At 48.0% G+C, this 71573-nt stretch overlaps 1 protein-coding gene across 3 annotated transcripts; it reads right to left on the reverse strand.

Moving 5' to 3' along the window:
• Positions 1 to 19625: 19625 nt before the first annotated feature.
• Positions 19626 to 24829, reverse strand: KLF10 (KLF transcription factor 10). Of its 3 annotated transcripts, none has more exons than XM_090040464.1 (4): positions 24590 to 24829; positions 23060 to 23299; positions 22044 to 22950; positions 19626 to 21180 (listed from the first exon to the last, which is right to left on the reverse strand). In XM_090040464.1, exons 1-4 carry the CDS (start codon positions 24623 to 24625, stop codon positions 20924 to 20926), a joined length of 1440 nt encoding a protein of 479 aa, XP_089896590.1. In that variant the 5' UTR covers positions 24626 to 24829; the 3' UTR covers positions 19626 to 20923. The 3 variants fall into 3 exon arrangements, with proteins under 3 accessions (XP_089896590.1, XP_089896592.1, XP_089896591.1); XM_090040466.1 differs by lacking the exon at positions 24590 to 24829 and adding an exon at positions 23678 to 24114; XM_090040465.1 differs by lacking the exon at positions 24590 to 24829 and adding an exon at positions 23593 to 24114.
• Positions 24830 to 71573: the final 46744 nt, after the last annotated feature.

The following is a 71573-nucleotide window of genomic DNA, read 5'->3' on the forward strand; positions in this document are numbered from 1 at the left end:
GGACCCAGGAGCGGCCGTGATCTCTCCTGGTGCCCCCTACCATGCCAAGTTGTCCATCAAGCACCCTTGTTCTCGCCCACCATGATTTTGATGGTCTAAGTATTCTAAAGGAGGCTGCCTTTATCTGTCCCCTTGGACATGGTGCTCTTACTTTTCCTGGTCCTTGCTCTATTTGAATAGATTTTGGTGCACCCAGCCCTAGGGGCTCTGTGTGACTCCTACCACCCCTAATACCACGCCCCAAGCCTCTTGGGTGTACCGGACGTTGTTGAGTCCAATCACTATGGCCCACGCCCTTACAGACTTCCTCTGGGCCCGCCTCAGCTCACTTGCCCTCTCCGGGGCTTCTATTCATGCGCTCACGATTCCCACAGCCCGCACTGGGGGCCTTGCTCGTGACTCCCGCAATCTGGGCTCAGGCGGCGTCAGCCTTACCTGGCCCCAGACCCCCTTCTCCAGGTCTGGCGCCTCACTGGGGCTTCCCACAATTGGGCTCAGGCGGCCTTGGCCTTACCTGGCCCCAGACCCCTTTTCTGGGTCTTGCACCCCACTGGGGCTTCCTACGATTGAGGCTCAGGTGGCCGTAGCCGTGCCTCACCTCCAGACCCCTTTCTCGGGTCCTACGCCCCACTGGGGCTTCTTGCCTGTGCCCACACTGGGGTCCTCCTGATATTACCCACACTGGGGCCGGGGTTGGGACACCCCAAAACGCAGCGCCCTCTCCAGCGCCAGGAACCCCCTCCCCCACTACTGGGGAGCTCCCATGAGGCCTCCTCCAACCCCTACAGCCTCACCCGGTCCTCCAGTGTAATAACAACAAAACAATATCATAAGCCACTGGCTAACCAAACTCTAAACCATCAGATAGTTTCTCTTCCCAAAATCCCTACCAGGGCTTCCTCCACCTGGTCTCCTCCCAACAGAAGCTGCTCAGGCCATCAGGCTTCTCTTCTCTCCTCTGCCCACTTCCACAGAGCTCCTACTTCCTCAGCAGCCAGAGGGGACCCGACCCTGGTCTCAGCCTGGCCTGTTTATATATGCCAGGCCCTGCCCCCTCCTGGTCATCTGACCCCTGTGGTTGCCCCGGCAACCAACACCTGTCCTTCTATAGGCCCTGGGACACCGCCTTTTCATCCGTTTATACGTTGTCCAGCTTCAGTACCATTCCATCCCCTGGTGCTTCACCTCTTTCCTGGGTTTGGTACTTGCCGTTAGTCAGCCATGTCTGGATTCTGGTATTGCTGAGTCCTGCCAGACTCCAGTCTTCACTGAAGGCTTCCTCTGTCCACACCAACACTGTAAGTAAATCCTCGGGCCCTCTCTGGTCCTGTGTTATTCTGGAGACCCCTTCCTGGAGTAACCACCAGGTCCCCTCACTGGGACTGTTTGTTGGCTCTGGCCTCTCTGAGCTGGTTGGAAACTTCACTTCTGGTCCCCTCCCCCCAGCCCCCACTTGTCTTCCTACAGGTCTTTTATCCCGGACTCAGGGGTCTGGCCGAACAATCAGTCCTGGCACACTATTGTAAAGCATGCCCACACCAACGAGGGAGCCAGTCCTGGCTCCCTTAGGCTCAGCCCCTTTTTTTCTTTTTTGCTTTTACTCATGGCAGTTCTGCCCACCACAGTTTCATTTTTGCCACGTTCATCTTCCAATGCGGCATCCCGCTGCCTCCATTCCTCATCTGGTAAGTCTTTTCCACATCATGTAACACAACATTGATGTAGCTGCACTGAGCAAGACCTGGCAAGCAGGAGATGAGCAGCTCAAAGAACACCGAAGCAGCTATACCTTCTTCTGGAAGGATAAACAGGAAGGAAAATGCTAACTTCACAGAGTTGGTTTTACCATTAAGAATGTCCTCAAAAATCAACTCAATGAGCTCCCTATAGGAATTAATGAGCACTTCATGACTCTCCATCTTGAATTGGCAGGGAGCCAATATGCCACTGTCATCAGGTCATATACCCCAAAACTTGAAACTGCCCAGGAAACCAAGGAGGAATTCTATGCCAGCCTTGACCAAGTCCTTTCTGATGTTGTGGAAGAAGACAGACTTATTCTTCTCAGGTATTTCAGTGCTAGACTAGGAAAGGACTCTAACCTCTGTAACAGAACTATCAGCAAAGGAGGAGTAGAAAAGGTCAGCTCCAATGGCATTCTCCTCTTGATCAAATCCATGGAACATGGATTCATTAACACCCTATTCTGCCAGCAACAATAAGGCAAAAGACGTCAGGGCAACACCCATGATCTAAGCATTGGCACCTGATCAATTATGTCCTTGTCTGAGCCCGGGATCACAAAGATGTCCACATCACCCAAGCTATCCTAGGAGCTGATGGACTGTTCAACTGATCACTGACTCATTCTCTTGGTTTTCTCACTCAAACTGGCTGCCAAGTAAAGGCTGCAGCAGAAGCAATGCCACTGGGAGAACTTCAGTGCTAAAGGACTCAACGCTTCAACCCACCTCAATGCTTCAACCCACTTCAACGTTGAAGGACTCAAGGACTCAAGCAAGCAAAACTGATTCCACCAGTGCCTCAGTGAAGAACTGGTGAATTCCAATCAGCAATAATGGGAGGATGCCATCAGCATGTGAGGTGCCCTCAAGGCCACCGTCATCAGCAACTTGAAGAGATCTTGGATTCTCCACCAGGAAACATCAAGACTGGTTTGATGATCACTGCCCAGAAATCCAAGAATAGATCAATTGGAAGCACAAGGCATTTTGTGCTTGGCAAAAGGACACCAACTCTAAGAAAGAAAAACTGAATCTCCAGCAAGCCGAGCCAGAGGTCTAATGGAAGACCCATGATATGAAGAATAAGTGGTAGGAAGACAAGACTAAGGAGATTCAAGATATCACTAACATTCATGATATGCGTGATTTCTTCAGTGCCACCGAAGCCATCTATGGTCAGATCACTCAGGACTTAAGGATGGAGGAGGCTTGATCAAGGAAAAGGAAGGCCATCAATGCCCATTAGAAGGAGCATTTTGAATACATTCTGTGTCAAGACTCTGTTGTTGATGTGAGTGTTCTCAGCTCCATCCTGCAACACCCAGTCAGAGATGATCTCCAGATCCCTCCAACCCTTTACAAGGTGAGGAAAGCAATGAAGGAGATGAAGAACAACAAGGCACCTGGAGCAGATGGAGTCCCCATGGACATCTTCAAGCAGGGGGGAGAGGAGCTCACATCACAACTGTGTGCCCTCATCTTAAGGATCTGAAATGATGAGGAAATCCCAGATGACCTCCAGGATACCATGATTGTGACAATCTTCAAGAAAGGAGGCAAGTCTGACTGTGGAAACTACAGAGGGATTGCCTTGCTGTCCACCACAAGAAAGATCATTGTAAGAACCCTCCTGAACCATCGCCTTCCACTTGCTGAAGAGCTCCTCCCAGAATCTCAGTATGGGTTTAAGGCATCAAGAGGCACCAGGGGCAATGCATAGGGGGTGCACGGGGTGCTTCTTCCCCCCCCCGAGAGCACTGGGGCACCTCCTGTCAGGCTGCACTCCCTGTTTAGCTGGTGGGCAGGGGGCAGGGGGGAGTACCAGTGCTCCCTTGGGAGTACCAGTGCTCCCTTGCGAGCATTGGCCTGGGAGCGGGTCACCAGGAAAAGCGGCCGTGCCACTTCCAGAAGTGGCCGCAGGAGTTCTGGAAGTGGTGCAGCGGCTGTTATGGTGAGTGAGATCAGCCATGGTGGACCACCTCCCCCTCCCCTGCCCCGGTCACTGACTGGTGTCGGGGGTGGGTACATGCCCCCACTGACTCAAGAAGCACTAGACACTCATGAGAGGCACAACTGTCATGGTCTTCACAGCTCAACAGCTGCAGAAGTGCTGGGAGCAACATAAGCCTCTCTACATGGCTTTCTTTTATCTCACAAAAGCTTCCAACTGTCCCCCGAGAAGTGTTGTGGAAGATCCTTCTGAAGTACGGATGTCCACTGCCTGCTCCATGATGGCATAAGAGTGGTGGTTCTCAGTAGTGGGGCTATCATATCTCACGTTGAGGTTAAAACAAGATTTAAGCAAGACTGCATCATCGCTCCAACACTTTTCTCAGTATTCCTTGCTATGATGTTACATCTGACCACCCACAAACTTCCAGCCGGAGTGGAGCTAAATTAACAAATGGATGGTAAGCTGTTTAACCTCACCAGTTTGCCCAACAGATAGTTTCCCACCAGGGCAAACTAAGTACATATGGATATTTAGTTTGCAATGTTGCAAATTGCAATGATGCAGCTGTCAGCACAACCCCAGCCATGGGAGAGGCCAATAGGCTTTGTAGATAAAAAGGATTGGGCCCCTCACCATTTCTGCCTTCAGCAGGCGCCTGCTGAAGACAGAAGCAAAGAGGAACATGATCCTTCTTTCTTTCCTCTGCGCCCCCCCAAACAGGGCCTGACCACCTATCCCATGGCTGGGGGGTGAGTTGCTTGCGGGGCAAGTGGCCACTGAGCTGGGGCGGGGAATGGACCCTGGTTCTTCCCTCCAGGATGGTGGCACCTCCTGGGGCCACCCAGATGGGCTACTACTGGGCCAGATGCTGCCCCAACTCAGGGTTGGGGAAGAGTTGGATGGTGGCAGTGGCAGAGTTCTAGCAGGGCTCCAGGACAGCTTCCCACAGCTGGATGGGCTGTTAGGGAGTCAGCTGCTCTCCTTCTTTCCCTCTTCATAAAGAAGAGAGACAGCAAAGGACTGTTGGATGATGGGAGGAGCCAACAGACTGCCTATAGTGTTATATATAAAGCTATCCACACATTACATGTCACTCTACAAATCCTAGCACTACAGAGAAGATCCTCTTTGAAAGAGGAGCATAGTTTCAGAGTTTCTAGGGTCAGAAGGGACCTGAGCAGATCATTGAGTCTGACCCCCTGCCATGGCAGGAAAGAGTACTGGGGTCAAACAACCCCAGCAAAGTGTTCATCTAATCTCCTCTTAAAGACCCCCAGGGTAGGAGCCAGCACCACTTCTCTTGGAAGTTGGTTCCAGATCCTAGCTGCCTTAACTGTGAAGTAGCTCCTCCTGATATCTAGTCTGAATGTACCCTCTGCCAGCTTGTGACCGTTATTCCTGGTCACTCCTGGCGGTGCTCGGGGGAACAGGGACTTCCCCAGTGCCTGCTGATCCCCCCGACTAGTTTGTAACAGGCCACTAGGTCCCCCCTCAGCCTTCTCTTGTGGAGGCTGAACAGGTTCACGTCCCGTGACCTCTCCCCATAAGACCTGCCCTGCTGCCCCCTGATCATGCAAGTGGCCCTCCTTTGGACCCTCTCGATGCTGTCCACATCCCTCTTGAAGTGCGGCGCCCAGAACTGGATGCAGTACTCCAGCTGTGGCCTGACCAGTGCCGCATAGAGGGGGAGGATCACCTCTTTGGACCTGCTCGAGATGCATCTGTGGATGGATGACAAGGTGCAGTTGGCCTTCCTGACTGCATCCCCACACTGCCGGCCCATGTTCATCTTGGAGTCAATGATGACTCCAAGATCCTTTTCTGCCTCTGTACTGACAAGAAGGGAGTTCCCCAACCTGTAGGTATGGTGCCGGTTGTTCCTCCCCAGGTGCATCACTTTGCACTTGTCAGTGTTGAATCCCATCCTATTCTCATCCGCCCACCCTTGTAACCTGTCTAGGTCTGACTGTAGCCTATTCCTCCCTTCTAGCGTGCCCATATCCCCCCACATCTTAGTGTCATCAGCAAATTTGAACAGGATGCTTTTTACCCCCTCGTCCAAGTCACTGATGAAGATGTTGAACAGTGCGGGCCCAAGGACCGAGCCCTGGGGAACCGCACTGCCCGCATCCCTCCAGGTTGAAAATGACCCATCTACCACCACTCGCTGCGTGTGGCCCTCCAGCCAGTTGGCGACCCAATTGACTGTGTGGATGTCGACACCACAGTCCCCCAATTTCTTAATGAACATTTTTGTGGTACGCTTGGCATTTGTGGCAGTAGGTGTGACATGAATGTGTGGACACTCACTTTGCATAGTATCACACGGACATTTGTAGCTCTACAATTACAATGCATCCATGGCCTAAGAATGCAATCTGTGTTCAGCATTTCACTGTAGTACTGTTGTTGCCATGGTAGTTAGCAGTGTTTTGTGAAAACTCAATATAAAGTAGTATAAAGCATAACTCAGATTTCTTCTTGAGCTGGGCTTAAATTATATTTGGAATTACAGACCTAAAAAACAACCCACTCTCCCAAATTTTGGGGTTCAGTCCCAGATATCAAGGCCGTATCCCAGTGTGCTCAAGGACTTCCCCATATAGGACTTGTGAAAAACTGATCTAGGATCAAAGTCCTGTTGCATCATGCTGAATGGACGCAGCACTGTTGTCTGGCACTGTGGGAACACAGATATCCTGCTTCTGTTGCAAGATACACACAGGCTCCCATGTGAATTGGAGGCAGGATAGCTGCATTAGTACATCAATGCAGGCTAATTAGCTCTGCCTCTCGATATCATTTGAATGCAGCTATGATTAGCATGTGTGATGTGCTATGTGAACATGGCTGTTCTGCTTCCCACTCAGGAGGTAACTGCTGGCCCACAGGGCTGCATTAGGGCACCTCCACTGTACAGAACCAAGTGGTATGAACTGTTTCCTATTCTGGAAGTCTGTGGAACACTCAAGACTATGATCCAAGTCTTACCTCCTAAAAGTTGGCTGTTCTAGTGTATTAAAATGATAGTAGAAAGATTGTTTTTGAGATTCTTTTAATACAAGTAGGCAGATGTGGGGGGAGAAAGTAGGCAGATGTGGGGAGAGAGAAGAAAGAGACTGACAAAGTAATTCAGACTTAAACTGTGAAAAAGAAATAATAGGCATTGGTTACAAACTCACAGAGAAAGACTATGGACTTCATTCTTTTCCCAAAGTCAGTGATGATACTTCATTTGGTCCAGTGAATTAAGATGGAGTCTGCAGTTTCAAATTCAGTGCTTAGATTCTATTACAGTCAATGTTAAGATTGTAAAGAGGTCTTATATCAGCATTAATTCAATTAATCAGTGACTAGATTGTAACTTGGGCTACATACTCACACAAGTGTACATAGCTTGTGATAACCTACCAGGACTTGGAGCTGGGTGCTTAGAGGTAATAACATGGTGTATTCACGCTTTTTTGTTTCCTTGTTCTCTGCCTCACCTCAGTTTCTAGACCTATTGGCAATTCATCTGAATGACAGCAATGCAAAGTGGGTTCCTTCTTTGTTCACCAGCTGAGAAATATGGAGAAGAGGAGGAGTCAAAGGGAAGCAAAACCCAACCAGGTAATGTTGAATTTAAGCACTGATTTGCCTTGCAAATGTGACAGTAAATTATGGCGGGTATATTCTTCTTTTCATCGATAGCAATAATCATGAAAGATAAAAAAGGCTTCTACAGCAGAACAATGCAGCAAAGATCAGAATCCAAAAGAAGCAAATAAGCTGTACAAGAACAAGAATTGTTAAACACAAAGCATTGTGAATCAAGAATACAAAGCTGGATCGATCTCTATAGCGTTATGTACTGTCTGTGCTATATAGGCAGGCATGCAGATATATCACACACACAATATGTAAAGCAGTATAGGTCAATCCAGTTCTTCCCCCATGCCACAATTGCCAATGGGAGATGGAGGTGTGTGTGTGTAAAAAGATTATTATACATAATATAACAAAGCAAAGCAAACCATTGGCAATCATGGGGGAAAAGCTGGATCTCTTCCTCTCTATATAGATTGATTTAAGTACCCCAGAAGATATTCCCATGACTGGTAACAGAGTAAGACAGATTATGTAATTACTTATTGATTACCTCTGGAATTCCTGTTGAGAATGTTGTCCTTGGCACGATTTACTATGACTCTGAAATAAACTGTGTACCCTTCCTGGAGATCTGGTTTAATTAATGCATTTATTTTACCAAGCTACATTTTGGAAGAACAACATACAAATATATAAAATGTAATGAAATTAATGGGTTTTTTGTTTATATCTTATTTCAAACAGCCAGGCATATCACCAATGTCTAACAGACTCACTTCTGGTTGCTTTAATTTTGTTTCAGTTCATCCACCAGTTCAGGAAAGCAACCCCATGTAGGGCAGAAAGCTAAGCACATCCTTTGCTTTGAGCACATGCTTAAGGAGAATGATGTGCTTAAGTGCTATCCTGAATTTGAATGGAGCCAAGCAGCCCCTGAGATGTGGGGGATCCCAGTCCCTTCCTCTGTAGTGGCAGTACACCCAGGCCACCCAGGCAGCACCTGGTCCGATCCAACTCTTCCCCAGCCCTGAGTTGGGGCAGCATCTGGCCCAGTAGTAGCCCACCTGGGTGGCCCCAGGGGGTGCCACCAACCTGGAGGGAAGAACCAGGGTCCGTCCCCCTCCCCGCCCCAGCTCAGTGGCCACTTGGCCCGCAAGCAACTCACCCCCCAGCCATGGGATAGGTGGTCAGGCCCTGTTCAGGGAGGCGGGGGAAAGAAAGAAGGATCATGTTCCTCTTTGCTTCTGTCTTCAGCAGGCGCCTGCTGAAGGCAGAAATGGTGAGGGGCCCAATCCTTTTTATCTACAAAGCCTATTGGCCTCTCCTGTGGCTGGGGTTGTGCTGACAGCTGCATCATTGCAACATTGCAAACTAAACAACATCCATATGTAGTTAGTTTGCAACCATGCAAAGTTATTTAAAACCCCCAAAAGTCTTGCATGTGCACACTGTGATGCCATTAAGCCACACAAAGTGACATTTTTGTCATGGGTACATGTTAAAGGTGTCACATGTACAAGTGCCCTAATCCTGCTGAGTACTGTCAAGTTGCGTTGGCTCAGTACTTCGTAGGACTGAATTCTAAATAAATACTTGAACATACTACAATTTAGTGGTTGTACACAAGTCCCACATCCGATGCCAAGTGTCAATCTTAACAATGAAATGCAATGATAATTATCACCAAACGGTGTCATGAATGAGAGTCACAGGACGGTTTCAAGTCAACGACCAATCTGATATACAGTTTAAGAGATGGAGAAATGCAAAGGTTATCATCTTCTGGTCCTTTTACAGGGTGTTTCGTCTATCATTGTTTCAAATACTGTGAAACAGTTTTGTAACAGGATCTCTGTTTTTCCTTGGCTACAAAAATAGAGATCATGTGGTATAGGCCAGGAATCTAGTGCCAAGCTGTGGCAGACAGCTAAATGGCCAAGTCTCAGGAGCCCACTACAGTTGAACCAGCAGATACTGACTCACTTTAATTCTCACTGCATGGACATTAATGATGTTTTGCTGCTTAGCTTTACAACACCACAGGCCTACCATTGGCATCCTCAGCGATCACTTTTTCAAACACAGACTGAGACAGAGAGTTAAATTTACTGAGGGTTTTAAATGCCCCAATGCAGGAAGGTTTGGGGTAACTTTCTAGTGCTGTGTAGGGACAGCTGCTGTGTAGTGTTAGCAACACCCCAAACAAACAGTGAGAACAGTTACCGCTCACCCTGTGCCCCCCCTGCCAACCAGCTAGGTACCATGGCAGCATTGTAGCAAACCCCCAGTTCTTCTTTTTTTTATTTATTTTAAAATGCATTCACTCCCCTTCCCCAACCATGTCTGACTTTTTTTCTCCCTCTCTATTCCCTAGATAAGTATAAGTAAGCTAAAATATAAGATAAGCTTTAACATTTTATTTTAGGTAGTAAGTTTTATTTTTCTCTCCCTTCCTTGAAAATAAGTGCCCTGCTATTTTGATATAGATATCCACTGTTTTATAAGTGATAATTATTATGTTTTGTATTTATTTTTTTTTACTGCTTTTATATCGTGTGATTACTGTTTTAGGCCTATATATGTAAGTTAGCATAAGTCATGTCAAGTTTCCATCTTGTAATGTCAAGCCTCCATCCTGTCCCCAGGCTCAGTTGTGTTACCCATGACTCACACCTACCCCTCCTATGTAACTTGGTTCCTGAATGAATGGGGATGAATAAGGGTGCTTGAGAGATAAGGGCAGGTCTAAAAATAGCTCCCTCTGAATAACCAAACCATCAACACCAATACCTGGACCAAAGACTCAGCCCTTGGAACCACCCTCAGCATTCAAGAAACAAAAGATGAGGCAACCCACCATTGTGCCAGGCTGCACATGCTCAGTAAGAACACCTGGAGCCCTCTGGGACAGGAGTGACCTTGCCTGGACAGGCCCTCCCCATAGGAGAGCAGAGGTAGTCTGCCCGATAAAAGTGGTAGTAAAGACAGACTCCTTGGGATGCCCTCTCCATCTGGACCAGCACCATGCCACACCACCCATCCACCCAGAGGCCCTGCCGGCGACCCCGCTCTAGACAACACCTACTGGACAAGGACCCCTTGCCATCCTGGATGGATAGGTATCATGCCCCACCCCCTCTTCAACCCAGGACATGGACTCTGCTTCTCTTCCCTACCTGGACTCCAACCCCTCCACTGAGTCTCTTTCTCCTACTGCCAGTGTGTGTGTGTGTGTGTGTGTGTGAGAACCAATAACTTCATGGGGCTGTGTAGGGTGTTGTCTGTTTAATAGACCTGTTATTTTGAAACCCCTAGTTGGGTTTTTGTCTCTTTCCTGACTGTTTCCTCCTTGCCACCACTTATGTGTGCTCCCAGTCTAAGCTGTCAACCTGTTTCCAGCCTCAAGCTCCCAGGTTTCTGCCTTTCTCTGTCTTTCTTTCCTAGCTGTCTCCTCCTTGCTGCCACTTATCTGCCCCACTCCTCAATATCTCAGCTGTCTGCCTCAGTTTCCAGCCCCAATCTATCTTAAGTAACCCCAAGCCTCAGCTCCTCAGACAGCTTCTCTCTAGTCCACCAGTTCTATTCTCAGTTCTGGCAACTTTCACTCCCTACACATTAATTCTCTTTCTCTCTCACCTTAACCTTCCCCCAAGTATCCAAGGTACCCCAAGCACACACATATATACCATGCCATCCGAGTTAGGAACTTACCAATGTGTGGGTTGGGTGTGTGTATATGCCATTGTGTGTATGATATGTGAATTAGTGATCTGTATATGTGTACTGAGTGTGCAGGTATGGACAATTGATTTTTGTCTAACTTTTGGGGTGTATAGTGTATATGCTTGAATTGGTGATAGGTATGCATGTGCCTAGGCTGCTTTGGGGGAGGGTGGTGCGTGTGTGCGTGCACCTAATTGATTTGTGTGTTTGTATATGTGCAATTGTGTTACACCTTCCTGTCTAACAGCACAATATTGAGATCCTGAGAGCTGGCCTGACCCCACAGGGCAACACCATAGTCACTCCTCCTGATAGCCCGCTGGGTTTCCTCATGGCCCCAAAGGGAGAGGAAGCCCAGTACCTCCTTCCAACCCTAGTTATTAGCAAATTTGGATGATGCATTAGGAAAGGATATCATGAACATAGTGGGTCTTTACTGGCCTTGTGTAATGCACTAAGTCCAAACAGGGCCTCAAACCACTGCTGCTGTAGCGCTCAACAACATCAGGGAGTATGGTACAGGATGACCTTCATGCGGCGCTGCAAGTAGGTGAACGAGGCCACGTGTGACCCCCGTGACTCCTGGTCAGTAGAGTTACTCCTGAGCCACAGAGCAAATCAGGTTAGAAGAAAAAATAAGAATGGTGGGTGTGTGGAAGACTTTTCAGTTATGGCTGCTGTGCTTCCTGTGAAGTACTTGTCATGGCAGGTGTGACCAAAGCAAAGACATTGATTAATTCTGTTGTTCTGTTATGAATCCTCAAATCCCATCATCTAATTAATGCTGCTCACAGTTGATCACAAATTGTGTTTCCATAAGATCAGTCATATATTTTATTCAAAGGTGGGGACTCTTGTTCATGATGCCATGTCTTCTAACAGACTTTTTATTGGGCTATTCCTCCATTCCTATGCAAGTGGTGATGACACTAGTAGGTACATGACAGATGGTCCCAGAGGGATTTTTGTTTGCTTGTTTGTTTATTTTTTGCTAGCTTCTCCATCAGTTTGCTTAGAAAATAGAGGTTACACAGTGGATAATAGTTTCTGACAGCATTAGCATTAAACAATTTTCTTTCTAGTCAGATTACAGACAGCCTCAAATGACAGTGATCTCTTAAGTTTTGCTTTGGAAATATAACGCATTTCTTTAATATTTTTAATTTCCCAAATAGTCAATTAAACATATTTCCCAAGCAAGTTTTTTTTTAATATCTGAATTTCCTACTCATATTAAATGCCATTTGCCAGTTACTAAGCAATCAATTTGAAGATCACAGGAGTTGCAATTAAATAACAACAAGTGGATGGTTTTCAGCCCAGACTTCATTAATGAAATGACAGGTTTGTGAAGCTTTTCTTAAAAACAGACTTGATACATTTTGATCCTACTTGCTTGTTTTCTAGGTGCTTAGAAGTTAAGTCGGTTAAGGAGAAAGCCCAAAACTTTAAACTGAAAAATATTCAGAGAAGTTTGAGCTTGCCTGGGCCTGGGAAATATTTAGCAGACACTGGGTGTGCTCAGAGGCTTAAGACAGCTGTTAGTATAGTCTTCATTCCTCAACTAGTGCTAAATCAATTTATTTGCAAAGTCACTGCCATAATAATAACTTGATGCTTGCTGAAATCTTCAAAGCAGAAGAAAAAGGACAAACAGTAGAACGTTTGTTACAAGGACATTATCCTGACTCTTACAGGTAATCACTAGAAAGGCACACGAATGCATTGAAACTGCATTATCTTAACAAAGGTCTTGTTAGGGGAACTAACAGGCAGCCCTGCGCATTAGGACTAATTGCCTAGTAGCCCAAACCTGCCAGAGACTAACTGGCAGCCCTGTGCTAACTGATGAACCAGGTGGCCACTGTTAGGCTGTTGGGAGAGCAGCCTCCCGTTTTAGTCCACCTCTGGCAGCCTGCAGTTCAGTTAAGCTGTAGGGACTTGATGGTCTAGTGGGCAGACCATCAAGAGGAAGGCTAGAAACAGGGAGGCTAAAGAAACCCACAACCATATAGTGGAAGGGCAGGAGCTAGAGTTCAAGTTACCAAATGTGAGGGGAAATTCCAGAGGCGGTGTCTGAGTCACAGGCCGAGTCAGGGACCGCTACCCCGGAGGGGGAATTCCAGAGGCAGGCTGAGTCATGGGCCGAGCCAGGCTCCGGAGCCCGGGACAAGCTCCCCAAGGCAAACAGAGTTCCTAAGAGCCAGAGCTAGAAGCAGAGCTGAGCAGTGTCTGAAGCCAGAAAACCAAAGATCACAGGATCCAGAGGCTCGCTACAGCAGACTGGCCTCTCTGGATCTTGTACTTTTTGGTTTTCTAGCTTCCGATCCTGCCCTGCTCTGCTTTGCTTCTACGCTATGGCTTTTAGGAACACCCCAGCAGCCAATTTTAGGTGGCCCTAACAGTGGCCAACTGGCTCATTAGCTGGGTGAGGCTGCCATGTGGTCTGTCAGGCAGGTTTAGCCAACTAGGCAATTAGTCATGGCCGGGCTGCCTGTTAGGGCCCCTGACAGTTCTAAATTGCTTAATTTGTTTTACATATTTATGCCAGAGTTGTATCACTAAATCTGCTGTTTTCTAACATATCTAACCTATCGAAAATACAGGGCAGCAATCTCTCCAGAATCCTGAAGATACCGACAGAGGAGAAGACTGAAGATGGGACGCGTCTGACTTCCCTAGACAGTCGCCAATTAAATAAAGAATTCTAGATTGTGGTGTAGATATAGCCGGCTTTTAACACATTTTTTCTTTGATCATCTCTTCCTCCCCAAGCCAATTTTATATCTTGTCTGAGGACTTGCAAGTATCTCCTGGGTGGTCCAAGGCTGTTGGCAAAGCAGCCAGTCAGCAGTTTATTTACAGTAAAAATGGCAAGTTGTGAGGGGAAACCCTATGGTTCTGCACATTTTGTACAAGGCTAATGATATAATCCTCCTCCTGGCTCCAGATGCTCGTGCCACGTCTGCACTGTGTCACTCGGCCTGACAGCTAAGAGGAATGCCAGTCTGCCGAGACCATAGTGCGAGCTGGTTAAGGGAGGCTTGAAAAAACTCTGAAATTCAAATTCCACCAGTAACAAGCTGAAGAAAGTCAGGGTCTAGTGGTCTCTGAGCAAGACTGTGATACAGGAACTGCTGTGATCTAATCTTATCTCTGACTGTGGGTGGTTTGGACAAATTGCTTTAGCTGTCTGCTTCTTCCTCTGAAACACAGGGATATTACTTGCATAGCACCTAAGACTTTAACAGGGTTTGTGAAAACTAATTCGCTGGCAGCCAATCCAGAACAATGCTGAGTACTCAGCTCCTTGAATTCTGTGGGAATGGAGGAGCGGGGCTGCCTTATCTTTCAGGAACCACTGCACAAGCCTTATGCAGTTTTCAGGCTTATGCCTTTGACACTATCTACTTGCTGTAATGTTCACAGATCACGCTGAAGATGAGCAGTAAACAAGAAAATGAGAAGTTGTGGGCTCTTTAGAAATCTCCATCCCATAGCACCTGTCACAGCCTTCTGTTACTTCTTGGGCCTCACACTGATAACTGGTCACAATGAATTTTCAGGTGGAGAGAATTGCACAGCAGCTGTAACATTTGAATGTGTCTAGGATCCAGTAAAAAGTGTGAGGGACAATTCTGTCTACCGTCCACAGCTAGAGTGAAGAGGAGGAATAGATACAAGTTCATTGTAAAAATTCTCACCGGACCAGATAACTTATCATATTGGTAGATAAGTAGACATTTAACCTTGATTCCTCAGATTGGTTGTGACCACAAACTCTTATTTCGGGTGGGCTGCTGTTACTGGTCCACGAGAAATGTAGAGATGGTCACAGGGCAGCACCTACAAGTCAGTGATGTAAAAAACAAATCATTATTTTAACTGGCACTCTTCCGCTACTCTCTGCAGAGAAGCCAATGGATGTGGAGACTTCCCTGAACTTTTACAGCCAGAAAGGGTCTCTTGGCCATGGTGAAAAATTTGTGTGGGGATATTTTCATTCAAAACAAAAGTACATTTTATGGTGAGTATTTTTGTTTGTGTTTCTAGTTTACTTGGCTATGGCTAGGGACCAATCTTTGGGGAGACACAGCGTTTTTTGCAGTTCACTCACGGTGCACAGAGCCAGTTTCATGGGCATTTCATGGTGGCCCTGCTCCTTGGTGCTGATGGGGGAGAGGCCCCGAAGGGGAGGAGGGACGGAGGGGCAGCCACTGTTTTGTCTGCTGCCCTTTGTGCCGCCCCACCAGTCAGTGCCTTCCCCTCCTGCTAGTTTGGACCTCTGGTTTCCACTAAGAGTCACCATTTGATTATTGCTTTTTGTTGATTTCGTGGATTTTGTGGACAATCCCAGATTTCAGTGTTTCGGCAATATCTACAAAACTGTGAATTAAGTAGGTTCCTAGCTATGGCACAAGGAAAATGATAACTATAATGGTTCTCATCACGCAGATAAGTATGGAAAACTAAGTTCAGTCAGATTTTTATTTTGGCATAAAGAAAACGGTCTAGAGGAATTTCATGGAGAATATGTCTGCATAGCCTGTAGAATTCTGCTGTCGTACAGTATTGATTTACTGACTTCTATGGCTCATCACGAACTGAAGATTTGACTTCATGTATTCACCTGGAAAAAACTATATTTTCATGCTTTAGGAATAAGATAATATTCCAGTGGTCTAACTAGCATTTAGCTCTACTGCTCAGAGACATTAACAATATTACAAGGCTGAGGGTCACATGTTCTTGCTACCATCACATTAGCCCCAATATTGACACTAAAAAATAGCATAAGTAGGACTCCAAATGATTCCTGAACCACATCTTTTAATTGTGCTCACACAAGTTTACACAACAGAGTGTTAACGTGTTAAGAATCGTTTTGCACCTCATTCATGCTGGCAAACTCACTTTTCTTATGACTGGCTCAGCTCCAGCTATGGTAGTAATGAAACATCTCAGAATTTCTTAGTGTAGACCAGGCTCCTGCTCTTTGACCTGCTCACCGAGAAAGTGGTGATCTTGAGGAGGCAGATATTTTTATACAAAAGGAAAATAGGTGCTACTGAGACCAAATCCATAGGCAAGACTAAATCGGTGTAATAAATTCTAATCTTCCTGTGAAAGTTATATCAACTTGAGGCCAGATATAAAAAAAACACTTAGTCAGATGTTAGGAGCCTAAATCCAAAATTACAATCATGAAAATCTCTACAGTTCTGGAGGTGCATAGACTTCACAGGCATTTTCACAATTAACATGTCCAAGGTGCATAATGAGCAGCCATTCCTTCAGCACTTTGCCAGAAGTATCTCAGCCTTGGCAGGGCTGACCACCTCAGCACCTCTCTCATACTGAAACCTAACTGGGGTGTGGAAGTTAGGCATTCCTGTGAGGGGTCCAATACATTAGGTGTTCCCAGAGCATGCCAAACACATGCCTTCAAGATTGAGCTCTGTACAGAATACAGTGTCAGCCACTCCATTTTCTTAAAACAAAGCTGGAGGATGAAGTGGGTTCTTGATAACCCTCCCATTCAATTTCTCTCTCACCCTGAAGGCCTCAAACCTCTGTCCCACCTTCCCAGAGAGCCAACCTCCTTCTGAAGCCAAACCACTATTTGCGGGGGATCAAGATTTATTGGGTCATTCAAAACACAGATCCTCTGTAGCCTAAAAGTTTGGTTACTCACCTTGGAGTGTTCTGGGCCCTGATCTCAGAATTATTTGTACATTTTTTTCAAATACATTAATGTAAAACACAGACAATGGTGAAGAGACTGGCACCCCCCTCCCTGCTCTAAACACACACACATACACTGCGCCTTACCCACTAGGCTAGGACAAGGGTACGCTTTGGGAAGGTGGGAGATGTGGGCTTAAATTCCCCTGGGCAGAAAAGAGTGTTGAATCAGCCTGTGGAAAATCCTGTCTTGCTAAGCTACTGTATAAAAAGGGGTATACTATTACTTCTTTGTGATCCTGCTACTGCATTTTAAAGCAAGGTTAGCCACTGGCCAGCTATTTAAAAGAGAGGACATAGGCTCCTACCCTTACTAAACAAGGGCTCTGGGTTATGGGTCCTGAATGGACCGGGGCATGTAAGCTTGAGAGAGAGGCAGAATTAAAAAACACTCTCTGCCCTCAGCATTCCTTTTGGCTGGTTTTGGTCAACTCCTTATTGGTCAGCTCTCCTCAGACACTGTATATCGCACCTAAACACCCCACATGGGATCCTGGATTACACTCCAGGGGCCTTCTGTCTCCAGTACCCCTTTATATGTTTACTACCTTTAAACTTAGTACCAGTTAAGCAATTTTTCCTGAAGTATTCTTCTCTATGTATGGATATTAGAATGTGTTTCTGTGACTGCCAATAAAGAAATAAAACTTAATAACTTAGCTTAAGTAGGGCTTTTCAACCAGAGGCCCACAGTCCACATGTGGCCCACAAGGGGTTAAGTTGCAACCCCTGGGCTCCTGCCTGGCTACTACTTACAAGCCTCCAGGATCCTTCTCCTTCCTCCAGCTTATGCTTTTCTGTGTCTGCCTCAGGGCAATGTAGTGTAGCACTAGCTGCACTGCTTTGGGGAGGAGGGCAGAGCAGGGTGGAGGGGCACCTGTGCAGCATGTAGCCAGAAGGGACCTGTGGCTTACCTTAGCATGACCCACAGACGTGCAGCCCCCACTGCCACAGCCCACAGAGCCTTCAGTCCCCAGCTGCTTCGCAGTTAATCAGCCTTGGCTTCAAACAAAAAAACAATTAAAAAAAAACCTGTATGTGTTCTGCATGAATTAGATTGTTTTATGCACTCTCAGTCCTCAGCCACATAGGGAAAAGTTTTTGGCTTCAGTTATGCTTAATAACTGTTATACTCTGCTATGTATACTTATTCCAGAAAACGTACCCTGGAACAAGAGAGCTTAAAAAGGTGACTAAATATTGTGAATGCTTCTTAATTGCCCATCCCCTCCATTAGGGCTGTGCAAAACAGCTGTTTCATTTTGGTTTTGGATTCAGCGTTTTGGAGGGACAGTGATTCGTTTTGGTGTTTCAGATCACTGTCCTATTTCGATTCAGCCAAATCTGTTTCGGAGTTTCAGCACTGTTTTGGTGTTTCAGCCATAGGCTATAATGGCAAATCACTAAACTGCCTATAACTTTGTCATCTCTTGCCTTATTCGGATGATTTTGCAGGGATGGTAGCCCCTTCTGAAGGCACGAAGTCTGCCAGGTTTCAAGGAGATAGGTACAGAGGTTTTTGTAAAACTGCACCTCAAACTGTTCAAACCAAAACTAGTATCACTTGCCAGCAGCAGCAGCATGCTGTCATCCTATATGGAGATGTGGGGGTCCACTTCCCATGGGAGGAGTCTGGTACAGCCCCGCATCCCTCCCGGGGGGCATGGGCCACCAGATCTGGGTACAGGATGACAGCATGCTGCCACCACCGTAGAGGGCCAGCATCAGCACTGGGTTCTTCCTGGTGCTCAGCACGGGCTGTGCCAAACAGACTTGGGGGCTGGTGTCGGCCCCAGCCAGAAGCAGTAGCATGTCATTCATGTACTCTATAGCCGGTGAGTGCAGAGCTTTTTTTTCTAAAAAAAATAAAGTCCCATGCTCACTGGCTGCAGCAGTGACAATTGAGGCCTCTGGGCGCTCATGGAAAAGCCCCCCAATGCAGCATGGGGCAGCAGGGATTGCCCCCCCTCCCCAGCACCTGCACAGCTGTTTGCCCATCACGCAGGTGTGGCACAGCTCGGTAGGGCACTGCGCGCCATCCAGAAGCTGGGGTGGATCCACCTGTTAGCCTGCTGTCATCCTGCATCATCATCCTGCATCATCAGGGGCACGCGCCCCCCCAGGAAGAGCTGGGGGAAGCGATCAGAGAGATGGGAGAAAGATCGGAGAGCTGGGGAATTGAACCGGGGGAATGTTCAGGGACCTGAACATTCCCCCAGATCCTGATTGGATTCCCCAGTCCCTGCTTCGATTCCTCCAGCTCTCTGATCTGTTCACCGGCTCTTCCAGGGGGTGGAGGGGTGCAGGCCCCCGGATCTGTGTGTGGGGTTTCAGCAGGCTGCCACTGCAGGCTGGGATCAGTGACAGCACTCCAGTCTTCCTGGCGCTCAATGTGGGGTGTGCCGAGCAGCTGCTGCTGGCCCTAGTCTGCAGCAACAGCAGCCTGCTGAAACCCCACATGCAGATCTGGGGGCCTGCACCCCTCGGGAAGAGCTAGGGAAGTGATCAGAGAGCTGGGGAAACCGAACCACAAGCTAGATGTCAATATAGGAACAGTCCTTCTCCCCCTCTTTTCCCTCCCTCTTAGTTTTTGTTTCCCTGCAAGCCTGGCTCCGAAGCTCCAAAAATTCTCCAAAACGTTTTGGAGCCTTCCAATTTGTTTTGGAGCTGTTTTGGAGCCTCCCATTTCAATTCAGATTCACACAGCCCTACCAACCATGTCTGGCTTTTTAAAAACATTTAAAGAGTCGTGACCTAGACTTTCACTACAAGGCTAATATTGATTGTGATGTTGCACTGGCCTGTAGTGGGTTCCTCAGGCAAATAATGCAGTCAATATGTATCACATAAGGGAAAGACAATATAAATCTGTTATTAAAGAAAACTGTTCTTTATTGTAAACAAGGTATAAAGTACAACATAAGAAATTGTGCAAATCTTTAAAGTAGTCACAAAAGAGCGTATCTAATACACTATTTTCAAACTCTTCACTTTTCTATATTTATGTACTCAGAATAGTAGGATAAAATAGAAATACAATTCGTGAAAGTTGATGCACTGTCACAAATCTACAGTATTAATTCAGGGCTGGTGACTTTACTACCTTATTTTATGCTTCAAATGACTCCTAAACTTAATACAGCATAGAACAGAAGCTTTTTACATGGAGACCATTTCTCTCTAATAGAAACCATTGCTTAAAAGTAACAGCATCAAGTAACCTAATATTCCTGTTTTTCCTTTCTTAAACCCACAGTTATTTTAAAGGTTACATTGCTTTAAAACAAAGTGCACTGTATCTGTTTAAAAAAATGCAGTGGTGTAAAATGTTGAAAAGTATAAAGGAAACCCATAAGCAACTTAAAAGCAAAAGCATCATAAGATGCCTATATATAACCAATCATGATAATCACGAGATTTTAAAAAGAATCACAAAAACAACATTAATGGGGATTCAGATTCTTTTGGTTCTTTCTAGCCATATGGCAGCCCCCATACAAAAACCAGGTTTGACAATATTGTCAACCTAGCATACATGGCATACACTGTGTGTTAAAAAACTGTATGCCAGAGTTACCAGGCCTAAATCTCAAGAAAGCTGAGCCCCAACCCACCTCAAAGTTACCACCCCAATGTGATTACAAAACATCAAATACATATCCTATCAAAGAAAGGTGACAGAAGTAGGATATTTACTTTATATTATCTCGAACAGGTGCATTTTATATTTGTTTGTACCATGCACTGATCTCTCTCTCTCCCTCTAGTCTGCGTTCTACCAAAGACTCAAAATAGTTTTGAAAGTTGTCATCTGAGTTGGTCTCAAACATCAAACTCCCTGTGCAATTTACACCGGACCAACCTGTACTATATGCAAATAATTGCTAAAAATTCAAAACCCTGCACTCCCTGTGCTCCTCTGCTCTAGACCCTTCACTTTCTCTCCTCGCTCCACCCAGTGCAAACACAACCCGACATTCCATTATTAGTCACTGGGTCTCTCAGTAATGCTTCCTGTGCCAGAGCACAAGTGTCTTTGCCTCTCTGTTACAGTGCCTTCAATAGCTGGCACTAAAGAGCAACAGACTTGAAGTGGAAGCTTTTTTACATTGCTGCTGATACACACTAGTGACAACAGTTACTTCCAGTAACTTGAGGAGTTCTTTCACTGTGGAGTTGCAGATGCAGGTGGCACAATGTCATTTAGTTTGCTCACTTCCATTTGCCAGTTCGGTAGCTTCTTAGCTGACAAGTGGCGACGTGCATGCTTTGTTAAGTGGTCACTCCTCATGAACCGCCGGTCGCACATTGGGCAAGCAAACTTTTTTTCACCAGTGTGTGTTCTACGATGCCGAGACAGTTCATCAGAACGTGCAAACCTTCTGTCACAGCCTTTCCAACTACAGCTAAAGGGCTTTTCACCTGAAACAAAGCAGAGAAACATGAGCTTTGGACCAGAAGTATTTGTTAGACCAATTTCTATTCTTCCAGTAGAGAGAAAAGGTTTCTTCAAAGATCTGCAATGTTAGAATGATTTCTAACTGGGTTAATAAGGTTTGTCAACATCACCAGGGAGCCAGTTAGTACAAAGGGTTAACACACTCACCTTTCAAATCTGGAAAACAGAGGGCTCAAGTTGCATGTTTTGTGGATCTAACTGTTTTCAGACATTCTAACCTGTGCTTACATATGCTATAAATGTACAGCAGGCTTGGGGTGATAAATAGCCTGCCAAGAATGCGGCCTGTAGTAAGAAAAGGGATGGATGTTACCTGACCAGCTGGAAGTGCAGTGGCAAAGTTGCGTGTGAAAATAGGCATAGCCACTGTCTTCTCCCAGTGCACTTATAGTTGAAGCTTTTCTGCATAGGGAAGTTCTTTCAAAATAAGCTTCAAAAGTGAATTAAGCTAAACCAAAAGCTCTCTGTGTACAAATATTCTTATTTCACAGAGATTATTGCAAAAGGTATAGTTCCATACAAGACAAGTCCTCACTTCCAAACTTTATTAAGAGCTGGACTAGACACCTGAAGGATAACTCTAATGTGCTTCAATGACAAGACTATTACAACTGAGTCCTCTTTTTCAAGGTTGTAACAGATTTATCAATAGGCATCAAACAAATGTAAGTGCTAACAGGACTGCCCCATGATTTGCCCACAAAGCCAGAACATTAGTAACCAAGTAGGTAAGAAAAATAGGTAAAAATACCTAGAACACTAATAAACAATGTATACAAAACAGACCTTTCTCTGAATTTGTAATGGACACTGACTAATGACTTACCTGTGTGTGTTCTCACATGGGCTTTCAAATGTGAACTTTTGAAGTAAGTCTTTCCACATCCTGGATAGTTGCAAATGTGACTTCTAATCCTTGAAGAGTCAACTGGTGTCGTGACTTTTGTTGTAGGAGGTGTAAAACCTGGGGCAGGGGCTATAGGAGAGAGTCTAGTACCATTTGGACTAATAATTGGAGCCTTTGTATTCTGCACAACTGACTGGGGCACAACAAACATAACAGTTCCTTTAGGAACCTGAGTTCCCATGAACATCATAGGCTGGCAAACGGTAGACTGTTGGCTACAGGGAGTGTTGGGCACTACTGTTGTCACAACAGAGTTGTTTGTAGGAAGTGGAACCATCTGGCAAATGACTGGCACAGGTGGGACCCCACAGGCTGGCACAGCAGACGAGGGTACGATCGTTGAGGATTGTTGTGCTGACTGTGGAACAGACTGAGGTCTACTAATTGAAGTCTGTATTGGGGGTACTGGACTAAGAGGTGGCACTATACTTGGTCTTTCTTCTACAACAGGTGAGTTGTTATTGTCATTTATTGTTCTGTATGATGACACAGTTGCGCCAGATGAGTTTTCTTGTGCAGTTTCATTAGGTTTTTTGTTATTTTCCTTCAAAATACTATCCTGATACTTCAGCACACTGGCAGCTCTCAGTGGACAAGTTTTGTGATTACAGAGCTGTGCATCAGCTGTATGGCGAATGACACTTGTTGCTTGAGCTTTCAACACTCTTGATGCTGAAGGTTTTTCAGTCTCTTTATAAGGCGTTACAGAAACAGGCTTGGAAATATTGGTGGATGATTTGGATTGCACAGTAGATGGCGCTGGTGCTGCTGGATGAATTACTTGAGACATCTCAAAATCTGAAGGGCTGTAGGGTGGAGTCAAGCACTAAGGAAAAGAAATGCAACATAATCAGATAACTATACTGGGCAATTATTTCTGACCGTTCATGGTATCTAAACACTGAAAGAGTAATTCATTGATACAAAAAACTTACAAATGCTGGTATTGTGTGAAAGTCTGCTACACTGGAAAGCAGGCTGTCGTCATTTTCTTCTGACATATCAGATGCTGGTGTTATTGGTCTCAGGTCAGCGTATTTCTTGAAGTCTGATTTCCAGTTACAGCTCATAGACATAAGAGCTTCTACAGCTTCATAGTCACTCTTTTCAGTGGAAGTGTTCCATGAATATCTAATATCATTCTGCTTTTTGAAAATCACCTCCATTCCTACCTCCTGGGAGACAAAAAAAAAAAAAGGGGGGGGGGGGAGGTTTAGCTCACTTGGTGATTTCCTTGGTGAAACAGTTGATTAAAAGATGAATTACAAATAGAAAATGCAACATGGAAAACACATCCTGCTTTATGGAGCAAATGCAGTATTTTCAAAGCATGAACTTTATCACATCCTGTATGAAGATCACAAAAGGGGGGATCGGACTGATGAGGGCTGCAGGTGTGCATTTCCCTCGCACCAAGAGCAAACACATTTAAAAACCCAACGAAATCCAGAAATTATTTTATAATTACAATTTTGAATTCTGATGTCAGGCGAGTCTGTTCCTAAAGCAACTTCTTTTGCTTTCCCTCTTTCCCGTCTGGGTTCAGACCCCACCTTAAGTCATCTTGCCATCACAACGCGACTGGGCACAACATGCAGTTTGACTGGGGGATGACGCTCCCCCTGTACTCAGCCTTTGTTCACCAGGCCGGGTAGATGCACGCAGTGGCAGGGAACGAAAAGAAGAGCGAGGCGTCAGGCTGCGGGCTGCTGCCAGGGCATCAAGGACCAGAAGGGAAGGCGCTGGGCGAGGCACACAGCGGGTGCCGTGACCCGAGCCTGCGAGGACGCGCAGACTAGGGCCGTGCCTGCCCGGGGGCTCTCCTGGGACAAGCTGCCGGGAAAGCCCTGCCCGGCTGGCGCAGTCAGAGCCATGAGGCAAACCAGTGACGCCGCCTCTGAGCGACTCCGGGAACATCTCCTGGAGCAGAAGCAGCCGAGCCCGAGCAGGGCCCCCGCGCCAGGGCGAGGCCGCCCCGGGGGGAGGGGCGCGCGGGGGCTGCCGGGAGCGGGCGGGGCGGGGCGGGGCGGGGGAGGGAGATCCTAGCTGGCAGCGGAGGCGCCTGGCGCGGCGCCACGTTCACCTCGCGGCGCCCCGGTGACTCACTGCGAACATTCCGAGCAGCACGCCCGCCGCCCCCGCCCATTGGTCCCCGCGGCCGGGCGGCGCGGCGGCCCATTGGCTGGCGCCGCGCTGGGTGGGCGCATGTGAACAAAGCGTGATCGGCGGCTGCAGCGCAGCGGTCGGAAGCGTGAGGCGGGATCGCCGCGCCGCGACCTCTCACCTACTTCTGCCGGCTCGCGCCCCGCCCCGCCTCTCCTGCATGCAGGGAGGCAGCGCAGCCCCCGCCTGACAGCGCGGCGCGGCCCGGGGTCGCTCCCCGCCGAGCCCCGGTACCCAGCACCCCCGCACCCCGCTTCACCCCCACAGACACCCCCCGCCGCCTCGCAGCACCCCGCACGTACCGCCGGTGGGCGCAGGGGGACCCCGAAGTTGAGCATGGCCGGGGCGCGCAGCTGTCCCACTCGCTCCGTGCCGGGCGCGCTCAGCAGTCGCCGCCTGGATTTTCCGCGCCGGCCGCGCTCCCCATTGAGTGCCGGCCCCGCGGGGGCGGGGGCGGGAGAGGCGGCGGCCAATGGGCGGCGCGGGTGTGCGAGGCGGCGGCCAATGGGCGCGCGGCACCGCGCGTGATCAGCGGCTGCTGGCGGCGTGGCGCGGGGCCGGCGCGGCGTGGGCACTGCGGGGCAGGTCCCAGCGCCGCCTCCGGCTGAGTCAGCGCCGGCCCCGCCCGGGACCCCGGGGCGCGGCGCTTCCTGCTGCCTGGGAGCAGCCCCCACCCCTCCCCCAGCTGCCTGTGGCGGCGGCACCGAGCGGCCGTGACCGCCACCGCGTCCCAGGCCGCGCTGGCTTCCCCGCCTTCCCCGGAAGGGCTGCGGCCGCAAATGGGGTTGGCTTGCTTCTCCCCTAGAGCAGACCTGCCCGGCTTGGGGAAGGGCCTGGGGCTTTGTCCCACCTGCCCTCCGAGTGCTGCGCCTCTGGCCCCCCGACTGCCCCTAGGGTGGGCGCCGGGTGGGAGTGAGGGAGCAGGCACTGGTCCCCCACCAGGACCACGCCAGGCCGGGGAGAGTGGGGTGCAGGCTGAACGCCGCAGTCTCTCCAGGAAAGATTTTTACAGGTAGAAATTTCCCTCCATAGGCAGGAACATCTGTTCATGGCCTGTACATCCACACGACAACTTGCGTCGTCATGTCTGTGCCCTCAGGGTTGTCTGTCCACAGACTGCAGCATAATGTGGGCTGACCCCTAAATAAGCTGGATCAGGTAGTGGAAGCAGTTTGGGTGCAGCTGTGGCCTGCTAAGTTTAACCTGTGTGGAGCTAGGGCTTTCTGCCACAGGCTGTGGCATAGATATACTCTGCCTCACTAATGAAGAAGGAGCTAGGACGTGATGGTGGAAGACAATTTGCATTGTACGCGCCTATTCTGGCAGCAAAAGAAGGCACTTTGAAACCTGACTTCTTTGGGGAGGTTGAGACTGTTTTACTTACTGGGGTGGTCCTTGGTAGCTAGTTGTGTAGGTTCTTGTACTGCTTGCAACAGTGCTGTATTGGAGTACCTAATGCATATTTATTAATAAATACCACTCCTGCTAGGGAAATATCCTTTTACAGACATAGACGCTGACAGATTAAGTGACTCACTCAAGATCTCATAGTTGATCTGTGGCTAAACTGCAAACTAGGTCTCACTCTAGCTAGTGCCTTTGCTGCTCTGCCATGGTTTATGAAGGGTCAGCTTGCTGTATACCATGCTGGAGCCTGTTGTCCCTACAGACCAGATGTAGGTGAAAGAGTTGAAACCAGCAGGCTCTGTTTGATGTGTAGCTTTGGTTACTCTGGTTCTGGATGACTGTGTTGCTTTATGACTTGCTTTATGATAGCATCTAAGTGAGAAAAAAAGTGAAAGGAGCTCAGTCAAGTAACTTATATATATATATAAAAATAATTTTTAAACCCAATTTTCTATTGAACACTTTTGATGGGAGAGGAAATGTTCTAAGTTTTCTTTCTTATTTAATTTGTCAGACTTCTTTTTTTTCTCCCTTTGTATTTTGAAAGGAGCTGAAATTAACATGGCTTTAAAATGGTGGTTGTGCAGCATCCTAGTCCAAAACATCCTGGTGGTTATGCCGTAGAAACTCCCCTTGGGCCTGACCCACTTTCCATAAAATTTAATGGGCGTTGGACTGGGTGCAGTTTTGGAGGAATTTTGAGAGCACTTTTGAAACCAAATAATAATACAAGGAAGGCACTAAAAATATTTTCTGTATTTCCTAAAAGTGGTTATTTTCAGTCCTGAAACCAGTCAACCTTAGATCATCAGAAATCACCCCAAATGCTTTAACTATATATGCACAAGGACAGATGGGGGGGGCAGTGGCACAGATGTACCCCTCCTCCCCCCTGCCCCCCACTTAAGCCAGTGTTGCTACTGGAGCAGCAGCTCTGGACTTTTTTTAAGTCCCAGCTTTGGGTAAGAATCCTCCCTCCCTTGGCCATGGTTGGCAGTGTCCTGGCTGCCCCAGAAGTGTGGGAAGCTCCAGAGCCACTCCTGCCCGTTCCAGCCAGGCTCTGTGGGAAGCCTGGCTCAACTGGCGACAGCAGCAGCAATCAAACTCTATCTCAGTTCCCCAGGGAACCTACCTGCTGCCATTGTTGTCTCTGGCTGAGCTTGGCTGCATATGCAGCCTGACTGGAGTGGGGCATGAATGGCTTTGGAGCCTTCCTCTGCCCACTCCTAGGTCAGCTTGAGACAGTAGCAGAGCTGGGCAGAGGAGGGGGGAGTGGGAAGAGAAGGGAGGTGCCACTGAGCATGGAGGGGAAGGGAGGTGGGGAAGAAAGATTCTTACCTGATTGAGGGACTTAAAGACCCCTGATGCTGGTCCCCCAGTGTGGTCTGTTCATCCTGGTTTGTGCGGAGCAGGCTGGGAGTGAAGGGTGCAGCCATCCCTGTAGCACTGGTTGCTGCTCCTACAGCCCCCTGTATAAAATCCTGGATCCACCCATGTATACACATGGTGCCAATAAAGTGCAGGTATATCAGGTGGAAAGTAGCAGTTGACAGACATACTGCATAAAAACATCAAGCATGACATTTTCACTTTGGACATTAAGCAAGCCACTAGCGTATGAAGCCTGTCTTTGGATTTTCAGCCTATATGCAGAGCAGGTTTGCACCCATGTATGTATTCCATATTCAGGTGGTACAGCTGCTTGTTATCTGTATTACCATAGCTCCTATGAGTCCCACTCAGGGACCAGAAAAAAAGACAATCCCTGTCCAAAAGAATGAACAGCATAAGTATATGAAACCCAGAAGGGTTGCCTATTAAATATGTAACTTTTAAAATGTCAGGTTACAGTCTTCAGTGTGTTTTTAATTCCAAGGGCCTGAATCTCCTTCCTTATACCCCTGTAAGTCAAAAGTAACAACATTGATGGTATTACCAATTTTAAAACTGATGTGGGTTGGAGGAAAGCATGCTTCTAAATTCCTTTTGTACATGCCTTTCTTATAAATACACTTGTTCAGTCATTTGGTATCCAAGAAGGTACATGCTAAGTATAAATCTGAAGTGGCTCCACTAAAATTAATAGAGGACTCCAGATTTACACCAGTGAAACTCAGAACAGAGTTTTGAACCCAACCCAAGGTTTTTGTTATCCATGTGCATACCTGCCAAAATAGAAAGAATAACTTAACTTCCTTCATAGGGAGGAGGGGTGACTTTTATTGAAGTATTCATATCCAGTTACGGCTTCCATCTTTTCGACCAGATGAACTGGACAGTCTCCTTTTATAGCTGCTCCTTGTATCAACTCAAGAGGTTACTGGAAGATGCCTATTCTTTACCACTGGTTTCTTTCTTCTCAGTCCATACTAATTGGCTGTGTACATTGCATGCTGTACTAAAGCAACTTGGCTGGATTAGCCCCTGATGGAATCTCTGTAAGGTCTGAACTCAATGCAGGTATGAACTACTTTGGTTATTAATAGATAAAGGATGTTGCATTCAGATAAGCTATTTCAGGGTGACAGACCAGCAGAGTAAGTAATAAGTAAATATTAATTCTGGTCCTCTCTGTCACATTTTGCAAGATCTTCATCTCTTTCTTCTTAACTGCTACTTCTTTAACTGATTGGCAGACATTTCTGAAGCCCACAGGTCCAGCAATTTTCTCTTGCTTTTGCTGTGCAGTACACGAGAGGAAGAGCAGCAATTGTGTAGCATGACAAGCTGGCTAGGTTTGGCAGCATCTGAAAGGTGCCACCTATAGCCAGGTTATTAGTGAGGTGGTTCTTGCTGGAGTGCCATCTTGGAACAGAAGAATCTGGCTCAGTTTCACTCGGTCACCTTGGTAGTCAGAGATCCTTCTTCCTACTAGTACCCAGCTCTGTCCTCCATCTTGTAAACTACAAACATGGTCAGTAACTGAAACACCATTATAACAGGTGTGGACTGTGGACCTAGCACAAGCTTAAATTATGGATAATATGTGCATAAGCTTGTATAAGTACTCACTCGATAAACAGTATTCTGGAAAAGTAGAATGAAGTCTGTTGGTCAAAACCACCAGTTTTGGACTAAACCAGGTGTGGGTAATTGCTTTGGAAATCACTTATAGTATTTTAGGATAGCAACTATAGTACCTTGAGATGCCTGTACACGTGCTGCAGGGTGGGTGAAGGCGGGGAGCGTTTTAATTAGATCGGCTCTTGGGAGCCACTGGAATTAAAATACCACAGTGTCTCATGTATTCAGTGTCCTGAGTTTCAGAATGGCCACAGGCGCCTTACTTAAAGCTTGTTTGCCTAGCTTTAGTTAAAGTACCCCTGCTGCCATTTTGAAATGTAGGATGCTGAATACATGAGATGCTGCAGCACACTGGATCATCCTAATTAGATACTGCAGTATACTAATTAGAACGCTCCAGCAGACTTGATTAATCGAGTCTGCTCCGACACATTCTAATGGAATGCAACACAGCGCGCATATATGCGTCCTTGTGATGGTCGTCTTCTGAGGAGAAAAATTGAATTGTGTAGCTAGTTAGAATCCTATTGTGTTCTTCTTGGCTGAATATGATAAGATAGAAATGTATAATTACTTGGTGCCAATCTTGGCCATTTTCAAAGGCCTGTGCCAAGTTACAGAAACTTCTGTAGCTTCTTGGCTCAAGCGAGAGGCCCCAAAAAGCCTGGTTCTGAGTGACAGCAGTGTGAACCTTTGCAAATGTAACTAGCCTGGTCATCAAAGGAAAGGAAGCAGTTAACATGTCCAGCTAAACCAGATCAAAGTAAACAGAATGAAAAATCTGAAAGAAGACAATATAAATAAAAAAATAAGGCTTTAAAATAGACAACCCCAGTGCACTATATCAAGGGTGTCAAAGATACAGCTTATGGGCCAGTTCTGGTGTGTGGAGCTCCATCTGCCCCCCAGTGCTGCCGTTGGATCCACAATTGCCCCATGTACTGCATACAGTGTGTGCCAGACTAGGCCTGTGAGCAGGGCCTGAAATGTGAGCCACATATGCTCCAGGAGGCCCAAAGACCCACGCTGCACTTGATACACACCCTGGTCTGTCTTGGATACATACTGTATGTGTCACCTTCCCCAGCCAGTCTGGGACGTATGGTACGCATGATACCTGCCCTAACTAATCTGGGACCTACATCCAGGACCCATGCTGCACATAGTGCCTGGTCCCACACTGCCCCCCGGTCTTCCAACCTGCCTTGGGCGCTCCAGGACAAACGATGTGCAGTGTGGGTCCTGGACAGGAAAGCGTGGGCACTACATGCAGCACGCATCTCAGCCTGGCCTGCACAGGTGCCTCGTGCAGAGCAGTCCCAGACCAAGTGCCACATGTGCTGGATCCAGTATGCAGGGTAGGGGCAGGAGAGGTCTGTGGGCCTGTTTTAACCCATGTACCAGACCAACACCACTCATCCAACCCGCAGGCCAGATGAGTTTGACACCCAGGAACTGTATTATACCTCTAGTTTGAAAAGGTTTAGTGACTGATTTAACCAAATGTTTTGTGTACAGTTTTACTGTAATGGTTGTAGTTTCTTAGATAAGTTGTAGGCACAAAGCAGCCTTATCAGCAAAGATCATAAGCCAAAGTGAAAAGAAAATAGGATGGTGAGAGCAAGAGATAAGAAATCATCCCTTCTAGACTGCAACTTTCACACAAAGATAAATCCTATCTATCTGACATCTTTGCAATACATAAAAGAGCTGGTTCAGTTCCAGTGAAACAAAGGAGTTGGAATAAAACCAGTCAAAGAATATTTATTAAAATATTAGAACAAGCCACCTATAAATTGGAGAGCTCAAATTCAAGACCTGCTACCAGTCTGTATGCTACCTCCCAGTGGCAACACATAGGGGGTGCAGAGGGGTTCATGTGCAGGCCCTGAGAGCACTGGTGCACCCACCTGACTGGCTGCACTCACTGCTTAGGCGATAAGCAGAGCAGGCAGGAGGGAGTGCCAGTACCCACCTCGCAAGTGCTGGCTGATCGCTGCAGCCACTCCCAGAAGCAGCCACAGCCACTCCTGGAGGCAGGTGCAGCGATCCCAGGCAGCAAAATTGGCCATGGGGGTCTCCCCCCTCCTCCTCCAGTTGATGGGAGTAGTCATTGGGGGGGGAGTCCCCCCACAAAGGCCCCCCTGACTAAAGCAGCACCAGTCACCCACAGTACTTTCCTCCTGGGTCTCCCCAACTGGTATAGGTGAGAATCTATATTGTGCTGTTGTGGGTAGCTAGCTAGGCATTGGAATATACATGTATTCAATAATAAGCCTGACAATAAAAAGTAAGGCTGTACATTTGTCTTTTGCTTTTTTTCTGAACTGGGTGGTGAAAATTAAGGGAATCATAGCTGTACCTTAATTTTGTGTCTAAGCCTGCTTAAGACGTCCTGGTCATTAGTGAGCTGTGGTCTTGTCTGTCTAAAGTCTGATTGGTCCCATGTTTTTGGTAATAGGAACAGGACTGGCAGAGAGGGCAGCTATGGTGCCTGCAGTGACCTCCTTAATCCTATCATGCTCCAGCTATTTGGTGTACCTCATCTGTGCCTTTCCTTCCATGCCTTGTTGTCAATGTTATGATACTTTAGGAGGCTGTGGTGTCTTCCCCACTCCCCCAGCTCTAGGGCGAGTCTACCAGTACTGCCCTTAGCTAGACTCGACTCTCAGCCACTCTAAGTGCTCCTTCACCAGTTTGACACTGATCATTGGTTGGCAATCACCTGTCCCTCCCCCGCATCTATCCAGCACCAACCAGATGGGTGACCACTATTTGTATGCAGGAACACCGACACAAAGTATTCACTGAAGAGTTCAGCTTTCTCCTGACTCTCTATTATCAGATGCCCTGTCCCAGTCTGCAAAGGGCCCACATTTCCCTTGATCTTCCTCCTGATCTTTGTATACCTAGAGAAAGGCATCTTATTGTCCTTGATTTTGGTTGGTAACCTGATCTCTGTCACTGCCCTTGACTTCCTTATCCTCTCTCTAAAAATATGGGCTATATTTGTGTATTCATCCTTGGTGACTACCCCTTGTTTCCACTGTCTGTAAACCTTTTCCTTTTTTAAGCACTCCTTAACTTGTTTGGTAAGCCAAGAGGGCTTCCCAACCCCTCTACCACCTTTTCTGCATACAGGAATGGACCTTTTCTGTGCTCTTAGGATTGCTTCTTTATAGAACAACCACCCTTCCTGAACTCTCTTCCTCTCCAGTCCCTCTTCCCATAGGGTGTCTCCCACTATTTTCCTAAGCTTACTGAAGTCAGACTTCCTGAAGTCAAGCACCTCTGCCCTTCAAGTTGACTTCCCTGCCCTACAACAGATAATGAATTTTACCGTCTCATGATCACTATCTCCCAGACTACCCTCAATCCTCAGATCTCCCACCAGGTCATCCCCTTTGGCTAGAACCAAATCCAACAAAACCTTCCCCCTAGTTGGCCCATTCACCTCCGGTACTAAATAAGGTTTTTCCATGCAGGTCAAAACCTTACATGACTGCTCAGATCTGGCCAAGTGCTCCTCCCACCAGATGTCAGGGTAATTGAGGTCACCCATGACAACCATGTCCTTTGAACGTGCAGCCTCCATCAGTTCAACAGACATAATGAATCATGATAAACAATTCTTGATGAATTCAGTTATTTTTGGCTGAGGAGTAATCATTTTATTTCCTCAAGGAGACACATTTCTTTAGGTTGCCTTGATTCTACAATTTTCACTGAAATGCTGCACATGAGGATTCCTGTTGTCTTTCTCAGTGCTGCTGCTTGCTCCCATTTCTCAGGGAAGTTCTTATATTGTCACTCACTGCCCCAGGCTGAAGTTTTCCATTGTTCCCTTTGCATCTAATCTGACTGATATAAATTGCTTCCATTTCTGTGGTATGTGACAGACCTGTTACCCCTTTGAAATGGCAAACCTACATTTCCCACTTTTTGGTTACATTCAATTGTAGTGCTGTTTGAGGATGTTCTGTTCTGTGGATGGGTCTTTTAGGGCCTGTGCTGTAATCCTGAAAAGACTGATTGGCTGACTCTCTTTTCCAGAAAGGAATTCCCAGAAGTGTGCTCCAAATCTCTCTAACAACAGCAAATAGATGTTTATAAAATACTACTGTTTTCCCCATCACTATAGTTATCTTTTAACAAAAGAAACCTGGTTTATTATTACCTTTAGAGCTCTATCTTTCTACTGAAGTCAACGTGAGTTTTCAGTGAGAAAAGGAGATCCATCCTTGAATGAACCCTGCTCTAACAGAATGCTCTAAACACTGCTGGGAGGAATCTGTATTTGTGAGGATGGCTATGTGCTATGCAAATCCACACTTCTAGTTAAATAAATGATATGAGGTAGATGCTGTGGGCACAAAGAGAAGTGAGAATTTTCACTCAATCTGACCACAGAAAGAGTTTTATAGCCGTAAGCAAACACAAATACATGGCTGCAGAATGCTTCAAAAATGCCTGATTGGGTGAAAATCTGAACCCTAACTGCATGAGGGTTCAGATAAAGATGTTTAAAAAAAGAGCGTCTTCTGTAGCATGTGTCTGTGTCTCACAGCCTGTTGTTGTTTTAAGAATGGGAGAGAGGAAAGGGAGAGGAGGGTTTGGGGTCTTGGGTTTATACAGCCTCTGAGGTGAGGGGGCTCTAATTGAGCCATCCCACCCTCTAGCACCGTCTGGGGAACCCCTAGAAAGAGCTCCCTCTGCTCCCTTCCAAATGTCATTCCCATTGTTTCCAAATTGCCTTCTCTCACACCCCCTCCCATTCTGAAAACAGCACAGGCTGGTAGGGAGGAGAGGCCATAATTAGGGACCAGGTTCCTAAATTATAAGCACTCTGGAGCAAAGACTGTTTACATAGCATTAAGCATGTTGGGATCCCGAATCAGCCTGACTTCTATCCCGGGGAAGATCTTAGAAAAGTTTATAAAAGAGGCCATCCTTAATGGACTGGCCAATGCCAACATCCTAAGGGATAGCCAGCACGGGTTTGTTGCGGGTAGGTCTTGCTTGACCAATCTCATTTCATTCTATGACCAGGTGACCTATCACCTGGACAAGGGAGAAGAGATTGATGTCATATATCTTGACTTCAAAAAAGCCTTTGATCTGGTATCCCATGATCACCTCTTGGCGAAACTGGCCAATTGTGGCCTTGGGTCCACCACCATCCGCTGGCTGGGAAATTGGCTCCATGGTCAGACCCAGAGGGTAGTAATTGGGCAATGAGGGTGGTCACTCATCATGATGTCCTGTGACCAGTGGGATCCCCCAAGGCTCTGTCCCTGGACCCATATTGTACAACATCTTCATTAATGATGTGGACATTGGTATCAGAAGCGGACTGGCCAAGTTCGCTGATGACACCAAACTTTGGGGCAAAGCATCCACACCAGAAGATAGGCGGGTGATCCAGGCTGACCTGGACAAGCTCAGCAAATGGGTGGACGAGAAACTCATGGTGTTCAACACCAAACAATGCAAGGTTCTCCACCTTGGGAAGAAAAACCTGCAGCATCCTTATAGGCTCGGCAGTGCTACGCTGGCTAGCACTATGGAAGAAAGAGACTTGGGGGTCATCATTGACCACAAGATGAACATGAGCCTGCAATGCGACGCTGCGGCTAGTATAGTGACCAAAATGCTGGCTTGCATCTATAGATGCTTCTCAAGCAAATCCTGGGACATCATTCTCCCCTTGTACTCAGCCTTGGTGAGGCCGCAGCTGGAGTACTGCGTCCAGTTTTGAGCTCTACAATTCAAAAAGGATGTGGAGAAGCTTGAGAGAGTCCAGAGAAGAGCCACGTTTGTTCACCAGAGCACCCCAAGTGATGACAAGGTCGAACGGTCATAAACTACTACAAGACCGTTTCAGGCTGGACATAAGGAAGAATTTCTTTACTGTCCGAGCCCCCAAGGTCTGGAACAGCCTGCCACCAGAGGTGGTTCAAGCACCTGCATTGAACACCTTCAAGAGTAAATTGGATGCTTATCTTGCTGGGATCCTTTGACCCCAGCTGACTTCCTGCCCCTGGGGTAGGGGCTGGACTCGATGACCTTGCATGGTCCCTTCCAGCCCTAATGTCTATGAAATCTATGAAATCTGCTTAAAACCTCTGAGCACTGCAGTGGTGCCAAACCTACAATACAGATATGAAATAATACCAAAGAGCTCACTCATACTCCCTACAACAGTTTTTTTCCTCTTTCTCTCTTGGTTGGTTTCTTTTCCTTTTCTCCTCTCACTTGCCCATCCTTCACTGGTATTTTCACACATGTACTTTGCCTTCTATTAATGCTTTTTCTGTGACTCGTACCTTGTTGATGCCTCCTCCAAAATGACACTGCCTGCAAACACATACCACCCACCATTGACTTGCTTCAGCTGTCATTCCTCATTTGCCCCTGCCAGTCTCACCTCCCTTTCTTCTCCCAAATGTCATTCCCATTGTTTCCAAATTGTCTTCTCTCACACCCCTTCCCAGGTGTCAATCTTAATGTGTCCCTTTCTGCCCAGTCTTGTACCAACAACCATTATTCTCAACCACCATCTCCCCACAACCCTTCCCCATTGTAAATGGACTGGGAGAATTCAGCAGTCACTTCCAGCCACTCTTTCTGGCAGTCTTTTCTACTTTTCCCATCTGAATTCTCTTCCACTTCTAATACCCTAATCCTAACCCTAACCCAGCTGACCCTCTCCAGCCTATCTCTTCCCAACTGCTGTTCTTGCTTGTCCCTTCCAACCGGCTCATTGCCACTTCAGTCCCCAGAGACATCCTCCCCAGGGGCTGTTCTCAGCTGCCCTCTTCACTGTCTTTCCCAGTCAGGCCCATGGCCATCCTCTTTCCTACCTGCTCCACTCCCAGCTCCAAGTTCCACCACTTCCTTCTCTGTTTCCATTATCACCAATGACTCCTTCATTGCTGCTCACTCCCAGTTACCATACAGCCTGTAGGCACCTTTGGATTCCAGCGTTATTTTCCATCTCCTGTAGTATCCAAACGTATTCTGCTCACCACTGGAAGGGCAGCAAGGATTAGGATATTGCTGAATCCGAATTCTTGTACAATTCTAAGACTGCTTGGGCTAGACCACCAGAGGAGATCCGGCCAGGGGTGCGGAAGGGCTGGATTCTGGGTTCAGTGCCTTGTCAGCAAGTGTAGTGGAAAGGAAATTTGCTGGCGTGTAGCTGGTACAGCTGAGTCCTGTTCTGGATGGTCAGGTACCTCTGGCAGGGAGAGTGTGCTAAGGAGAAATGGATCAAGAAAGGGGGAGGTAGTATGGTGCAGTGGAACTTGGCTAAACCTGTTCTCTACTGGCATAGGATCCATTAAGGACCCCATGCCAGAGACAACGTAGTGCAGGCCTATAATGACAACTACAGGATCAGTGGCAGGTCTGGGGATGGTGCAGACTAGTCCTCAAAATGGGAAAACCATAACCTGTGCTCTGAGACCCTTAGCTTAGTTTCAAGTGTCATCTTGAGAGAATCTGGTCCTTTCTGTATGCTCAGTACTACAGACTGGTAGCACACAGCTCTGTAGGGTGGAGGTGTGGGGTAGTGTGGGCCACACTGACATTTTCTCCCTCCCACCACCATCCCCTCAACTGTTTGCCATGCTCTGTGTGTGAACTGCAAAGCAAAACCACAAGATCTCTTTTGCCAGAAAGGCTGCTCCTGCTTCAGAGACTGGCAAATTTGACAGTTTCGTTTTCACACACCCAGAACAGGGCAGTGGGTGTGTGGAAGTGCAGGAGTGTGAGGGGGCGAGATGGGAAGCGCAGCTCTGAGGCAGCATAAGAGCGGTAACCAAGGAGCATGAGAGGGGAAGGAGGAAGGCGAGAAAACTGGAACGCGGGCAGAGGGAGGGGGAGGTCGAAGCAGACTGGTGTGTGACAGTATGAGAGACAGTTATGCTTTTCCTGGCTTAGTCTGGCTGAAAAATGACTTGCACCAGTAGCAGTCATTTCAGAAGTGCTTGGCTAGTAAGGATGGGGGACAAGGTAACTCTAGGGGATGGGGCGAAGAAATGACGTGAGGATCTAGTAAGTGTCGGGTGGAGTGGGGGGGTTAAGGGAGAGGGTGGCTTGTGTGAGAATGAGGAAATGAACAGTATGTGTAGACCTCAGGAAGGGAGAGAAGCACAGGATGAGAGAAGTGGGGGGGGGCGTCTTTCTTTCTCTCTCTCCCTCTCACAATGCAAGGCAGTGGCCAGGAACAGTACTGGCCCTGGGAGAGATCAGCAGTGCCCTGGTCATAGCAGCAGTTTTAGGATCAGAAAAGGCAAAGCTTAGTTGTAACACAGATAAAGAGGATGCTTTGTTAAAGCTGTAATTGCTTCTAGCTGCCTGGGCCCCAGACTGTTGCCTAGCTGACAATATTTTGTTTCTTTCCTGTTTTACATCACATCTGCAGTCATTAAACTTTGCTGCTGTGCATGCGTTTCACAGAACAGCACTCGTGGCTCACCGCCTCTCTCCTCTGCTCGGCACTTGCGGCTGCTCCTGAGTCATCCAAGTTCTGGTTTCAGCTGCCCTGATGGGAGCTGGTCTGTGGAAGGACAACCATGACTCGCCTGACTGCTGGTCTGAGACTGTCTGCCAGGGAGGGAAGTAACTCAGACACCCCTTAGGATCCTTCCTGAACTCCCTATTGGGAATAAAGTAAAGGAAACAAAGTGAAATAGTTTGTCCTGTCAAATAAATCGTTTTCAATAAATTGGTTTAGTTTTTCAGCACCAGCTGTGGGAAGCATTTGAACTGTCACAACTGGCTCCAGCTTAGCTGAGCTGCTCTGTTTTCCAAAGACCTTAGGAGCACGAATGTTATTAAAGATCCCTAGGAGGAGGCTGACCCAAAGTTATTTATTTCCACATAAGTTTGGGAGTGCAGCTTTTTAGCACATGTGTGATCTGTCTGTCTCACTGTATTTTCTATTTTGTTCTGAATTACCCAGGAAGCCACAAATCCAGCCTGCAGGTCATATTCTTGTGATGTGGCAAAAGTAATGATCATGCAATTGTGAAGTTAAAGCAGAGAGAAGAAGTGGCTGCCACATCACATTAATGTAGATCCCCAGCTGACCCAAGCCATTTAAAACTCTTCTGGGTTTAAAATCACTGTATCACACAGGTGCTGCCCTGTACTCTGCTGAGGCAAAGTGCTTTCTTAAAAGAACTTTGCCTAAGAGGGAACTGCAGGATTAGGTCTTTTTAGAGTCTCTTAAGAGGCACAGCTATGTCATCTCTGTGCTTCACCCTCTGTGGTGAAGTCTGTTAAATCACTCCTCCTAAAATTTCAGCCTCTGGGCTGAATTATAGAAAGTCTTACTCCTCCTCTTAGGAGACTGTCTGAGCTGGTTTTTCCCTTTGGTGATAGAAGTATACTTATGTCAGACAAACTTGTGGGCCAGACACAGCTCTGCAGGATTGGAATGGCCAAAAGCTGGAGCAGGAGGATTTGTAGCTAAGTGCCAGGCCCAGTGCCCACTGAAATTAATGGGAGCTTTTGCGTTGGTTTCAGTGAATGCTGGATCAGGCCCTCAGCCAGGAATTCCTTCTGTAGTTCTGGGGCAGCCGGGGCATTGCAAGACCTCTAGCCATCTCCTGCAGCATGCAGTATGTGCTCCTTGCTTTTTCTGGCTAGCTCTGCTGGCTGTGGTTTGGGCCTCACCTTCAGGCTCTCCACCCTCTAATTTGGAAGACTAGCCTTAGCATGGATACTAATACAATACCTGCACTGCAGGTGGCATGTGTGTGGCTTAGAGAAGTAGGATAGCTCCTGACAACCTCTCCCTTTTTACATCCATGGACTCACATATTGCCCTGGGCTGTTTTCAAAGCCATTGAGTACTAGCTCCAGTGCTTAAAATGCAGACTTATAAATGACTTGGTAGATTTTGTTCACATTTTGTAGAGAATGTCCATCTGCCTGACAGCTGAAATTTAATACACAGTTTTAGACAGATCGGGTTTCTTTTGCCACAGAGTGAAAACTCCATAAAACTGTGATCTGAACCCAGACTTCAGGCAGAGGCTTAATTACTGTATTAGCATCACAAATAAAATCAGTTATGAAGGTATGTAATGCAATATGCAGGTGGAAACTTGTATTTTGCAATCCTAGCACTTTATATACAAACAAGTAATTTTAAATGCTGGTGACACATTGATTATCAGGATTAAAGTATTCTACGTAAAACTAATCTCAGTTTATCAACTGAGGCAAACCTGGGGGCCCAGGTGTATTACTCCCAGATATCAAGAACTTTTCTACTGTGCTATTGGAGAGCCTGGGTTAATGGGCACTGCTTTGGAGGGAACTTCATATCCCTACTCCCACAGCCTCCCAAAGTCGGAATTGCAAGTAGTATACACACATTTATAATCTGGGTAAGAAAAAAATACCAATTAATAACATCATGTTTGTGTCTGAGGCAAGGATTCCTGTAGATGATATCTTTTATTGGACCAGCTGCATGGTTGAGATAGACAAGTTTTCAAATGCAGCACATTCTTCTTCAGGTATGCTGTCATCCACTCAGTTCTGAACGTGGGCACATTTCCAGGGTCAACATGACATAAGTGCAGGGGAGCCACAGAGCAGAAGATGAAGGGCAGGGAGGGCCTATATGAAACAAGCACTTTATCTGAGAAAAAGTTTGTGGCTGATTTTCTACAAGTGTTCTTGCTGGGGTTGCAGCCTTTCCATGCAAGGTCTTGGTTGTATAGTCAATAAATTCTAACCCTGAGGATTATGTGCATGTTCAGCCAGTAATCTGTGTATGTTGATGCTAGAACAGTATGTGTGCTGGTGTTTGCACATACTGAGCTCAGCTGTACATGCACAACTGGGATTGAAGCCCCTTCTTAAAATTAGATCTTTGGTCTCCCTTGCCCTGAAGGAGTTTTGAAGTCTGACTCAAACTCAAGTCAACTGCATGACAGCTGAAAGTGCTGTATGCAGGGTACCATTAGTGCCCTGGAGGAGGACACACCCCTGAATGCTTTCTACTAGGGTTGTGCGAGGCTTTGGCTTGCACTTCAGATTTGGGGTGCTTCAGACGCTTCAGCATCCAAACCAGTATGCCTGCAGCGAAGCGTGGGCTCATTTAAGCTGTCCAAAGCGCTTCGGAAAAGCTTCAGATGCTTCAGATGTTGAAAGTGAAAGTTAGAAGAGGGAAAGGAAGTGTGGGGGGGGGAGCAGGGGGAAAGACTGACATGTGTAGGTGCCTAGTGAGAAGGATTTCTCTCTGGCAGCCTTTCCAATGACAGCATAAAAGCCTCTGTTTGGATGTATGCTGTGCCTTTTGCTAGCTTGTTCCCTCTCAGGAACTGTGTGAGAAAGGTACCCTAGTAGACTCAAGCATCTCAGCTTGGTTACTTTACTTAGTAGTTGAACTTGCCTGCTCCTTTTTGTTGTTAGAAAGGATTGGGTAGGATTTAGTTTAGCTATTCAATTACTATTACTATTACCATTCAATTAATTTCTTTCAATTTATATTTGCTCTTTTTTTTTGCTCAAACTTTGAAAAAAGAAAGCTGTGTTTTCCCTGCCAGCTTGATCCATCACTGTGCAGGGAGGCACACAGATTGCACACATGCACATACACAATATAAAGAAGAAAAATCAGGTATTCATAGGAGAAGAAGACAGACAGCACACAATTTTTACATAGCTCTTAACACTGAAGCAAACAATCAAAGAAGAGGCCAGTGCATGCATGCAACAGAGGGAATAAAACATATAACACAAAGCTGTATGTTTTATGTTGCATCTCCTGTCTGCCCAGAGCGAGGATTCAGGATGTGATGGAGATGATCCCGGCCATTATCCAGCCAACTGATTACTACCCCATGGTCCTAATCCATGTGGGCACTAATGATGCGGCCAGGAGCAGCCCTGATCACCTGATGAAGGACTACCAAGCTCTGGGGGGCAAGCTGAAGGAGACAGGGGCACAGGTGGTCTTCTCATCTGAACTGTAGTGAGTGGACATGGACAACACCATGAGACCTGCATCAGAGAGGTCAACTTGTGGCTTCGGAAATGGTGTCTCGAGGTGGGCTTCAGCTTTTTGGACCATGACCCATACTTCAGGACAAGAGACATGCTCAGGTGGGATGGGCTTCACTTCTCTCCCAAAGGTAAGCATGTATTCTCTTTCAGGTTGGCCAATCTCCTCTGGCAGGCTTGTCGGGGGAAGGGGAGGATGAGGATGGAGGGAGCCACAGAATACCAAGCCAAGAACAGCCCAGCCAAGACAGGCAACGAGCACAAGAAATATCCAAGTAAAAGACAGGGGCCCAGATAGTCCTGGGATTAAGGGGGTGATGCACATACCTTCAGGAGGCCTTAAATGCCTCTACACTAATGCTTGTAGTATGGGAAACAGGCAGGAGGAGCTTGCCCTCCTGCTAGCTAACACAAACTGAAACTTTGACTGAAACTTGGTGGGAGCCAGTGCATGACTGGGCAGTAAACATCAAGGGCTATAGGCTGTACAGGAGGGATAGAACAGGGAGGAAAGGTGCGGGTGTGGTGCTCTATGTCAAAGAGGAATACACGTCCTCAACAAACAGCACTGGGTCAGAAGAGGGGCAGACTGAAGTGCTCTGGGTCAGAATACAAGGGGGTCGGGGGGAAAGGGATTTCATGGTAGGAGTCTACTACAGGCCACCCAACCAGGGGGAAGAGCTGGACCGGGAATTCTCAGGTCAGCTCGCAGAGGCAGTTAAGTCAAGGGATGTGGTCATCATAGGTGACCTAAACTACTGCTGGAAAGAGCAGTCAGCTAGGTCTGACCACTCACATAGGTTCCTAGCTAAGTTACAGGGCCTCCATCTAACCCAGGAAGTACACAGTCCCACTGGGGAAATGCCTTGTTGGACCTGGTCCTGGCCACAGGCACCTGGTGAGGGGATTGCAGGTTCTTGACCGCCTGGGCAATAGCGATCATCGCCTGCTGGAATTCACCATCCAGCGCAGGGTGTCAAAGGCCTGCAGCAAGGCAGCAGCCCTGGACTTCAGGAGGGCGGATTTCAATGAGATAAGGAGACTAATTGGGGAGGCACTGAGGTCCCAGAGAGGAGGGGAGTTGGGACTCCAGGAAGAGAAGATCCTCCAAGGCCAAAAGGTGACAATCCCAACATGGATCAAAGGGGGTAAGAGTGCTCAAAAGCCCCCACGGCTCACCAAAAGCATCCAGGAATGTCTCAAAGCTAAAAAGGAGGGGTACACCCAATGGAAGGGAGGGGCCATCACCAAGGAGGATTATACCTCCATTGCTCGAGATTGGAGGGGGACTGTTAGGAAGGCTAAAGAGGAGATGGAACTGGGACTAGTGACCTGGATCAAAGATAACAAAAAGTCCTTTTTTAAATATATAGGGAGTAAAAAGAAGGTACCGGGCAACATGGGGCCTCTGCAGGACATGCTAGGAAATCTGGTGGTCGCACCAGATGACAAAGCTAATCTCTTCAACAATTTCTTTGCCTCCATTTTTCTAAACAGGGACCAGATCTCCCCCCCGCAACCAGGATCCCAGACGGACCCAGGGGAAGCACAGCCAGGCCCAGGGTCAGTGGGGACTTAGGGAACTTCTGGTGGGACCAGACATTTTAAAATCAGTAGGTCCTGACAATCTCCACTCCAGAGTGCTGAGGAAATTAGCAGAGGTCATTGCGGGACCCCTGGCACAGCTTTACGAGCACTCATGGTGCTCTGGCGAAGTGCCAGAGGACTGGAAAAGGACCAGTGTGGTCCCCATTTTCAAAAAAAGGAGGAAGGAGGACCCAAGAAACTATAGGCCCATTAGTCTTACCTCGGTCCTGGGGAAGATCTTTGAGAAAATTATCCAGGAGCACATCTGCAAGGGACCAGCAGGGGAGATTATGCTTAGGGGCAACCAACATGGGTTCACTCGAGGCAGGTTCTGTCAGACCAACTTGGTGGCCTTCTATGACCAGGTCACAAAATCCTTGGATGCAGGTGTCGCGGTGGACGTAGTCTTTCTGAACTTTAGGAACGCCTTCAACACCGTCTCTCACCCCATTCTTGTTAAAAAATTAGGTGACTGTGGTGTCAACACCTACACAGTCAGATGGGTCACAAATTGGCTGGAGGGCCACACGCAGAGAGTGGTGGTGGATGGGTCATTTTCAACCCGGAGAGATGTGGGCCGTGGGGTTCCCCAGGGCTCAGTCCTTGGGCCTGCACTGTTCAACATCTTTATCAGCAACTTGGACAAGGGGATGAAAAGTACTTTGTTCAAATTTGTGGATGACACTAAGATGTGGGGAGAAATGGGCACACTAGAGGAGAGGGACAGGCTGCAACTAGATCTGGACAGGTTACAGAGGTGGGTGGATGAGAACAGGATGGGTTTCAACACTGACAAGTACAAGGTATTGCACCTGGGGAGGAAGAACCAGCAGCATACCTACAGGCTGGGGAACTCCCTTCTCATCAGTGCAGAGGCAGAAAAGGATCTTGGAGTCGTTATTGATTCCAAGATGAACACGGGCCGCCAATGTGAGGATGCAGTCAGGAAAGCTAACCGCACCTTGTCATGCATCCACAGATGCATCTCGAGCAGGTCCAAAGAGGTGATCCTCCCCCTCTATGTGACACTGGTCAGGCCGCAGCTGGAGTACTGCGTCCAGTTCTAGGAGCCGCACTTCAGGAGGGATATGGACAGCATTGAGAGGGTCCAGAGAAGTGCCACTTGCATGATCAGGGGGCAGCAAGGCAGGCCCTATGAGGGGAGGCTATGGGACCTGAACCTGTTCAGCCTCCACAAGAGAAGGCTGAGAGGGGATCTGGTGGCCATCTATAAACTGACCCAGGGGGACCAGCAGGCAATGGGAGAGTCCCTGTTCCCCTGAGCGCAACTGGGAGTAACAAGGAATAACGGCCATAAGTTGACTCAGAGTAGATTCAGGCTAGCTATCAGGATGTGCTACTTCACTGTCAAGGCAGCTAGGATCTGGAACCAACTTCCAAGGGAAGTGGTGCAGGCTCCTACCCTGGGGGGTCTTCAAAAGGAGGCTAGATAGACACCTGGCTGGGGCCATTTGACCCCAGCATCCTTTCCTGCCCATGGCAGGGAGTCAGACTTGATGATCTGCTCAGGTCCCTTCTGACCCTACTAACTATGAAACTATGCAACAAAAGGAGTGACACACATACAGAGACCTTTTGCAGCACAGGAAAGATTAATATGAAACTTGCTGGAAAGGCAGGTGCCAGATCTTCTGGCAGGGGAGGGAGAGCAGGTAGGGGGAGAGCTAGAGCTGCAAGCCCCCCTCCCCGCCCAAACACAGATGGATTCTCATCCCAAGCAGCCATAACATCAGCACTGCCAGTGGAAGCAAGGAAGTTGGAGCAGTGTCTGCACCTGACGTGCCTGCACCTGCACCACCCCCCGTCAGTCTAGAAGTGGGCACCAGCAGTGGAATCACTGTCTCCTCCACCCCAATGTCATCTCTCATTGTGACCCTCCCACTGCCAAAGGAGGAGCTGGAACCAGGGAGGCTGAGCTCATTGGCTCAAGCAATTCTGGGGACTAAGGGGGTATCAGAGTTAGTGCTCCACACCCCTCAAATTTCCCCTAGATCCAGGTCTTCTTTGGAAAGCAGTACCTCGGAGGGAGGCTGAGGTTGTGGAGGCAAGTGGCTCAGCTGAGGCTGCTCCTCCTGCTGTTGAGCCTCAGCTGAGGAGTGAGATAAGGCAGGATCCTCAGCCTCAGCCCAGAAGCAGGGGGGTAGTGTAGTGTGGGAGCATTTTGAGCTGGCAGATGATCCCAGATTTGCCATCTGCCAGCACTGCCGAAGGCACATGAGCCATGGCAAGGTTGTGAGACACTTTTCCACCACGGTGATGCTGCTGCATCTGAGGAGGCAGCACCCCCTTGCCCTTCTTCCTGCTCAGCCTGGCACCAGTGCAAGTGTGCCAAAAGTGAAGCCCCCCACTCGCTCCAAAGCCCCCTTCCCCCAAGGCAGAGGCAGGCCACCCTGGACCCGTGGGTGAAAAGGTGGACAAAAAGGGGAGTGCATTCTCAAGGCGAGCGAGATCACCCAGAGCACTGGGGAGATGCTTGCTCTGGATACCCAGCCCTTCTCCCTAGTTGAGTGGCCATGGTTCAGGCGGTTCATTGCACTTCTGGCCCCATTTTACGAAGTGCCTGCACACACCACCTTTAGCAGGGTGGTGGTGCCCTCCCTGTGTGAGGCATGCAGTGAGTACTTGAAGGAGGAGCTGCACAAGGCAGGGCCGCAGGTAGCCTGGCACTTCACCTCCGACATCTGGAGCAGCCAGGGTGGTGATCACGCCTACCTCTCCCTCATGGAGCACTGGTGCAATCAGTCAGGCCGTTGGTGGGCTCTACTGCAGGCCAAGGTGCTGGATGAGTCCCACACAGCAAGGGAGATCATGGGGGTCTTGAACCACATGGTGCAGGGGTGGCTCACTGGGCAGGCCGGGTTCACCTGCGGATTCATGGTCACTGACAATGGGGACAATATAGTGAAGGCTGTCTGTGATGCCAACTTTGTTGGCATCCGCTGTGTGGCATACAAGCTGCACCTGATAGTGAGGAATGCCTTGGAGGGAGACAGGGCTGCCAGTGATGGCGCCGCCACCACTACTGCTACAAGCCAGCTGATTTCGAAATGCAGGAAGGTGGTGGGCTACTTCCACCGCAGCATTAAGGGGGGCAAGATGCTGTGGGAGGAACAGGTAGAGCCGAGCATCCCACAGCACAGAATGACACAGGATGTGGAGACTCAGCAGAACTCCACATACCTGATGCTCGAGAGGTTGGTGGAGCCACCAAAAGCATCCATAAGATGGCCTTGCTTGGGGAAATTGGGATCAGTGGCCCCCTGAACACAGCTGAGTGGGGTACCATCGCCCAGATGTTGGTGGTCCTCAAGCCCTTCCTCGAGGCCACCGAGACCCTTAGCGCTGGTGACGCCCTCTTCAGCCAGGTGATCCCCCTAGTGAGGGAACTGGAGAACCAAATGGAGAAGTTCCAGGGGATCGATGTTCCTGGCTGGGGCAGGCCGCTGACATGCAGGCACTGGTGAGGCGGCTGAAGGAGGGCATCAGGAGATGGCTGGATCCTTTACGGTCTAGTACAGTCCACATGATGGTGGGCATGTGCGACCTGAGGGTGCAGGGGAGCATGTGCACTGGCAGCCCCAAAACCCTTGATCACTGGATGCAGGTGCTGGTCAACAAAGTCAGGGAGGCCAAAGTGCAGAGGCGAGGGGATGTGGAAGAGGGGGAGCGTCAGCACTCCCAGCACCAGCACTGGTGCCAGCACTAGCACCAGCCAGTGTCCTCCACACCAGCCACTGCCAATGTAGGCCACTGGCATGGCTTCAATGCTAGGGTCCAAATGCACTAGACCCCAGCCTCCAGTAGGTAGCGCCGAGGTTTTGGTGGCTACCTATCTTACTGAGAATGTGGAGCCACTGGACTGCGACCCCTTGGCCTACTGGGCAAACTGCAGTCAGATGTGGCAGGATCTTGCCTTGGTTGCCTGGCAACACCTGTCCACCAACCAGTGTGCCAAGTGAAAGGGTGTTCAGCATTGCTGGGGTGTTGTGACACCCCACCACACCTGCTCGGATCCTGCTTTGGTGGAGCAGCTAGTCTTCCTAAAGGTGAAACTCCCACTGCTGGGGTTCCCTAAGCTCGACGTGCAGATGGACTGAGTGCCACCCTCCTAACTCTGTCTACACGAATTTCCTTTTCTGAGTTTTTTAAAAGCCGAGTAATGCCCCGCTGTCAGCTGGAGGGGGCACGAACTGCATCACCAGCCAGCAAGGGAAGAACATGTCCCTACTGAGCTCATTCCCCTGCCAGGATAGACTTAGAGGTATGGGACTGAGGCTATGGGGAAGGAAGAGGCTCCAGGTCCTGGGGATGACCACTAAAACTGCACCCTGCCAGGGTAGGGAGGCCTGGTGGGACTGCCTGTGGTGCGGCAGCCCCGTAAATGCCAGGAACAATGATCCCCTGATGAAAGGCGGGTAGGAGGCACCATAACCTCCAGCTAATGCACACATACACAAAGCCCTGGCTGGGGAACACCCAGACCTGTTATGTCTTTGACAGGCCTGACGCTTGCTGGTTGCAGTGTAGTTGTGAGGCTCCTGGTGAGCTCAGCTTAGTTGCCCAGGATGCCAGTTTTGCATTGAAAACCCCTGTGTGAGGCTGAGGAAGTACCTGCAGTTGGTCGTGGATGGAAGGAATAGTAAAGAAGCCAGACGCTGGCATGGTCTGCAATGCAGGGGAAAAAGCCAGTCAGTGAAAATGGAAATGGAGGCATCAGGGGGGAAGGGACAGGCTAGGTGGGAAGTATCAGGGAAAGGAGGACCTCAATAGATCATCACGTCTGACCCCCTGCATAGGCAGGAAAGAGTGCTGGGTTCAGATGACCCCAGCCAGATGCCTATCTAACCTCCTCTTGAAGACCCCCAGGGTAGGGGAGAGCACCACCTTCCTTGGGAGCCCATTCCAGATTTTGGCCACTCTAACTGTGAAGAAATTCTTCCTAATGTCCAGTCTAAATCTGCTCTCTGCTAGCTTATGGCCATTATTTTTTGTTACTCCCAGGGGTGCCTTGTCCTGAGCCTCACCAGTTCCCTTCTGCGCCCCCATGATGAACTTATAGGCAGCCACAAGATCATCTCTCAACCTTCTCTTGCGGAGGCTGAAGAGGTCCAGGTTCCCTAGTCTCTCCTCGTAGGGCTTGGCCTGCCCTTAACCATATGAGTGGCCCTTCTCTGGATCCTCTCCAGGTTATATACATCCCTCTTGAAGTGTGGCGCCCAAAACTGGACACAGTACTCCAGCTGCAGTCTGACCAGTGCCTGATAGAGGGGAAGTATCACCTTGGTTCTGTTTGTCATGCACCTGCTGATGCATGATAAAGTGCCGTTAGCTTTGCTGATGACTTTGTCACACTGACGACTCATGTTCATCTCGGAGTCCACTAGGACTCGGAGATCCCTTTCTACTTTGGTGCTGCCAAGCAAGTCATTTCCTAGACACTAGGTGTGCTGGACATTTTTCCTCCCTAGGTGCAGCATTTTGCATTTCTCCTTGTTAAATTGCATTCTGTTGTTTTCTGCCCATTTGTCCAACCTGTCCAGGTCTGCCTGTAGTTGTTCCCTGCCCTCCGGTGTGTCCACTTCTCCCCACAGTTTTGTATCATCCGCAAACTTGGACAGAGGATGTAGCAGCGCAGTTAAAAATGCAGAGGTACGTGGGGTGTCAGATGTCCGGCAGATCGCAGTGTGCCAGAATTCCACTGTCTAATCTATATTGAGTTCATGAGTTTCTGTACCTACTACCTAGGAGGCTGATGAAGTGCAGTTCATAGGCCCAGCTCTGAAAAGCGGTTTGCATTGTAATTTGTTCCCTCTCAGGATCAGGCCTGACAGACTGGTACTCCTTTTTTTTTTAAATAATACACAAATTACATAAAAACACAAGATAAGCCATCACGCACCATGAGTAACATTATATGTCCAACACAAACACATCTTTATGTCCTGCTGTCAATTCCTTTATAAAAAGAAAGGCTCTGTGACAGTTCCATTTGGGTACCTATGATGCTGCTGCTGATGCTACTGGTGTTGAGACAGCTAAGTTATTTTACCTATTATCACATAAAGTGGTAGACTGGACATGAGGTAGTAGGAGGCCTCACTGGGGCACACTGCTGTGTTGTGTAGAAGCCCCAGTGCCAGGAAGGGCACACCTTAACACACACACAGTGTCACCAACCCACATCATGAGTTTTGCCTGTCAGCAGCCAGAGGCTCAGGGCCCCAGAAGACAGACTCCCCCAGCGAGGCACACACACAGCTGGCAGGCTTTGTGGCCTCAGCAGGGGCCACGACCCCTGCAGTTTTCAGCCCACTGCACCTTAATACACACAGAGTCATCTATGTCACGAGTTTTGTCTGTCAGCAGCTTGAGGTGCAGTTCTCCCCAAACCTCTGCACCTATCTTCTCGAAACTTGGCAGGCTTCGTGGCCTCAGCAGGGGCACCCCTGCAGTTTTCACCCCCCTGTGCTGTAACACATAGACGTGACTTGATTTTTGCTTTCAAGAATTTGGGGTGCAGTTCATCCCAAAACCCTGCACCTATCTTCTTGAAACTTGGCAGGCTTCATGCTCTCAGCAGAGGCTACCACCCCTGCAAGTTTCACCCAAATCAGAGACAAAACAACAAAGTATTAGATATTTCATTGATCCCCCATTATACCCTATGGTCAGATCTCTGAGGCAGGTCTGAAGCTTCGGAGCCGCTTTGGCTGGATCAAAGTGGCAAACTGACCCAGAGCTCTGGATCAGATCGCTGACATCCAAAGTGGCTGGAGCTGAAGCTAGATCGACTACCTGCCTACCCGCACAGGCCTACTTTCTACCCAAACGTGCTTTGTTGTTTTCTCTTTTCTGTGAAATGGTGAATGCTGAAAATAAATCCTGGAAGGTCCAAAGTTGTTGCGATTTGTGCCAGACTTTCTGACTCCTGTGATCTGTGCTGCATGGTGCTTAATATTGATACTATATGGCATGTTAAGGGAGCTGCTACCATCATGAATGCTATGCAGTCATTGCTCTATATCATCCATACTAACACACCTGGAGGTGAGCTAGAGAAAATAAAGATATACATAATGTGAAGTTATAGTAAGGATTTTCTTAAGGACACAGAAAGATTTGCAATTGCTTTACTAGTGGAACAACTAAAGAAAGAAACGTTTACTATTTCACCACAAAGGTTTCTACATGAAGATATTTCCTGTGGAAGCATAATATGATCCTCCTGAACACCTACGATTCACAATTTCAGCACATTATAGGTGTGCTTCCATCCCTTCCTCTGCTAGTATGTGTGCTAGAATGCAGTGAGCGTGCAGCTATGTTGTACTTAGTTTCAAATAAACGTACACTGGTTAAACGCGGTTTGGCTTTGTTCACCTCAGCCAGCCTATCGTGGAGGAAGCCTCATTAAACCCTAATGTACACTGGAACACAAATTGTACAGTGTGGCCTGAAGTAATTAGGGGAAAAGACTTATGTCTGATCCCATCTACACAAACTCCTTTCAGAAACCTTTCAGTCAACTTGATCCTTGTTAAATAAACAATTGTTACTGATTAGATCGTATGACAGGCTCTGTGGTTTAACACTCTTCCCAGTACTGTGACCAGTCAGAGTTCATTTTAATGCATTTTAAAATCTATACTTAGAATTCATTTCAACAAATATTTGTTTTAGGGGAAAAAAGATAAAGTGGTTGGTCTGTTTCTCACAGCAGTCTCCCTGCCTTTGTCCATGGCCCTCTATGGTCAAGAAAGGTGTGGAGTTGTTTTTTCTTTTTTCTTCTCATTTCTCCCCTCCTCCCAGAAAAAGGGTGTATTAAGAGATTAGGATATTTGGTTTTGGATGTGCAGTCTTTGGCAACTTCTAAAATTTTCCTTATAATGCCCTTCTTCTTTTACACCACCCAGATAAGACCATCTCCACATTAAAATTCCCCTCACTCAGCCACCCCCCAACACTGCATCCCCTCGCTCCCCACCCTACCTTCTGCATTGCCAAAGAAGAGAGGAATAAAAATGCTTTTAAATTGGAATTGCAATAAAGCAAACAAGATGTTGTTTCCTCAGGGCTCCCCATTGCCTACTCTCCACCTGTCTTGTCTAGTGTGCGAGCTCTTCAAGGCAGACTGCCTGAATTTTGCACACTGTCTAGCAGCAAGCACATTTGTCAGCACCAAGCAAAATATAATACAAAGCCTTTATTAACTGATACAGATTCAGCCTTCAGAGACTTTTTTCCCCCTCCCCTGTTAATCCCTGTGTTGTACAAATACTTTTCTGGCCTCAGGCCTAAATGAGAACACCTCTTAGTACTGCCAAATGCAACACATATACAAAGGTATTGGTTTGCAAAAAAAAAAAAAAAGGATGGAAATATGTAAACAGAGTGAAGTAGGTGAAAGGGCACGGGAGCACTGTTTACTACACTTGTACTTATCCCGCATGGGAAGTGATCATGTTGCACAGCTGGTTTTCTTAATGCAGGCTAGTGAATGTTGTTTAGTGCAGTCGTCTCCTTGTGAGTAGCAGTATGGGGCAGAAGGAGCAAGTGTCACTAGGAGACATAACTTTAGCCCCTGCCCACCCCCAAATGCTGTGAGAAGAGCCAGGATAACTGGTCAGCCAGTCTCAGGCAGGGAGCCCTCCACCTTGGGGTGAAAAGAATGGATTTTTTTTCTTAAGTTTTTTTTTCAAAACTCTACTCTAAGTGAAAGTCATTGGGGTGAGGCAGAATACAACTCATCTGATGGGATCTGAATAGGGGGTGTACCCAACTTGAGGAGGCAGCCAGCCGATCAAGGGGTCAGCCACCATTTTCACAGGGTTATCACGGTGGGGCCACCATGTCTCTGATTGGCCAAGGGATCCCAGTAGCGCCACCCCTGTCCCTGATTGTTAGAGAGGCCTATCTGTCATTCAGCCCCACTGCTCACTGCTGATTGGCTGATAGGGCTGTTCATCATGCAGCTCCCACCCACTTACTGCTGATTGGTAGCAAGGGGCAGGGCTGCACACCAGGGAGAGCTCTCAGCCAATCAGCAGTGAGGGGCAGGGGCAGCAGCCATCTTGCCTACTCATCTTCATGCCCTATGCACTGAACTGTGTGGCTGGGAGGACAGTCAGCACCTACTGGGCAGCCAGCATTTTATGTTTAGTAAGTTTTTTTTCCCCCCCACGGATTTTGGAGACATCACCCGATTTCACAATTTCCACAAAATCTGTGAAATCGTTGTTTGAGTAGGTCCCAGTTTCAGCAGATATGAAGGTGCCAGCACCATCCAGGGTTGGGCCCTCAGACCAAGTAGCTCTACTCTTCTGTGCATGGGTTAAGCCAGTGCTTCTTCTCTAAACTCCATTTCTTAGGAAGGATATTAGCGTGGACCTTGGGATACCAGGACATGCTGAAGTATCCAGAAGTTTTACCTGTGGCAGGTTAGGGTGTTAGGTCTATGTTGTGTCAGGGCTGACGGCAGTCTTATGTAGAGTTCACATTATGGTTTGTATGGGATGGTTTGGATAGAGATGATCCTGCTTTATGTAGGGGATTAGATTAGATCAGTGGTTTTCAACCTGTGGTCCACAGAACCTGTAGGTCCACCAACTGTCTAAGGGGCCTGCAAAAGATGACTATGATCAGTCAAAAGTATGTGAATACCCACACTTATAATTTGAAGAGATCCATACCTCCATTCAAAATTGTTTAAGTGTCTGCAAACAAGAAGAGGTTGAAAACCACTAGACTAGACCACTGGAGGTTCCTTCCAGCCCTACTTCTCTATGATTCTGATCTCATGTATATGTAACCTGGGTGTATCTCAGGGGTGCACAATTATTTCAGATGGAGGGCTGCTTACCCAGTTTTGGCAAGCTGTCAAGGGCCACATGGGTAGCCCCACTCCTTGACAGGTGCCTTGCCCCCTGGTCACCATCTTGGGACCAATGTCTTGGGACCAATATCCCAGGGCCAGCACTGGGGCTCAGAGCAGGGCACAGGCTGGCAGGGGTCTATGGAGCTGGGCTGGGCTGCACCAGCAGGGAGGGGCGGGTCCTGGCCCGGCTCCATAGAGCCCCCATCAGCTGGGACCCTGTACTCCTGCCGCCCTGCTCTGGACCCTGCCGGCACTGGCCCCAAGACACCAGTGTGGGCCCCACTCATTCCCAGTGCCCCCCAGCCCCGCAGTACAGGTGTGGGGCAACGTGCAGCCCCAACGCCCTGCTCACTGGCAGGGGAAGGAGCTGGTGCTGAGTGCGGGAAAAAGTGGCCCCTTCCCTGCCCCATGGCTGGTGCTCCCTGCTACAGCCACTCATAGCTTGTGCAGGGCTGTCCTGAGCGGACACAGGCAGCCAGTGTGAGGCACCAGCCATGGGGTGAGGGAGGGGCTGCTTTTCCCCCGGCTCAGCTTTTCCCAGGGCCACTTTTCCCCTGGCTCCTTCCCTGCCCTTCCCCACCCCCCACCCCCTTACTTGAGTTTCTGGCAGGATGCAGTCACATGGTCTCAGGCCAGAAGCCCCTGCTGGAGCCTCTGGCTGGAGGGTGGGGCCGGGCTTTTGTGGGAGCCCATTGGGGCTTCCCCTGGGTCCTACTGCCCCTGGTTCCTGTCATTTTTGACAGGAACCAAAGATAACTATTAATTTTCTAAATTTTTTAGGAGCCCTGCAGGCCAGATAGAAAGGCCTCATGGACCAGATGTGGCCTGCAGGCTGTATTTTGCCCACGCGTGGTATATCTGGTTGTGTAATCCCTTCTTCCTCTGAAGACAGATGCTAGCAGGGCAGGTGTGCTGCATAGGAAAACTGCTGGCAGGATGCAGTTTCCTCTTTCCCCTATAGAGAGCCAGACAAACACACTCTGTAACTTAACTATATACAAGTTTATTAATATTACAATATAAATAAGAAAAAGATGAAAATTATATATCAGCATGTATATACAAACACACACACCATTTACAATAACAAGGATTATAGGCAACTAGCCAATCGCTTGCCAAGAATAATAGGAGGAAGAGCAGGCAAGGACAGAGCCCTGTATTTGCCCTCCCCTGGGCCCGCTCCTCCCCCAGGCTCGCTGCCCCACCCCCCATCATTCTGGATAGGCAATTGGCTAGTTGCCTGTAATCCTTGTTATTGTAAATGATGTGTGTGTGTGTATTATTTTTATTTTTTCTCTGTCCCCGCCATCACCTCCTGTACCAACACTGTATTTTCACTCTGATTGTTTGTTTCAGTCAGCCAATCAGAGTGCAAATAAAGAGTGATGGACAGACAGATTAAGGCTTTTATAATATTAGAACATTTACATGGTTCTATACCTCTCTCAGGATACAGTTAACTATTATAATAAAATTCTAACCTAAGCTTCAACGAGTGTTTTATAACCTTAAACTCTATCAAAATTTAAATCTACTTAGATATTAAATATAAATCTACAAATATATACACACTCGATCAAATACTTAGCCTCATAATATCAGATTAAAGATTTCAATATAACTCAATAATTTAGACATTATCAATTTACACTTATAACACTTATAATGAAATATAAACCACACGATACTTGGTGCCTACTCACAAAATATAAGGCACAACACCCTTGAATATAATTAACTCTTCTAGGAACCCCAAGGCCCAGGCTATTCTGGAGCCTTGGCTGCGTTCCTGTGGCCACGAAGTGAGGAGGGGGAAGAAGCTCCCCCAGTGCCCTTCAGGCTTTCCCCAGCCCAGCCAAAATATCCTTTAACCCAAAATAAAACTTTAAACTTGGGGAGCCATGTCCTTCTGAGCTTCCCCTCCAGTGGTTGGCTTCTCTGACCTGGGTGGATTCCCCCTCCCCAGGAACTCACAACTCCAGGGAGCCAGGTGGAGGGTCTCCGTCTCTCTCCTGGCAAGTTGCCATCTCTCCTGTTGAGTCTCTGGTTCCCTTTGGGCCTGCTGGCCACTGGTGACCCTGTACACTGTGGTGTGCACTGACTGCTTTCCTCTTCAGCTGGGGGTTGGGGCCCTGAGCCGCCCTACAGGGTTCTGGGATCTCAGTTTCCACTAGGGCCCTCAATGTAAGGCTTCAGCTTTAAATGTCTGGTCTTGTGCCAGGGGGGTTGTAGACCCCAGCTGCCCCACACAGCTCCCAGGGCCTGGGTCCACTCCCAGAAACCTCCATGCAGGTTTTGGAGTCTTCCTGGCCTCATGCCAGGGATTGGAGACACAAGCCGCCTCATACGGCTCCAGGGCTTTGGTCCTACTTGGACTGTGCTATGCACCATCCTTGTACCAAGATCCTGGCCACTTACTGAGGGTTGGGGATCCGAGCCGCTTCATGCAGCTCTCAGGGTTCCTGACCTCCTGCCTGGGGTTGTGGACCCGAGTCGCCTTGTACGGCTCCCAGGGTCCCTGCTCCGTGCATTGCTTGTGTACCGCGCCTCTGGCTGCAGACCAGGGGCGCGGACCCAAGCTGCCGCATATACCTCCCAGGGTCCGACTTCAGGCAGCCTCTCCTCCACCACCACCCGATTGGTGGGAATGTCCCACCAATGGCTCAAAGACCTTTTGAAACAGCCAGCCAGGCTGCTACTGGCATGCCTGCCACATAAAGTAATGTTACAGCACTGATTTCCAGAGCTATTTCTGATATAGGGTTACTTTCTGATTCCTTATTCCCATTACCTAGTACCTTTATCCACTGAAATAAACAGAACCAAAATAAACAGGACCATTTGTGGACTAAAATGCCATTCAACATGACTAAGGGGAAGCAGCGTATCACACTGCTGTAAATGAAAGAACTGATCCCAAATGACTTAACAACATGTTGCCATTTCTCTAAATGCTAAAAACCTGAGAGAATAAAATTAGGTTTTGCTCATAACCCCTAAAAATGTGCCTGTTTTGGTCAAAAAGGAATTCTCATAGACAAATGATCCTTTACAGGCCATCAAAGTACTTTTCCTCACTGCAGGACTTGGGAGCCCCACAGAGCTGCCCTCAGATGAACTCTGAAGCAGAGCTTTGCATTAGGTTTTCAAGAATGGGAGCCTAAAATTCAGGTTCCTGAATTTTGATTTAGGCCTCTAAAGAAATGCCCTAATTCTTCTAAAGGATAGAGCATCCAGAAGCTTCCAGCAAAGACAATGGGAACTGCTGGACATTCAGTTCTTTTCAAAATCAGGTCACTGACTTAGGCTCCTAAATCCATGCTACATTAGCTGTAGGTGGAGTTTTGGTTGGGTTTTTTTTCTTGGCACTAGCATATGACTCATATCAGCAAAGTCCCAGAAAGGAAGAGGACCACTCCCTGGGTCTCCTGTTAGTCCCAGCTCTTCACATAAAGATCCCCTCCCCAGGCTCCCACAGCTAGATTCAGCACTCAGTCAGCTTAACAGATACCCATGGCAAATCCCTTATTAGTGCTGTCATTCTTGACAGGCAATTCACTAGTATATTGGCACAAACCCTCCACTTTACAACTTCTAGGAAAGGGTGATCTTCGATTACACTCAAAATCTGCAATTTCTTCATTCAAAATGGAAAATAAAATGAATGTCTTGTGTTAACATTTGAAGGGTGAGCATAATGTTTTGTGAGACTCTACAGGTTTCAGAAGAATGAGGGATTTCTCTGGTGCCCTTCAGCCTCAAGCACTCTGCATGAGAGTACATGCTGATCTACAAGCCAAGTATTAATTAGACACAGAATATTACAAGGTATGTTAAGGCTGAGTTGTTATGGTGAAAAATATGAACTGAGTAGGGAAGTTCCTTAACAGCACTGGAGATTTGAATACTCTGGTCATCAGAAAGCCAGGAACTGAAAAGAGAAACTTGTATGTTTAGAAAAGAAAGTCTGAATTTATGAAGATGCCCAGTTAAAAGTATCCATATAATCCTTCCCCATTCCATGCCAGCTTCTGTGTTAGCATGTTAACTGGGTTAATTCTGCCACAAGCTTTAAGGTTGCCTATAGCTTCAGACAGCTGGAGCCAGGTCTAGGGGTGCTGGTAGATTCTGGTCCTAAATGTGGTAGGGTTGACCCTGGGAAGAACAGCCCTGCATGCTGCCTCCACCCACCAACAGTGAGTACTTTGCAACATCTCTCCATTGCTGACAGGAAGCCTAACCAGGGTTTTCCTGTACTATACTGAGCCATGCCCTGGCTCACAGCCAGCTTCAGATCAAAGGAGCAGACAGGCCACCTTCACAATCTCCACTCTGAGATCCCATGTCTGACAAGTGCTGTGGACCTGGATACTTACATCCTGTGCATCTTCACCCGGGCATACCTGGCTCCTGAGGACTGTCCATAATGCTGTGGATGTGAAAATCTTGTATAATTGCACTCTAACCCACGTGGCAGGTAAGATATAAGGATACGGAGCTGGGCAAACTTTAAGTTTCTCAGCTGCATCTCAGAGGAGATTTTTCCTGTAAATTCAATAAAAGCTGGAACTTGTGTCTGGTGGATGCACATATACTGGGTCAACTGTTTCCCTGATCTCACAGAGCAACATGGTGCCAATCTGACATGTTAAAAATGCATGTCAAGGTGGTTTGTCCCAAACCTTGCCACTTCTTCAGAGGGTTTCAGGAAGTCCCCAGGCAGTTCGCTAGATTGGCTGGGAGGAAGACTGAAGGAGCTAAAGGTGCAAAGAGAAGGTGGGACATATTTGGTCATCATTTTGACCCACCATAGGGATTGAGCTGGAGATGTCCACAGCTGACAGAGTCTCCATTTTGCGCTGAAGAGTCAGGTTCATAGCTAAACCTGTAACAGACTTATATCTATGAGTGAACAAGGGCAGCAAACAGGGCAGTTTGCAAACAGTCCTATGGGAGCAAGAAGAGGAAGTGCAAGAGGTACCAGGCACCACCAGATTCTGCTCTGGGCAGGTAAGTGAGACAGGGTTGCCTATGTGTTTGGCTTGCTGAGTGTTTGTTTGGTGGGCTGTGCGTGTTTGGGCTTGTGCTCTGAGCATCTGGGGGTATTGCTAGCTAGGTAATTCCTGCCTCTGTCTGACAAAAGGCCTAACAAGGTGGTGGAGCCAGTCCAGGCCCAGGAGGGTATAAAAGGAGACTCCCTGAGTGACCAAAGAGTGAGCGAGCAGTGGCAGCAAGTAAGGAAGCTTACAAGTCACTTTGTCGTTCAGTTTGCCATCCCATTCTTTGAAGGGAAGTCTTTAAGATAAGTTCTTTCTTTAATTAAAGGAAACTAACCTACATATATTTAGTGTAGGTAGCTAACACTCAGCAGTTAGACCAATACTTAAGCCCCTCATTTAACTAGAATCTAGAGGAAGGGGAAGTTCACTGAGGAGTTTGCCTAAAAATTCTTTCACCTTCCTTCACTGTAAGCTTGTTGAGAGGAAGCAGGTTAGCAGGGAAAAGGGAAATGTTTGGGACCAAGGAGCAGCAAGCAGGCCAGCTTACAGCGGAGTTTCCAGGTGTCATATTTAGCCATGATTAGCCATTTTTAATGCACAGTAAGGGTGTGCATGTATAGATGCACACCCATAATGCACATTAAATTAGGCTAATTATAGATTCATATATTCATCAATCATAGAATCATCGAAAACTAGAGTTGGCAGGGATCTCAGGAGGTCATCTAGTCCAACCCCCTGCTCAAGGCAGGGCCATCCCCAACTAGACTATTCTAGCCAAAGCTTTGTCTAGCTGGGTTTTAAACACCTCCAAGGACGAAGATTCCACCACCTCTCTGGGTAACCGGTTCCAGTGTTTTACTACCCTCCTAGTAAGAACATTCTTCCCAATATCTAAGCTAAAGTTCCCTTGCTGCAATTTGCTGCTAGCGCACATTAACATCTCTCATGTAGATGTGCCTTATGTGTTGGAAGGTGATTGAATCCACAGAGAGGCCCAGACTGCCACTATTGCTAAGAGGAACAACGAGAGATTTAAATTCAGATGCCAGAGAGTTGTCACATTCCACGGATTTGCATTCTGTGCCTGGGCACAGAGGGCGGATGGTGGCAGATCACATGTGGTGTCTGGAGAGTAAGTCTCAGATGCTCGGAAACAGAGGACAACACAATCCCTTCCTGGTCTAATAAGAGAGAAAGGCAAACAGTAATAGACAGAAAACCATTTAAAAATGTTGCAAGTCTAAAACATAGGGAAAGTCTTTCCCAGCTGGCCCTCCCCTTGGTGTGGATGCCCTAGCAGTCTGCACTACCCATGCAGTAGCCTCCCTTCAACCTGCTACTGTCCCCAACCTGTCCCCAAAGAATCAGCCCCTTTCCTAGATGGTGTTGAGTAGATACCTACTGGCAACAGAGTGGTGGAAAGTCCAACAGGAAGGACCCTGATCCTATTGACTTCAACAAAGATGACTCCCAAGTCTCTGGAAACAAGCTCACTGCCCCCACTCCTATAACTGCACCACTAGCTGTAGCTAGCAGGCATATCTGCTCTCCCAGCTGTTGTGATTTTTCACTGGGAAGCAGGGCTGCTCTGTTCCATGTGATTATGTTCAGGGAAATGGGGGTATGGTTGGAACTTGGCTTTGCTCTCTCTGCCACTGTCACAACAGCTGCCTTAACGGCAATGGGAAGATACAAAACTCTTGTGCCTCAAAGACATTATTTGACTCATTTTAAATTGATGACAACAACAAAAGTCTGTTTTGCCCTTCAATCACAAATAGAAAATTTCAGATGAACAGATATAGATTTGTCAGGGTTTGAGGAGATGAGACCAAATCACTCATAACAGAGTAGCAAGCTTGAACCTAAGTGAAGGGAGAATTTTAGCCAGGTAAAACAAAATATTCAAACTGCTGTTGGGCCAGGGCACTGCCAAAAGCATGACATGTATAAGGCTTGTAGTGTTGCAGGTTCCTTAAGAGTGCTATAAGAAGTGAAAGGACTACTAATGCATGGTGTTATAGTACTACAAAGTCAGCTTGAGCCATGTAAATGACCCTGGGTGAGAGAGGAACAGCTCTGAACCCCACCTACCAGTGGGCAACAGAGTTGGTCAGCTGATCACCATCCCACAGTGCTTTCCTTCCCATCCCCTCATTAAGGCACATTAAGATTATGGTGCATTAAGTTTAGTATCTGTGCTAACTTAATGTGCCATAATTACAGTTCATTAATACATGTGTAGATGTGCCCCCCTTGTTCTGTTTTTTTGTGGGGTCGGGGGGAAGGGAGGGTGTACAAATAGACTGCTCTGGACACTTCTTTTGGATTATTAGGATTTCAGTCACTTGGTAAGTCCTTCACAGTTAATGACTGAAATGGCACCCACTGAAAATATCAGAAGATAGATATAAAATGAAAATGGAGGAAGCATGTTTTACACAGCAAACTTGCCCCAGGAGGCTGTAAAGGCAGGTAGTGTAGTCAGGTTCAAAAATGGATTAGACAGATTCAAGTACAGGTCAGTTAGGAGCTATTAAATAGAACAGTCATGGATGTACCATGATTCTTATTCCCCGTCTCTCAAAAATAAACTAGATCAGAGGAAGCACAGTTGTTCTGGTATAACTACTGGACATAGTTGAAGTGATACATCTTTTGTTAATATAGAAGGCTTTGCATGTTACCTTGGAATCTTTTGCAGAATGATTTGCCTTAGGCTGCCCGTACTGTAGCTCTGGCTCCTACTGAAGAATGTTACTATGGAGAACTGGAATGAGTTAGAGGCTTTGAACATCAGGTTCAAGGAAAACTAGCAAAGGACACATGTGTCTCCAATTCAATCCTCATGCTCTCAGATGCCTGCTTTACCGAGTGACTGTCTCCAGAGCTGGCCAGGAATTTGCTACTAATTTGATTTTTTGCATGTATGCAAATTGATCAGTTTGTTGAAATGGAAATTTTCATAGGAATTCAAGTGTTATTTTTGACAGGAAAGGCTTCTTGCATGGAATTTCTGGCTAGAGGACAAAAGGCCTTGGAATAGCCGCTAGCAGTCCAGTAGTCAGAGCGCTCAGCTGCGATGTGGGAGACTGGTTCAAAGCCCTATACTAAACTGGGCAAAGCAGGGACTGGAATACTGGTCTCCTGCCTCAGGCAAAGGCCTGACTCTGGGCTGTGTCTTTTTTTTTTTTTTTTAAACCAAAATCTACAAATGATCTTGGGCTTGTCCTGAGGTAGAACCAAAAACTTGTTTAAATCTCAAAACTTTATTGGGCAGGGAGAACCGCTTCCCATCCAGCTCTAGCTATGTTTTTTCTTCTCCTACCCTATTTGGGCCACTTGTTAAAGCCAGGAACTAGGGTTTAAGTAAAAGGGTACACCTGCAGCATAGGTGGATTAACACCCAGGCCAGCCAGAGCCCCTGCTTGTGGCTTGCTGCTTATTGGCAGGGAAGCTAAAGCCACAGTTTTAAACCTGACTGTTTTTAGTCCCTGCTGGTAAGTAGCAAACAGCAGGACCACTGGGGCCCCTCAGCCAATCAGTGGCAGGGAGACAATAACAGCGCCAAGGTTAAAACTAGCTTTTACTTCCCTGCCAAGGAGCAAGCCGCAAGCTCGGCCCCTCCACCAATCAGTAGCAGGGGCGCACAAGGGAACCTGCAAGATTAAAAGGTGCTTCCATGCATGTGGCCTGGAATACAGTCAGGCAGCCAGCACCTTGCAGGTAAGTCTGCAGGGGAGAAGGGGCATGGGGGAGGGAAGAAGCATGGGGGTGCAGATCAAGGACACTATGGTGAGGGAGGCAGTGGGGCAGGGCAGGGCAGGGGCACACACTACCCATCCAGGGCAGTGAGTAGGACCCCGGGGCTGGGAGTGGGATGGAGCCACAGGCAGCTTGTCCAGGACGCATGGGGGGATATGGGGGGGGAGGGGGGAGGCAGGAGAGCATGAAGTGGTGGTGGCTCCTTGCCCTCCCAGACTTGTGAATGGGGCAAGGGTGGACTGTCTGCTGCAGGCTTCGGACCAGGGGCTGTGCTGGCCTCTTCCCAGTGGGGAGCTGGGCCAGGGCTGCGCTCAGAGTGGCCCAGCGGGGGTGCGGCAGGCTTATCTGCATGGAGTGGGTGGTGGCAGTAGCACCGGGAAGTGTGGCTATGGGGAATTTTGGGCTCCCCCAGCACCTGAGCTCTGCTCAGGACACTCTGTGGGGGGCTCCTGAGGGAAAGGCAGAATGCCCTGAGCAGGGGTGGCACTACAGGGGGCTATAACCACTCCCAATTTCCCTGTAGCCCCCCTGTAGCCATCCCTCCCAGCACCGCTGCTGCCATCCCCACTCACCCTGCACAGCTGAGCCTGCCCCAAGTATAGCCCCAGTCCAGCCCCCACACTGGGAAGAGGCCAGCACAGCCCCTGGCCCTGAGCCCACAGCAGGCAGCCCATCCTCACCCCGTGCACAAATTCAGGGTGCACATGCCTCCCATGCCTGCTGCAGAAGTGCCAACAGTGGCATGGAGCCACTCCCTGTCCCCATCCCTATCCCGATGTCCCCAGGATTAGCTGTCCATGGTTCTGTCCTGCACCCTGCCCCAGGGTCCCATTCACTGCTCTGGCTGGGCAGCGCCTTCCTCTGCCCCACTTCCTCCCTCATGGTGGGGGCCTCCATCTGCCCCCTCCACTTCTCTCCCCCACACCCTTTCCCCATCAAAGACTTACTGGCAGGGCCCTGCTCTCCAAATTGCCCAGCTGTAAGCATGGGGCATTTATCAGTGACGTTAATTGGCTACGCCAGCAAAAAAAAGCCAATGGCCAATAATGTTAATTTTCCTTTCATCAGTGCCAATCTGATATGCAACCAATATATTGGTGCACCTCTAGAGGGAGCCCTCAGTTTTGTGTTTGGCCAGGGCCTCAATAAATCCTAATCTGCCTCTGACCTGTAGGACACAGTGCAGTACCATGTAGAGGTACTTTGGCTAGCTCTGAATGAACTAGCTTTGTTACTAGAAGTAGTGTAGCTGTTTTAGTCAGCCACTTTGTCCAGGCTAATTAGGGCTGTGTTTGTGCAGAGAACTGTGGTAATGAGTCTGCATTGCTCTTGGTACCTAAGTTAGCCCAGGTATGGCTGTATTGCATTGCGCTCTGCCATAGATTTGTACCCCAAACACGTGGATCCAATGGCAGCATGCAGGAGTGCTACAGAAATGACCTGATCAGCCTCTGAGGGCACAGCTTTAGCACTCGACAATAGGTCCTCTAGCAAAGAGCCTGCTAGTGTCAGGGTCAGGAGAGCCTTCATTATCTACCCACACTCAGTTGGACTGTGTCTGACAAATGGGCTGAGCAGTCACAGAGATGGAAGATTTTGGCCAGAACCTTAAATCTGTCAAGGCAGGAGATAACCAAGGCCTGGAGGAGAAGTTTCCTAGCTGCAGGAGCAAAAGTGCTGAAACTCCTTTAGGTTATATATACTGTGGAGGGAAATATCGTCAGGATTTGGTGATACTGGAGATGCAGAGAAATGACAGTGAGGTACTGTATTTACTCACATAATCCCCCCTCCCCAAATAAGACATGCACCTGTTTTCAGAAGGCAGAATGAAGGGAAAAAAAAGACTTTTCCTTGCAAATATTGGTATTCAAGTTACAAAGTACATAACACCTTAAAAAGGGGAAGCGGGGCAGAATCTTACCTGCCCCAGCCCGGGCTCTCTGCTTTCTGGTGACTGCTTGGGCTCAGGCTGCTGTGCCTGGGAAACTGGCTCCTGGCACTGGCCATTCTGGTGTGGGCTCCTTACATACAGCTCTGCAGCAACCCTCCCCCCTTCCCCTGGCATAGGCACCACAGGGAGTGCCAGTCTGGCACCCTTCTAAATTGGTTGATGGGGTTGATGCCCTTCTCATTTCACTGCTCCTAGTTATACAATGGGTAGAAAGGGAAAGTAACCATATGCAGTGAGCATACAGGGCTCCTATTGTCCAGAGCCAGCAGCTGTGTGCTCACTGCACTGCTGCCATCCTGTATACACAGGGTTATTTTCCCTTCCCTGGGTTTCACTTAGTTAAAGGGACACTCAAGCTACTGGTGGATGCTTTGCTGCTGCAGACCGTGCTATAGACTCAGAAGCAGAATCTGCAGCAGCACAGCATCTGTCCAGCAGCATCTTGACAGTGTCCCCTTAACTAAGTAAAATGGGGGTGGGGGGAAGTAATCCTGTGGATGCTGGACTGGGGGCAGTGCAGTGAGCATGTGGGGTTCAGCAGTCTTTCCTTGCTTGAGGCATGCACCCCAATTTTCAGCAGCTGATTTTTTGGGGGAAAGGTGCATATGGCATATGAGAAAATATGGTAGTAATCTGTGTGACCAGGAAGATGGTGGTAAAGAAAGGGAGAAGAGATGAGAAGGTCAATTTTCACTGTGTTGAAGCTGAGCGGGGATTGAATATCCAAGATCAGGTATAGCAGAGTAGATGGAGGTTGGACTTTAAAAAAAAAAACAAACCAAAAACCGTGGCAATGAAAAGATAGACTTGAGAGTCATTGGTATGGCTAAAACAGGGTGAGCAGGGCAGGTCACCCAACAATAGGGTATGGTGGGAAATTAGATTCAGATCTCAGAAGACAGCAGAATAGTCAACAACAAAGGGAGAGAAGAAGGGAGAAGATGGGAACAGCAGGTGACCCTAGAGTAGGAGCTGAAAGAAAATAAGGAAAGTCTGAGATCTCTTTTTCTCATCGCAGAATCCTGTTCTGGAGGGTTCACTGACCTCTGCATTTTCTTTGCGCAGTTGCTGCTGCCACTGGTGGTGCAGCACCGGCCTCTTTATTAAGTCGGACTGCCAGCTGAGTGCTGTGATTCACAGGAGGAGGTTCTCTGATTAGTGCTGAGTAAGAGTATGAACTGATGCTGGCAGGAGGGGATTTCCAGCAGTGGTTCATCAAAGGGCAAGACAACACGTTCCCCATATTTGTACCTTTGCCTCTGATACAAAGAGTTAATGAAAGGAGTTGGCAAGAAAGAAAGATGAGCTCTAGACAGAGGCATAATATGGAGAGAACAGGATGACACCTTAACAGAATTCCCCCCAAACTGGATTCTGCTTTCCAAAGGAAGCTTTTCTTTCCTACATTCAGCAGGAAATAGAAACCAAACCACTTTTAGAAGTGCTGGAACAGCATGCTGATGATCAGACTGATCCCCTCAGCAGAACCCTGATAGATATAAAACAAGCAAGAGAGACCAATGGCTGGTTTCTGAATGTCTCTGAAAACCAGAAAGGTCTTGCTGTTGGTAGGGATTCTTAGCAGGACATGATTCACAATGTGTCATTAGAACAGAGAGCCTTTGGCAGTAAGGGTGCTTGTACACATGATGGGGTTTTAATCTATGCCCCCAGTGCGGAGGCACCACCCAGCCCAATCCAACTATTTCCTGACCCTGAACTGGGGCAGCACCTGGCTCGCTAGCAGCCCACCTGGGCAGGCGCAGGGGGGCACCACCACAGCTCAGGGGCCACTCAGCTTGGCAGCAGCTCTCCCAGCAGCCCCAGAAGAGGTGGGCAGGCTCCACCAAAAAAAAAGGACCAAGCCAGTCACCACTTCTGCTTTCAGCAGGTGCCTGCTGCAGGCAAAGTGGCAAGGGGCCTGATCCTTTTTTTCTGTGGATCCTGCCTCTCCCATGGCCAGGGGGCAAGCTGACAGCTGTCTCGCTGCAATTTGCAATATTGCAAACTAAACTATATCCAAAAGTCTTGTATGTGATGCCCGTAAGCCACACAAAGTGATATTTTCACCATGTGTACATGTTTAATGGATTCACATGTACAAGCACCCTGAGTGACACTGACACCATTTCAAATGCATCCTAGCCATGAACCTGAGGAGGCTTTTGGTTAGCAAACACTTTCCTGACATCACATCAACTGTCTGAAAAAGAGAAGTACTCAAGGAAACTGTCAGCTATTTCCTTTGCAAAGAAAAGTCTCAGTTAATAAATTTTTGCACACCTCAGGAGTGGTCTGATTCTGAGAAGTACTGAGCATGGCATCTCCAACTGACTTAAACAGGAGATGTACAGGCAGTCAGCCCTTCTTTGGCTCAGGCTCTAAGAGACCGGTGTTGGTGGAGTGGGGAAGGGAGGGAATTAAAAATTATGGGTGAGAGGAAAAGATTAATCTGGAACCACCTGCAGGGAACACAGCATAACAATGACTATTTCACTTGCGTGTAAGGGCGTTGTTACATTTTTTTCCCGGTCTGTGGAGAGTGCATGGGATGGTAATCCACCACTAAGAAGGATGATCAGTGACCAGGGCACTGGATTGGGAGGCAGGACAAGGGGTTACTGTGTCCTGGAGCAAATTACTTAACCTCTGAGCTACAGTCTTCCATCATCAGTCAAGGGACAATGATACATAGCTACTGTCTAAATAACTTTGTTGAGTGCTTTCTGCACAACAAGCTCAATTTCTGGGGCACAGCATTTTAGGCATGAATGGTTCTAGCTAGTGACAGTTTAAATCACAAATTACAGAATTGCACAGGGCAAGTTTTGTGGTCACTGAAACCAAATGTATTTGAATTTAAACCTTTCAATCTGTTTACCTTGTCACCGCGTGGGGTCCTGCCAGAGCACTGTGATCTCCCCAAGGCTCCCTTCCTGTGCCAAGCTAGCCCAAAGAGCACCCTCGATTCTCACCCGCCACATCTTTGATGGAGAATAAATATATGGGAGGCTGCCTTACATCCTCTTGGACACAATTTGCTGTAATATCTGACCCTGTGGACTCCCAGACCCTACGTGGGTCCCATTCTGCAATGGGTGTCTCAGGGCACCCTAGCCTTATGGGCTATGTGTGGCTCCTACCACCCCTTTACCACCCTAAGCCTCACAGATGGAACTGACGTTGTTCAGTCCGGGCCTTGTTACAATGTGGCCCCCTCTCTGGCGCTCGGGCTCCCCGCGGCCCTGTCTCGCTGCCCCCCCCTCTCTGGGGCTGGGGTTCCCATGCTGCCATGGGTCCCCTATGAGGCCTCCTCCATTCCCTTACAGCCTCTCCCAAGCCACCGGTCTTAAAATAGCAAACAAACCACAAGCCCCTCAGCTATAACCTAAATTGAAGCCACCCGGCTACAGCATCACTCAAACCATACTGGGGAATACTCCGTCCCTCAACATTGTCAGAAGCTGCTCCTGCAGTCAGCCTCTCCCCTTTGGTCACTCTGGAAGAGCTCCTTCCCCCTGAGGGCTGACAGGGAACTGCAAGCCTGGTCTCAGCCCTGGGGTTTGTATGTGCCAGGCCCTGCCCCTTCCGGTCAGCTGACCACTGGCAGGTGTGGGTCACTAATTACTCTGCTTGCCCTGGTAACCAGCAGCTGGGGCTCCCTGCTCACTGCTAGGGCTCTCTCCCTATCGGTTTCCACTCTAAGGAGCAGGGCACCTAAGTGCTGTGCAACATACCTACATAAGGGCAGGATCTTTGCTGCAGCCTATACCTTCAGAGCTGCGTGTATACCCATGTTGGAATTGACTGCCCAGGCAGCAGCGCTGCTGTTCTTTAGAAAAAGGCCTTTTGGCACAGGGAGCATGTGACTGACAGGCAGATAGGCCTGTGTCTGAGTTCAGTGCCAGTTCTCTCTACTGCTACAATGCAACTCTTCCATGCTGCAGCCCTTAGCATTGTCAGCACTGCTGATATCTCCTACATGAGCACTCTGATGGGGTCATGGGAGAAGGAAGAGTTACCGTGGAGGCAGCATTAGACCTCTGGCAGAGGAGGGAGGGCAGGCTGTTGCCTGGTTAACAGCTAAGCTTGAGCAACATGCGTGGTTAAAAACAAAGCACTCAGCACCACTGCACACATGACCTGACTTCCACTTAAACTGCCATTTATTATGTATCACTGCCAAATCCCAGAAACGTTCCCAGGTCAGAGCTTTGCAAGGAAATTCGTATTTCATAGAAGCTAAAGGAACATCAGTCACGTTAAGAGGCAGGACCTAGCTCTGCAATGAAGAAATCTGGGTGGAGGAATTAACTTCTGTTGTGCCACTCCAGGATTCAAGTAGCTCACATTAAAATCACAAATACAATGTAGGGTGTTACAAAATGCTAGGAACCACAGATGAACAGTAAATTCTAATGCAACATTTCAAGTGAGTCTATTACTGGGCTTTGTGGAGACAGGAAGAAATGGATACTACAAGTAAAGCTTGCAGAAAGCAGGACAGAGCAAAACCTTCGGGAGCCTGTACACAAGCAGGGAGGCTGCTCCAACACGCTGGAATTCCAGTGCATCGGAGCAGACTCAATCAATCGAGCATGGTAATGACCACGGTAATGACTGCAGCAGCACATATCTGAATCCCCATGCTTTAAAAAGGTGGCAGGGATGTTTTATCCAAAGCTCATCAAATGAGCTTTAGATAAAGTGCCTCTGCTGCCATTTTGAAGTGTGGGGACATTGATATACGTGACGCTGTGGGTACTGTAATTAGAACGGCTCTCGGAGCCTCTCTAATTAAAGCGCCCCCTCTCCCTCCCCACCCCTGGAGCACGTGTATAAAATGCCTTTAGAAACAAACTCACAGAAACATAAGCTTCTGAAGGCAACAACCTACTTTGTCATGAAATACAGCATCTGACAAAATAGGCTGTCACCTATAAAAGCTCATGCCTCTCTGAATGAGTTAGTATCTATGGGCATTTTAACATATTCATGCATCGCAGCGCCAGGCACTTTGAAAAGCACCTGGTGCTGCACTGCATACAGTAGCATAAGCAGCAAAATGCATGTCAGAGCTGAGAAAATGGCGGTGGCATGCTTTTGAACTAAAACACCTTGGAGGCGAACTAAAACACCACTAGCATTTTCTGCACATTGACATGCATTTTGCCGCTTCTACAACTGCACGCAGTGCAGTTCAGTTCGCTTCAGCTTGTGTGCGGAGCAGACTGAATTTATTGAGTGTGCTCCAAAGCAGTGGATCTCTGGCGCATCCCTGCAAAAAGTATGTGTATAAATACCCTAAGGTGCCACCCTGCCCTGACTTCTGCCTGACTTCCGGCTAATGTCTAAAACTAGCTCCCTCTGCAAGTAAAACTGTGACCCCTAGTGGAGAGTGATATGAGGACACCAAGAGGAGAGTACACAAATGTATCTTGGCTGCTCTAGAAGGATGCAGCAGTTGTGATCCGAGTATGATGTCAGCATGAGCCTGCAGCAACATCAGTTAGGTAAATCACCCCAACTTTAACCTGGATTGAAACAGGGTTAAGGCTGGAGCACTTGTGCTGCACTCCTGTAGCCACAGAATCATGCAGATGTAACTGTTCCATGGTAACAGCTTCTAGGAGTATCTTTTGATATTGATGCAATTGTTATATCGGTCCATAACCTAAGGCCATGCATGAGAGGGAACAGTTTTCCTCAAAATTGATGTTGTGATATCAGGAGACAATTGCTAGAGGACTCCGCCTCTCAGGTTTTTATGCATTTCTTTGTACCTACGCTTAAGTAGAAGCACAAGAATATATATCAGGCCTAAGGAGCAGTGTTGAACAAGTTCATGCACACAGAGGTGTAGGAAATGAAACTTCACATATTGTAACATTATACACACAGACGTGTTAATTTGGCACATTATCCTATGAGAGGGGTATCCAGGATACAGCCCACAAGTAGGTACTGTGATCAGGCTCATGGAATTGGATCATCCAACCCACAGGGCTCATGGAGGGGCCTGGAATTTGGATGTGGGGTGAGCAGGGGCAGTGCCACCACCAAAGGGAATCCCCACCGGGTGTTCGGCCAGGGGAAGCTGGGCTGTCAGGGGAGACTCTGGAGAAATCCCCCTCTTATTCTCTCTTCCAAAAACATGTATGTCGAGGGTGGAGGGGGGGAGGAGGAGAGCATATGAGAAAATATGATAACACTAACTTATAGAAACCAGAGCTCTTTGAGATGTGCCATCCATATGAACCTTCTACCGTGAGTACTAGTGTACCTCATGCTCTTGGCTACCAGTACATGGCTAGCCCACATGCATACCACCTTGCTGTGTACTGAGGCATGGCGGGTGGGGTGCATTTCTCTAAAACAGTGATTCTCAGCCAGGTGCTTCAGCACCCTAGGATGCCTTGAGATCCTTTCAAGGATGTTGAGGGGTGCAGCACATCAGGTGTTATCACTGCCAGGTGTGCAAACAGGAATCACAAGATAAACTGAGAGATTTGAAGTAGGAAGCCACAGTGTTAAAAACATTCTGGCCTGGTGTGGTCTTTCCAAGTTTCTGCAACAGGTAAACTGCCCTGTAGTCAGAAAACTAGTGAAAACCAGGAGTCAGCATTTTCCAAGGGGTGCCTTGAGTCTAAAAAGGTTGAGAACCACTGCTTTAAGAATTCCTGCTCCTGTAGGCAAGTAACTTCTTATCTCTTGGTAGCTCTAATGAACTGGAGCCTGACCCCAAGATGAGGTTTGCTTCTGACCATTTACCCTCATGAAGCCCAGGTCATTGAACAAGTGAAGAGAGCGGCAAACATTTTCAGATACTTATTGGTAAGATCTTCCCCCTTGCTAGTCAGCCATCTGGATATGGGTACCTTGAAGTACAATCCTCTCTTCGGTAGACAGCCATCACTGCACGGGCCTTTGTGAATGTCCTTCAACATGTTGAAAGAAAACCTTGTACTGAGAATGGTTGTGACCTATGCTGCACCTCAGGAATTTTCTGAGCGGTGGAATGATAACCATTCAGAAGTTGCCTCTTGAATATCAAGAAATGCAAAAGAATTCTTTCGATTCCAGGGAGGAGCTTGTGGTGACTTGTGTCAGTATCACGGCTTGCATGCAGTGAACACATTATGCTTCCTCTAATCCAAGATGGGTCATCACTCCTTTTGTTGTTAGGTAGTAACTGTTGCAGAACCTTTTTCTCCAGTGCTGATGGGAATTTCTTTGATTGTCCCCAGTGAAAGGAACAAGGAGGAGCCCTAAAGAGGTTCAGAGAATGAAGATGGAAAACTGGCACCAAGGAACTGGATGGCCTGCCAAGACAATGTTCAGGACCCACTGTTCTATGCTAATACAAGTCCACATATACCTGGCATCAGCAGTCCAAAGAGTGATCTGGGATCCCTGAAGGTAGTTCAAAACTCTCAGCAGTCCCGTCAAAGGGATTGGTTGCTTGTGGCTTGAAGTGAGATGGGCTGACTGGACCTGTCTGACATGATTATTGCTACATGTAGATGCACTGCCATTTCTGTAGGCTGCTAGTGAAGAGGACACAGATCTTTCAGTTGCTGACTTCTGAGAGACAGTGTGTTGTCCATGCTGTGCAGCACCCAGACTGTTGCCCTTGAGTCCTCTATGGCACAGTGGACCTCCTCAGTCTTGGTGCTAAATAGCTTTATGTCCTCAAGTGCCAGGTCTTCTCTTAGAGGTCAAAATACCATGGAACCCCAAGTCTAGCAGCCAAGATAATCACATTGCTATTGGTCACCAAACAAGTATTGACAACATCTGACATTAGTTGCAAACTATTTTTGCCCCCCCCCGGTCCTCTGACACCACTGGCCACATCCACGCAAGCATGGATGTTTGGTTCCCCAGGGACAACTGGCAGTGGGACCCTATGATCCATGTGCCCTCTGACATGAGGCAGGTTACCCCAGGTGGAGTAGGGGGGGCTGGAGCCAGCACTTATCTGGGCTCCCGGGGCTGCAGCTGTGGTGATGCTGCTGCTCAGAGCCTGGCCAGAAGCTGGAGTGTGACTCCTGCCAGCCAAGCTCTGGTTTTGAGTGACTCACACTGCCCCCTCATTGCTGCTCCACCTTTTTCCTGCAGGTTTTTCTTGACCCCTGGCTATCCAGGGACCAGTCCTGCACCTCCACACACTGCTCCCTTGGAGTGAAGAGAACAGCTGAACATGTGGTATGTGGTGTCACATATGTGTCTGCAGTGCTACATACCACATGGCTATGCTTATCTGGACACAGCCACTGGTGCAAACAGTTTAATCAATGGAGAGGTCTCCCCTAAGCCCAAAATCTTGAGTTATAGCAACAGAGCCTTGGATTTTGCTATCCTGTATTGGAGGTTCACAGGGAAGATTTTCTTCCCAGTAGGTGGAGCATTTTAACCTTCTTTACCTTTGATGCATTCTTAAATTGCTGCACCTTTTCATTTGCTCCAAATAAAGAGGTCAAACAGAAATAATATCCTCTCCCTCCCTAGTACTTTTTGTTTAGCTTTCATGAAGCGCAGCAGAGTTGGAGTCTGTTACAGTATTCTGGCTCTGCCATTGGTAGATAAGGCTCCCTTTCCAGCCCACAGCAGCTTGCAAA

This window comes from Crocodylus siamensis, chromosome 3 (genome assembly GCF_052110815.1).
Source record: "Crocodylus siamensis isolate JL-2025a chromosome 3, ASM5211081v1, whole genome shotgun sequence".
In the NCBI taxonomy this organism is placed as follows: domain Eukaryota; kingdom Metazoa; phylum Chordata; order Crocodylia; family Crocodylidae; genus Crocodylus; species Crocodylus siamensis.

What these genes read in the sequence shown, in the direction of transcription:
- KLF10 (XM_090040464.1), bottom strand. Translation starts at nt 24,625, where the DNA reads ATGCTCAACTTCGGGGTCCCCCTGCGCCCACCGGCG. An exon ending in TCCCCCTGCGCCCACCGGCG is followed by an intron (nt 23,300 to 24,589) that starts GTACGTGCGGGG and finishes TTTGTCTCCCAG; the next exon opens with GAGGTAGGAATGGAGGTGAT. An exon ending in TTCACACAATACCAGCATTT is followed by an intron (nt 22,951 to 23,059) that starts GTAAGTTTTTTG and finishes TCTTTTCCTTAG; the next exon opens with TGCTTGACTCCACCCTACAG.